Source organism: Miscanthus floridulus, chromosome 15 (assembly GCF_019320115.1).
Source record: "Miscanthus floridulus cultivar M001 chromosome 15, ASM1932011v1, whole genome shotgun sequence".
NCBI classification, from domain to species: Eukaryota; Viridiplantae; Streptophyta; class Magnoliopsida; order Poales; family Poaceae; genus Miscanthus; species Miscanthus floridulus.
This window is the reverse complement of record NC_089594.1, coordinates 33,689,409-33,761,497: the sequence shown is the minus strand read 5'-3', so window position 1 is coordinate 33,761,497 and position 72,089 is coordinate 33,689,409. Positions and strand designations below refer to the sequence as shown.

The 72,089-nt window shown below is 42.7% G+C and overlaps 2 protein-coding genes across 2 annotated transcripts; one reads left to right on the top strand and one right to left on the bottom strand.

Annotated features, from left to right (window-relative positions):
* The first annotated feature begins 12,396 nt into the window (after positions 1-12,396).
* On the top strand, positions 12,397-15,932 carry LOC136507334 (protein FAR1-RELATED SEQUENCE 1-like). Its single transcript, XM_066502096.1, has 7 exons — positions 12,397-12,540; positions 13,424-13,761; positions 14,019-14,292; positions 14,664-14,825; positions 15,018-15,288; positions 15,382-15,515; positions 15,753-15,932. Exons 1-7 carry the CDS (start codon positions 12,397-12,399, stop codon positions 15,930-15,932), a joined length of 1,503 nt encoding a protein of 500 aa, XP_066358193.1.
* Positions 15,933-22,887: 6,955 nt separating this feature from the next.
* LOC136508077 (amino acid permease 3-like) lies at positions 22,888-24,845 on the bottom strand. The gene is made up of 3 exons (XM_066502689.1): positions 24,022-24,845; positions 23,778-23,920; positions 22,888-23,688 (listed from the first exon to the last, which is right to left on the bottom strand). The coding sequence occupies exons 1-3, from the start codon at positions 24,686-24,688 to the stop codon at positions 23,578-23,580; spliced, it is 921 nt and encodes a 306-aa protein (XP_066358786.1). The 5' UTR covers positions 24,689-24,845; the 3' UTR covers positions 22,888-23,577.
* Positions 24,846-72,089: the final 47,244 nt, after the last annotated feature.

The following is a 72,089-nucleotide window of genomic DNA, read 5'->3' as shown; positions in this document are numbered from 1 at the left end:
CGCTTGTTTACTTTCTATATTTGGATAAAAATACCAGATGGGTAACAGAAGACAACGGGTATGAGGAGTTTCCTGAGGATTATTAGGCTTGTGGTCAACCAGTTGACCTTCCCTATGATGGAGTTCCACGAGAGAGTTATCATTTTATCTTCCGCTGTGTTGTGTAAGACTATGTGTTATTATTAATCGTGATGTAAGATACATTGTGATGATACTTTTTATAATTTGTCAACTTGTGTGTGTGACTGATCCCTGGGCACACATGAGTTTAGTGCATTCAATTTTATCCTTAAAATTGGGTGTGACAAATTGGTATTAGAGTCGTGTTGACTGTAGGATGCAAGCCTAGTTAGAAACGGTCGTTTTAGCATCTTTGCTCCTCTAGTTTCTTGCTAACTGTCTTATTCTTGTTATTTTATTAAAATATTTATGCTTTTCATACCTTAATCTATTATATAAAATTGTTGATTCTAATTCTATCTCACTTTAAATCTATAGATGTCTCATAACCCGAAGACCGCCCACCTCAGCACTGCTGCCTACCGTGCTTTGTTCACCCCACGTGCTCCACAGGCGGAGAAAGAGATTGTGATCATCTCCGATGATGAGGAGATGGCTACCCCGACACCTGCACCTGCTCCTACTCCAGCTGTTGCACCGGTCTATCCTACTGTAGCTACACCCGAGGAGTCATCAGCTACTTCACCTACACCTGTGCCATCCCCAGCTGTCCCTATGGTGGATGAGGAGATAGGTGTTGTAGCATGGCTCCTGGCGGGCGGCGAAGGCCCTTGACCGCGGGGTGTCGCCAAGGCGTCTTCCAGCGGGCGGAAACCGGGCGCTGACTAGGAGATTTCTCGACCATGCTCGAGGGGTCATCACGAACTCCGCCGAGGCCAGGCACGCACCCCGCCGACCGCTCAGGCGGGTGTCTCCGGTATTACGGGCGGAGGCGGCCTTATCTCTAAACTAATCAAACGAACTATTTTGCCCAAGTGTGCACAGGTACTCAAGCGCGGGCACTCACGGTGGGCGCAAGCACGCTAGCATGGCCCCTGCTCGGCCGGGCGGAGACCTGCGGATGATGTCTCCGCCTGGACCGACGGGGACCCTCCGAGGCAACGGCGCGCCACTAAGGGCGAAGGCCCCGAGGCCGGGGGCCGAGCGGAGACCAGCTGGCGATGTCTCCGCCTGGACCGGTGGGGGCCCTCCGAGGCAACGGCGCGCCACTAAGGACGAAGGCCCCGAGGCCGGGGGCCGGGCGGAGACCAGCTGGCGATGTCTCCACCTGGACCGGCGGGGACTCTCCGAGGCAACAGCGCGCCCCCGAACGCGAAGGCCAGCGGCACGCGGAGAGCGTCTCCGACCACCCGGTGGAGGCCCGCCAAGGGAGCGGCGCGCCGTGGGGATGAAGGCCAGCGCCAGGGAGCCAGGCCCTTGGGCCGAAGACTAGCTACAGTGGGCCGACCGTTTGAGGAGGCCCATTGCTTGGAAACAGTGTGGCGGGACTGCCCCACGATTAAAAGGCAAGCGACGGAATATTCCAAGAATGTACTGTAGCAGTTGAGGGGCATTGTAATAAATTCTGTTAGGTAGTAGTTGAGCCCTATAAATATGGGACACTTGTAACCGAAAGGGAGGTTGGTGGATGAATTAATGAAACCCTTGCTTTTCGAGCCCTTCACTTACCCAACACTCTCTCTCTGTCATTTCCTTCCCGAGCCTCCGCCCGAGGCCGACCGTCCATCCGGCGGAGGCCTTGGCCACTTCCACGTAGTTTGAAACCGCAAGTTTCAACAATAGGCTGGAAGTGCAAGTACTACTTCAAGCCAACCCCTGAGACGGCCTACTACCACACCCTCCTCACTCATGTGCTGGATGACTATTACCCCGATCTGCACGCCTCCATCAGCTATCATTGTGCAGAGTACCAGCATCCTTTGGAGGCAACCTTTTCGAAGGTAGAGCTGGTTGTCACCGCATGGAATGATATAAAGAATGGACATGAGGTGGAGACTGTCCACCGTGCCACTGTCAGAAGGGCCCATGGATTGGATGGCATGGAAGATGCAGCGTAGGACGCCTACATCTACTACCAAGGCCGTCGTTTTGAGGCCATGAGGGAGGATCGTTTCAGGTTCCTTCCTCGCAATGATCATGAGGGTGTTTGGCAGGTCCTGGCTCCACCAGAGAGTGACCCAACTCTGGAAGCAACAGTGCAACATGTCCATGCCATGCAGGGGGTGGATGAAGAAGTCAAGGGAGAGTTGTGTGCATCACAGAGGGCCGAGAGACGCCTCCAGAAGCAAGTTGATGAACTACGTGCTCAACTTGGGCAGCCACCGATCTACAAGAAGAAGCGCCAGTCGTTCACCATGATTGACACCGCCCCATAGGTGTTAGGTGCCTTGTTTAAGATTACAACGTTGTTAGTTCGTGAGTCATGTTTAGACTTGTTGGTCTTGTGAACTTTGATTTACATTTCTAGCGTTGCTACGCTCTTTAGTGTAATTAGTTTTGAGAGCTAGCTTATGTCTTGTCTAGTGATTAGTGAGGCTCTTTAGTTAGTCTTTGAGAGCTCACTAACTTAGTGGTAGTGACCTAGCTTTGTATGCATAGAGACTATAGATACTAGAATTATAGTAGGTGGCTTGCATTTTTAGTAGGCTAGTGTAACATTCGCTTCGCCTCATAATTGTCTAACCACATTACTTAGTGTTGTTGTAGAAATTTTTATAGGCTATTCACGCCCTCTCTAGCCATTAGGACCTTTCACCGGTGGTATCGGAACCACCATTAACAGATCAGCATACAGGAAGCCCACCCGTCTTAGGAAAATGGTCTGTGTTAATAGTCCATTTCAAGAGACGAGCTTCATAGAGGGATCACACCACTATTAATAGGATTAAAAGAGGTGTAGTCCTTTATGAAACCCATCATTATTAATAGAGTAACAGAGGCGACAACCCTAATATACCTGTCTCTATTAACAACAGAGATGCTGCCTCTGTTATCATTAGCAGAGAGGTGGGCATCCCAATCTGCTACCTCTATTAATGCTTTTCAGATTCATATCTTTCCTGCTATTTTGATTGAATTTTGTTTTTGTGATTGTAAACTTCTTGCGCATATACAAGATTATAAAATAGGTTATTATGCTTGCTCTTCCGTTGGGTTATTATGACAGTTGGCCATCTTGTTATTATGCTTGCTCTTCCGTTGGGTTGTCCATTCGTCCCAATGATCATCCTCCTCAAGGTACATCTTATATGTGCTGTACGAATATAATGCCAAGAGCCACGTGAGTATTGGTAATGAATATTATCATCTGTTTGTATAGGAATAATTTCACTTACAATTGAATATGTTCTCAAATTCTTTATAGCTAGCTTTATCATAATTCGCAGATTAAGAATAGATCCATACTAAGGATAGATTAAGAATGTAATTCAGTGTCTGCTGCACACGTGAACGCGTCATGTATTTAATGAAAGCCTTATACACATATCTTCGAAATATGAAAAAGGCGATCCTACGATGGCCGAACTAGAATTACTTGAAGCACACGTGAATGCATAAATTGTATTTCTTGGTATGCCACCATATGCAATAGTAGACGTAAGATGCAACCACCCATTTTAATTTGGTGTGAAGTTCTTTTTGGAAGTTTACTCTCTTCATCATTCAAGTCCATAAAGTCTACTCCCTCCGACCCTAAATATATGTTGTTTTCGCTTCTCGAGAAACAACTTTGATTAAATATATACTAAAAATATTAATATTTATGGTACATAATTAATATCATTAGATAGATATTTGAATCTAGTTTTTTAATAAATTTATTTAGAAATACATATGTTACACGTATTTTCTATAAATCAAGTTAAACTTTTGGCATAGAAACCAACGGCGACAATTAATTAGGAACATAGGGAGTAGATGGTTGTCTGGCAATTGTAAGGTGCTCCGTGTGCCGTACCTTGTTAATCTTCAAGTGATCGATGTAACTGACCAATCTACTTGTCTGGTTAGAGATGTGCTCCTTCATTCTGCAAAAGACACAACATGCCATTAGATACTTAGAGTATATATTGGGATGCGTGTATACAAATAGGTTGTGACTTTTAGGCAAAACAAGGTGACTTGAGAGATGTCAAGTTCCTTATTGTCTCGCATCAATCTATGCATGTCCTTGAAGTCTATTGCGATATTGTCATCGCAGTTATTGAACATCTGATTCGGGATGCGTATAAAGAAGGAGCAAAGTCTTGCTAATGCTGATGCCATATAGAACTTCCTAACTTCCCATGGATCCTGTATGAGCTTGTCCAATGGTAACACAAACTTGCCATGCTCGTACTCCAGCAGGCAATCATTGGTAGGGTTGAAATCAGGCGGTGGTGATGCTCAGAAATTCGGCTAAAACATCCTCATATGTAGTATCAGCCTTCTTGTAAGAACCGTACTTTGCATCGTTAAATATGTTCGTTTGTCATTCCGAGGTAGAGAAAAAAAAAGATCCAACCTAGGAGGAATTAGGTATTTTTTTTCATTAATCATTAAAAAGAGAAAATAGGCATCCAACTTCAAATCAATAGGGGACTTAAACCTCGACGGTTGGGTGCACAACCACACATCCCACCCAAACAGTTGAGCTGGGCTCACTTCCTTCCGAGAAAGAGCACCAACGCTAATCTACAAACTTATAGCTAGAATGCTAGATCAGAATTAATTTGAATAATGTTTTAATTTGTTGGAAGAAAAATAGAAAACAAAATACGGGCGATGGAGCTGGGTTGACCACAGAGCAATGGCAAAAGCAGAAAAGGAAAACTAAATATACTCTCGTCAAGTCGAAGTCAACTTGACTTTAGGGCTAGAGTCAAACTATTATACGAGTGGTCTCCGGCGGTGAGGTCAACCAAACTGTTATGTGAAGTGGCCAAGTGGGCATGAGGCTATGAGCAGCAACGAACGAACGAGGACGCGGTGGCTGACTGGCGATGGGCTCGATCGACAGCGAGGTGGCACCAGCGGCAGCAGTCACGCACTGATCGATGCACATGCACGGCATAACGCGGCCACAAACCCACACGTGAGACACGAGAGGCAGTACTGAACTGCTGCAGTGGTCAAGCACTTGTTAGTTATGGACTGGTCTTGGTCGAATTGTGAGCAGGAGCTAGCACTACTGAAGGAGAGCGAGGCTAAATAAAGCAACGAGCCGTGATATTACAGGCCAGACTGATGACTGACTGATGCAGTAGTGGCTAGCTAGTGGACGTGCATGTGCTACAGTTCTAGCTCCATGTAACTGGGGCGAGGTACAGTCATCTGTCACTAAGCAGTAATTAACTGTTCGCTTAAACTTATCAGCCATGGTACAATGTTTTTCTCTCGCAACAAAACAGCCAACAATATTTTTCAGCCTGGCTTTTCAGCGAAGCGAACAGGGAGTAGCAAGCTGACGAGCGCGCATAGATGGGATCCAAAGGTAGGCGAAAAGGAAAGGCGTGTTGATGGAACTTATTAGGGCAGCCTAACCACACAACTCACAGGACCAGCCAAAGGGTACTGATGAGAATGATCGGGGATATTTCCACTCTCGGTGGCTCTCTGCTGCTGCCATCACTAAATACTCGGCAACTAGTAGCTACTACCTTAACCATGCATAAAAACGAAAGATGAGCCTCCGCCTGCAGATTGCGATGAGGTCTATTTGCGGATGACTCAACTGTGACTGTACATGGAGGCACTATCCTCTCAGAATATAGTATAGATAAACTGTAGCTTTTAAGCGTGTATTTGGTTGTGAGACGATGGGAGATGGATGGTTCCATCCCCTATTTTAGAGATGGAATCGTCCCTGCCCAGTGTTTTGACAGTAAGGGATGGGGGACTGTTCGTGTCCCGTGTTTAATTCCAGGGCATCAAAATCTGAGACAAGCCGTCTGACATATAGGCCCTAATTGTCATATTCTCGTCCCTCTTTAGAGATGGAGGGTGTCCTCCGTATTAAGAAATATTCCGTGAATATTCCCCAATTGGGATGGATCTTGTTCAAGTTGTCTTAGAACCAAACACTATAAAAAAAGAAGATTGTTCCGTCCCTTCCCATCTCTTAGCCAAACACACAATAAGGCCATGTTTGGTTCCAAGCTCCTAAAATTTTTAGGAGCTAAAAGTTTTAGGAGCTTTTATGAGGCTACCAAAATCTCCTAAAAGAGTGTTTGGTTCCATCTTCTAAAACTGACTAAAAGAAATAAATGCACTAGCAAATAGACCATACAACCCTCCTCTTTAGGAGCTTTTAGTGGGCAGAGCAATAAAGGAGTGGTAGTGGGGGTCCAGGATAGACTTTAGGAGCTTTTAGGAGGGGTGGAGCTCCTAAAGTTTTTAGCCCCTCCTAAAATTTTTAGAAGCTTTTAGGAGGAGGTGTTTGGTTCTTTAGACAAATTCTATCCAGATTTTAGCTCCTAAAACTTTTAGGAGGGGTAACCAAACAGGGTCTAAGTTCCACATCAGAGATTTAGCCCTAACCCCTGCTCCACTGACGATTTTAGTGCAAATCCAAAGCCACGTGTTAACTAACGACTTTAGCTCTCTTTTATGTGTTATATCCAATTCAGTATAAAGTACTAGCAATTATTAGCAAACAAAATAAATATTGCGCAACCAAGATGTGGATGTACTATATACTACCAGGTCACGTGCTGTAAAAGCGTAAAGGGAGAATTGTTTACTACCATGTTTATCTTTTGGTACGCTAACTAAAGTGAGGAGAGGTGCGTTATAGGGATAAGGAATGCGACTACCTCAGTGTAATAAATTATGATAAATAGCGAATAAGATAAGACATCATATAGAGTATTAGTTAATCTACTAGGAATATGATTAAGAAGATTTGATTCCTATCAGAAATGGAGGTCAACAACGTGTGCGTAGAGCAGTGGTAAAAACGCTGTTACACGTGGCCTACAGTGGACTCCACGTTCTAAAAATGCTATTTATTACTCCATGCGTTCTAAATTATAAGAAGTTTTTACTTTCTTACGTATATTATTTTTACTATATATCTAGACATAGTGTATGTCGAAGTGCATGACAAAAGTTGTTATGCTTGTTGTATATAATTTTTAGTGTGCATGTGGTGGTGTATTGGCGGCCACGTGCTAGGTGCAAATTTTTGGTGTAGTTGTGATGGCGTGTTGACGGTTGTGTGCTAGGTTGGCCGCTTGATGGGGATGGTTTCCGTGGTGGATGTCGTTGCTATGGCGGCAAGGGCGTGGTGAGTATGCAGACGAAAGCTGAGCTCGGCATTGTGGCAGTTGACAACAACGGTGCTTGCAATTGTGAGCATCACATTTCTTCCTTGGGGCGGCATTGATGAGGCCCCACCATCCTCTAGGCTGTTCTCCACGTGAAAACCTTGGCTTGGTTTATTGGGCGGGAGGTGCCAACGTTTCTCATTTCAAACACCTTTTCACCTTGACAGCGGTGCATCCACAATGATCATGATGCTTTTGGTTGTCTCCGTGACCGCAGGTTCATGTTGGGGAAGAGTGGATCCTTCTCTCTCTTCCTCTCCCGGCCCACTGCAGTTTGCACACCTTACCTAAGCTAGCATCCGAAAATCCATGCATTTAGTGGTGTGTGACTTGATATTATTGGAAATGCGGAGGCCTCGTGTGTAATGTAGTGTTGCTTGCACATGGTGTGTTGTTAGTTGTTTGTTTCTTTTTTTCTTTTATGGTTGTGTCTTCTATATCAATAGAAACATACCTCGTGTGTTGTTTGTTCAGAAAAAAAATCCTAAGCTAATCATGTATACACTAAGATATTTGATCATTAATTGTTTTGTCAAAACCGGTGACAAAAATCGCACTTTTATCTTTTTACAAAAGAAGTGAGGCCTTTTGTTTTTTAACATGCACACTAGATTAATGACTCGTTGCAAGGTCAATGCAATATAAGCATACTACGTATGAGAGCTATAGCGGCCATTATAGCTTACTATAGCTGTTTCATATAGTGCGGGCACCACTATTTGTGCTTACATACAATTTGGTTATTTTAGCCAGCTATAGTTCGTTATTAGTTATGAAAGAACCCTACCACTAAATCTTCATATATATAGGTGACCACATGGGCAAAGGTAAGTTCTGGCTAGGGTGCAAATGCAACACACACACACACCCCTGCCACCCCCCATAAAAAAGAAAAAACATTGAATTTGATTAAAATTTCACAATATATACACATTCAAGAGATATGTCTATGCACCTATAAGGCATCTCTACCTCTCAAATTTACTCTAGCTTTGTCACTAGATGATGATTTGTTACACAAGTATGCATGTGAACACACTGGAGGAAAAATATGACATAGATAGATAGTGGTCAACTCCCTATTTATAGCTACAAAGACTATCAATTTTGTTTCCGTAATATTTTAAGAAAGCATTACTTGTTACTAGGATCAATATGTTACAAATTGGCTCGTGTGACTTTGACGATTAGAGGAGAAGAATGTTATGTTTGAATTGGGATATAGATCAAGTTCTCACGAATGGATTTTTATTGGCTTCCATTCACCTCCTCTGATCGTCTTTTTGGTCCTTCGGTTTTGCTTAGATCTTAATACCACCGTCTAATTATAAAGCCATGTCTATCAAACATGGAAAGTAGCTTATTATTATTATTTTTCAAGTCATTGCAAGGCGTTCGAAGAAGGACATTCTAGTATTATTAATAAATGCATTTATGTCGTAGTTACTATTAAACAAAAAAAGGCAACAAACACAGGATAAGAGGTTCGTGAAAAGCATCTCTCCCTGTGAAAACTCATGTGAAAAGTGTCAAAGTATATGAATTAAGTATCAGTTAAAGACATCACTGAAAGGTCCTAATGGCTAGAGGGGGGTGAATAGCCTATTAAAAATTTCTACAACAACACTTAGCAAACCAGTTAGACAAATATGAGGCGAAGCGAGTGTTGCGCTAGCCTACTAAAAATGCAAGCCACCTACCACAATTCTAGTTTCTAAAGTCTATATCCACACAATGGCTATGTCACTACACTAAGTTAGTGTGCTCTCAAAGGCTAACTAAATAGCCTCACTAACCAAACGAACAAGCTCTCACGACTAGCTACACTAAAGAGCTTGACAACAAGTTTGCGGTAATGTAAAGAGAGAGAGCAAAATGGTTATACCGTCGAGTCGAGGAATGAACCAATCAATCACAAGAACAGATATCAATGAAGACCAATCACCTCAGAATCAAATGATGACACAATTTTTTTTTACCGAGGTTCACTTGCTTGCCGACAAGCTAGTCCTCGTTGTGGCGATTCACTCACTTGGAGGTTCACACGCTAATTGGCATCACACGCCAAACCCTCAATTGAGTGCCGCACAACCAACACAAGATGAGGATCACACAAGCCACGAGCAATTTACTAGAGTATCTTTTGGCTCTCCACCAGGGAAAGGTCAAGAACCCCTCACAATCACCACGATCGGAGCCAGAGACAATCACCAACCTCCGCTCAACGATCCTCGCTGCTCCAAGCTATCTAGGTGGCGGCAACCACCAAGAGTAACAAGCCAAACCCACAGCGAAACACGAACACCAAGTGCCTCTAGATGCAAACACTCAAGCAATGCACTTGGATTCACTCCCAATCTCACAAAGATGATGAATCAATAATGGAGATGAGTGGGAGGGCTTTGGCTAAGCTCACAAGGTTGCTATGTCAATGCAAAATGGCCAAGAGAGTGAGCTTGAGCTGGCCATGGGGGTTAAATAGAGAGCCCCCATGAATAGAGCCATTGGCTCCTCTGTCCAGTGAAACACAGGCTGACCGGACGCGCCGGTTAGGTTGACCGAACGCAGGACCCCAGTGTCCGGTCGCCCGATGCTCACCACATGTCATTAGCCTCAAATGCTGAGCGCCCGATCTTAACGGCTAGTCTGCTTCGTGCCATGTGTTAAGTTGCGACCGGACGCACTGCTTAAAGTGATCGGACACTCCATCACAGGAGTCCGGTCATTTTCAGTAAGGCACCAGAGCCAGGGTTTTTTGACCGGACGCGTCCGGTCCACCATGACCGGATGCGCCGGTGCGTCTGCTCCTCCTCTTCTCTACATGCCACCACATCAGCAGGACCGGATGTTGAACAGTGTTCAGCCAGAGTCCGGTCACCTGCGTCCGGTCTCAGGCCGAGAGTAGCCTGAGCACACCACTGGTTTTATAAATGACCTAACGCTGCTCCCCCGAGTCCGAAAACCACGTGACCTACGTTCGGTCAATGTTTCACAGTGACAAACACCACCTTTGCTTCACTAACTTCTCCACCCTTGCTCAAATATGCCAAACACCAAGTGTATCACCTTGTGCACGTGTGTTAGCATATTTTCACAAACATTTTCAAGGGTGTTGGCTCTCCACTAGATCCTAAATGCAAATGCAATGAGTTAGAGCATCTAGTGGCACTTTGATAACCGCATTTCGATACGAGTTTCACCCCTCTTAATAGTATGGCTATCGATCCTAAATGTGATCACACTCACTAAGTGTCTCGATTACCAAAACGAAAAAGCTCCTATCAAGTTTCACCTTAGCCTTGAGCTTTTTGTTTTTCTCTTGCTTCTCTCCAAGTCCAAGCATTTGATCATCACCATGGCATCACCATCATCATGATCTTCACCGTTGCTTCACCACTTGGAATAATGCTACCTATCTCATGATCACTTAAATGAACTAGGTTAGCACTTAGGGTTTCATTAATTCACCGAAACCAAACTAGAGCTTTCAATCTCCCCCTTTTTGGTAATTGATGACAACCCTTACACAAAGATATGATTTAAAATTTAATTGAATCCATGTTGCTTGCCCAAGCATATTTACCATGTGTAAAAGGATATGGACAAGTTTCATGAACCCCGAATGGTAGCAATTGCTCATGAGGTGGTTGTTTCGCGAAACAACCACCTCTTTCTCTCTCACCTCTCTTTCCTCCACATAAGCAAAAATCTTACATGGCATTGCATGAGATGGAGTATAAGACCATTGACGTGTAGCAATGTACTTGCCCTTAGCACCATGGCACATCCACCACATGAGATCTCCTACCACTGGCACTAGATTCGTTGTCGCCACAACGGGATCCATGGTCGCCTACACTAGATCCACGATAGCTACCCGCATGGGTGGGATCCACAACCTCCCGCACCAGAGCCATCACTGCCCACAGAGGAGAGTAGTGTGTCATAGCTGGTAGGAAGGTTGGTTGCACGCCGCTGCTAGCCATTGAGAAGGAGATAGAGGGAAATGGAAGTTCTCAAGTGAGAACCGCATCTACGGAGGCGCAGAGAGGCAGAGGGCTCGGGTTACATGAGAGAGATGTGGAGGGTCTCAGGTCAAGATCAATCAAGAGAGAGAGAGAGAGGCTTGCATTGGGTTAAAGGCTCTGGTGGCCGCTGAGAATGATATGAAGGAAATTGTGGGACATGATTACTATCCAAGTTTGATGGGCCGGTAGTGGGCTTTTGACATATTTTTGGAGGCGGGAGGCTTAAGAGGCTTGCTTCTGAAAATGGCTTGATTTTTATTTAGATGTGGACCTCTTAAGCCATTCGTCTCTGAAATTTGATTTATAGATGAGTGGTTTTGTCTTGGGGTCTAGGAATTATGAGAGAGAGCACTTTTTATGTACGCCTCTGAAATGGATGGCGGTGTCATGTAAAATCCTTTTTATAGTAGTGAATGTCAGTAAATATATGTATAAATGAAGCATGATATTATACTAGGCTTATAGTACTGTATATAGCTTGAGGATGTGACGTTGTCAACTAAGCAAAAGAGCAAGACATAGCTCACACATGTTGCTAACAGTGGAACAACTTACTTGTAATGATGAGAAATGGTTATGAAGCCATCGATTTAAGAGCAAACCAGATGCATATACTAAAATGAATAAAAATTGAATAGCATGGTCCACTCCACTTTGTTAACTTTGCACGTAGCAAAGAGAAAAACCATTGAGGATGATTGGGCTCAAGCGGCCAACCTCAAGTATATATATATAGGACAAGGCTAAAATGCACATGGGTGCATTCTATGAAGCGAGTGCACCCGAGACACGAGCAAGAGCTGCGAGACGCGCGGAGCGCAGCAAGCGGCGAGCGCGAGACGTACGAGACTCTAGCTATCTCGAGAGCCCCCTAAAATGAAACCATCCTTTTCCTCTCTGGACTCCACATTCAAATTGAGCCTCCAAATTTTCGCCACTTCCCTTTATTCGCCCCAGATAATAGAAGCACCATCGCCGCCAAATCTCACCCACTTACTTCCCTCACCGCCGTCGTAGCTACCCCAAGTTGCGCTGCACCCATGGCCCCGCCGTCACTACCCCGACTTGAATCGCCACTTCCAGCAGAGCAGATGGATCAGCAGCTGGCAATTGTTGTCGCGAGCGGTGGAGATCTGATCGCATTGTCTCCTGCGCCAGCTACATTTGCGGGCGCAACTCCTCCGGTTCCACCGACGAGCAGGCCCGTCGCTAGAGCGGACATCCCCCACGGATCGGGTGATGCCTTGCATCACACGACTAATCTGACGCCACCCACATCGATTCCTCCTAGAGCACTAATCACTCTTGATCCTGGTCAGAGATTCCACCCGGTGAGCATCTCTTCTGATTGCAACTATGATTTCCACCCCCGATTCCCCCCTAGATCGCATGATTTTTTATTTGGCGGCACTGTTATCTGTGATTAGAATAAACTGGTGTGCCTGATGTATGTTGCAACTTTAGATGTGTTAATTGCAACTTCATATGAGAATTGCAACATTAGTTGTAGTATGATTGCAACTAATGGTTAGGGACTAATTGCAACTCTATCTGTGACGTACATGCATGCAACTAGTGGATGCACTGTGATTGCAATTCTATGTGTCATTACAATAAACTAATGTGCATATTGTATGTTGCAACTTCAGATGTGTTGATTCCAACTTCACATGAGAATTGCAACATTAGTTGTACTTTGATTGCAACTACTGGCTAAAATCAATTGCAACTCTATCTGTGACGTACATGCATGTAACTACTGGTAACTGCAACTTCAGATGAGAATTGAAACATTATTTATAGTTTGATTGCAACTAGTGGATGTACTATGATTGCAACTCTATCTGAGAGGGCAACTAGGGGTTGTACTGTGATTGCAACTAATGATGAGAATTGCAACATTATTTATCTATGACTGCAACATTTGGATTTTTCACATGAAGGATTGCAACATGAGTTCTAGTTTGATTGCAACTAGATGTGATATTGTAATTGCAACTCTATCTGTTTTTGGTTATGCACCAGAATTCATTTGTATTTAGCACCGCGTATTTTCTTTTTTTGCAGGATCCAAACATACTAGATGTATTTATCCCAAGGGTGAGGCAGACATTCGAGACAAAGAAAGAAGCCTACCAATTTTACTATGATTATGCAAGACTGGCCGGGTTCAGTGTGAGGGTGAAGAGAACTAGCAAGGAGACTGCAGGCTGGGTTTGCAACCAAGAGGGGTTTCTGAAAATAGATAAAGAGAATAACGAACCACAGATTGAAAAGACATCAGAGAGAGTCGGCTACCCTGCATATGCTAAGGTAAAGCAAGATAAGAAAGCCAACCAATGGTACTTCGACCATGTTGAGGAAGCACACAATCACAAGTTGCACCCGTCACCCAGGATGGTCAGGTACATGCATATTCACAAACAAAGGGACGCAGCGCTAGATGACCTATTTGCTATCATGGCAAGGAATGGGGTAGCGCACCAGGCTGCGATGAATGTCATGTCCGAGCTATATGGTGGCCATCAAAACTAGTTGTTCACAGAGAAAGATGTCAAAACATGTATATCCCTGTGTGCTAAGTCTAGAAAAAAATTCCAAAAGAAAAAAGTATGCTCATTGCTGCAAAAACATAATTTACTAATTTCTTTTTATGTTCCAGGAATGCTGAGCAAGCAAGCGAGGAAAGGGATGCTGATCTGGAGAAACTTTTTCAGTTTTTTAGAGAATGCAAGACAAGCAATGAGTACTTTTACTTTGATGTGGATTTTGATCCAAAAACAAAGGTTCTTAGGAGCATATTCTGGAGCCACGCTAGTCAAAGAGTTGAATGCAAGGACTTTGGTGATGTGATCACCTTTCACACGACCCACAAAACAAACAGAAAAAACATGCCGCTAGGCATGTTTGTGGGGGCCAATAACAACCTGAAGAATGTGAGTTTTACGCATATAATGTATTCTTGGTTTGCAAACTTGATAATTGAACAAATGCAATAAATTGGATTCTCCTGTTGCAAACTAGATGTTGTATGGGTTGCAACCCTATTGTATTGTTGGTTCATTTTGGAAACTGTTGTTTGATAGATAAGTTTGTATATATCTTTTTTGTGCATGCCATAGATGAGGATGCAGCAATGAGAGAAGCGATAAGGATAGTGTTCAACAAATCACAACATAGAAATTACAGATGGCATATCACAAGGGCATGGTAATACGAGCTCGACAAACTATACATACAACACAAAGCTAAAAACCTGAAGGAGAGGCTGGAATCTCTGATAAATTATCCACTAGGGCCTACACAGTTTGAGGAGGAGTGGAACAAGCTGGTACAAGAGTGTGAGATAGATGATAACCCAGCAATAAATGCACTCTGGGAAAAGAGGAAGAGCTGGATTGCAACATACTTCAAGGGGATGTACTATGGCAAAATGACATCCACGCAGAGATCAGAAAGCCAGAACAGGGTACTGAAGGATGGTTATGTTAACAACACTACAACCCTGCACACGTTTGCGAAGAGGGCGCTTGACTCGCTTCAGCACATAGACCACATGGATGCTGGTGAGACGCACTACTCATAGGTATGTTATTTTTAAAAAATAACAAATCATTCCTGCTGCTGGTTGCAACTTGATCACAAAAAGAATTTTGTGCAGGCTAAGGTCATCCGAACTTGCAAATCAAGGTTTGATGAGCAGCTCAGCAGGGTGTACATGAGAGCTGTGTACCAGGAAAACACAAAGGAATATGCTAACAGCACAGCATTTCTCATAGAACCTAATCCTCATCCAGATGTCAGGAACGGTTATTTGGTGAGGCATGAGAAGGGCGCGGGGAGCTTCTGTTGGGCGCAACATGCATTTAAAGTGGTGGCTGACAAGGAAACAGGAGTGTATGAATGCGAATGCAAGCAGTGGGAGCACACATGTAAGCTGGTTGCAACCTTGATACCTATCTAGTTGCACATCAAATGTACCTGGGTGTTTCTGTGTATTAAACAAAACATACTGGAAAATGCAGGGTTGTTCTGCATGCACATCATAAGGGCATTCACCCACCTGCAGGTGCAGAGCATACCAAAAAAGTATATTTTCAAACGATACATGTGTGATGCAAGATCTCTAGTTCCATGGGACAGACATGATGTTGTGCAGGTTGGGCCACGAGGAGACACAGAGTAGTCATGGATGTCAAAATGGCTACCCATGTTAATGAGGCTGGGCAGAGCAGGGAGCAAAATAGATCGAGCTTACGCTAAAACTATGAGACATCTAGATAGGATCACTCCTGGAATTGAGCTTCTCCAAGCCACAGAAGTTGATTCTTCTATGCATCCAACCAATTCGATAGGGGCAGAAAGTTGGGAGTTGCAAGCTGTTGGTACAATCCAGAATGTTGATGCTGCTACATCGACGCTGGATTGTAGTGCAGCTATTGTGGAGACAAATGAAAATCAGGCTGAGATCAACCTTGATCCAACCTCTACAAACTTCCTTGCTGGTATATCACTGGTTGAGCCACCAGTGTCACGCACAAGGCAGAAAATCTGGCAAGGAAAGTCAATGTGCTGAAAAGATAAAGGGAACTAATAATCCTTATAGCACATACATGAGGAGTTATGGGACACTACAGCACAACATGCCCGCTAAACCCAAACAGGAGCAGAGCAGTAGAGAACAGAAAAAAAGAGGGCTGCCAAAACACAAGGTGGGACTTCGAGAAAGAGAGGTCGGCCAAAAACATAGGGAGAAAAGAATGAAGAACAAGAAGGGGACCATAGTGAGGATAGTGATGGCAACGACTATGAATCTGAATGAATCTCCATGTGCACTTAAAATTGTGTAGCTACATGTTCCCCCATAAATAATGTTATTATTTATTTTGTTTTCTTTCCGGTAACAAAAAAGTTGCAACTGAATCTGAATGAATTCGCGTGTACTACAACCTACAAATTGCAACTCTGGTTGTCATACCAATTGCAAAACTCCAAGCCATGACTATTATAATGTGTGCAAAAATGATGAGTTCAGATGTCCTCAGATTGCAACTCAAACCGTCAGCCGATTACAACTTACGTCATAAAACAGTTGCATTCGGTTGGGTAGGCCATTTGCAACTACCCTGGACCGCTGCTTGCAGCTCCGTTTATATACCAGTTGCAACTCAAACCTTGAACCGTTTGTATACCACTTGTGAATCGAGTGATATGACAGTTGCATTCCGGTTAGGTACGCCAGTTGCAAAACTACTAGTTGTAGACCCGTCAGCCGATTGCAACTTCCGTCATGCGCAAACCGCGACCATGGTGGTGGCCAGTTGCGCCTACAGTGATAGCCGAATTAAAACTGCGATGGACGTCTGGTTGCACATGCGTTTGCATACCAGTTGCAACTCAGACAATCAGCCGATTGCAACTCTACTGGTACCAGATGCGACTCGTTTGATAGCTGAGATGGAATACGATTAGTTACGCCAGTTGAAAATGCCCTGGTACCAGACGTGATTACATAGTTCCCTACCCCCAAAAGTGCACAACACCAAAGTGTGTATACACAACGACCTACATTAGAGCACTAATATACACAACTAACATTCTGCACAGATTTCTAACAGTTTTTCAGCAACAATTATGATTCTGCACAACTTGACTTCCACCAGCCACATATGCACCATGTTAAAAACAAACGAACATAAAATGTTCTACTGACTACTACCATTGTCCCATTCAATCCGTCGTCCCCCAACTCTAAATATATCAAGCGAGGCAGAAAGATCAACTTGATTGAGGGGATGGAACATTAGGTAGTGCATCAGCTCGCACCTGTAAATCGTCCCCTTGAACTACAAGACCAAACAAAAAAAAGAACACGGGAATTTGAAAAAGTTAATACACATGCCAGGTAACAAAACAAGCTAAAAAAAGATGCAAAAATAAAAACAGATAAAAAAAGTGGTAGAAATGAAGCTCACCGGGTTGATTTCCTTAGTTAGCTTCTCCCCATCATAGTACTCCATGTACTTCCATATAAAGAACATACAATCGTTGAGGAGTGCCTTCTTAGTTACATTAATAAAAGGCCTCTTCCATCTGTGAACTCGAGGAAGTTTTCGGTTCGAGACCTTCTGGAATGCAACATGATGATGGGGATCTTGGCAAAAACAGCCTCGTGGCGATCAAGTTTGTCGGTGCAGTTCAAGAAGTAGTCGTTTGAATCAAGCACATCTATGCGCTGGTGCGACATGTTGAAGCAGTAGACAAAATAGTGAATTTCATCCCTGATTGGAACAAATATCTGCAAAAAAATAACCAGAGTAATTATCCAATGAAACACGCACACAGCAACAAACAAAAAGTTAAAAAATGCTAGTTGCATATCTTGGCATACAATAATTGCTACTGGCAGCGATGCTGGATTGCTAGTGTATTGAACAAAAAAAGTAGAGTGTGTAGGAGACTGCTAACCAGTTTTCTTTTGGACAGATCATAGTGTTGCAGCTGAGATTCAAGAGTTCTCCACACTTTAATAAACTCAGCCGTCTCAGATGAATCATCATTCAAAATTCTTGGACACTCTGAAATAGCAAACTAAAAAAGAATGAAAAAATAATTTAAGCGATCAGAGGGCATCGTTTTGCCAGAAAAAAATATAAAATATTATACGGATGGACGAAAACCAATGTATCAAAATAACTCACAAAGAAAGTAGTGGTGAGGAACACCCTGTAGCCTACAGAATTCACTTTGTGAACAATATCATCGTGTCTTAAGCAGTGGACCAAAAAGTCGACCACCATAATCTCTCCTTGTGCTTCATCAGCAAAGTTGGAAAGCAGGTCCTCACCAGTAAGGGTACAGAAAAGAGCAAACTTGATCAAGACAGTACTGCAAAAAAACAAAGAAAGAAAAAAATCATATAGTGCAAATCAATTAAGGGACAACACATTTGAAAAAAAATCATACAAAACACAAGGGCATACGGTGCCATACAGACACTAATTGCAACATACAGGGTATTACATTTGCAACATACAAGCTATTACATTTGCAACTGATGATGATGCAATTGCAAACACACAGACAATTGCAGCACAGATTGCAAAACATACAGAGTATTACAACTGCAACTAAAGCAAACAGTCCAGTACTACAAGAATAAAACTAGAAATCAAATTAGGAACAACAAATTAGAAAAAAAAAACATACAAAAATTGCAATCATACAGTGCCATCATAGAAATTGCAACATATAGGGCATTAAGTTTGCAACTACTCAGGGGCTCCAGTACAATAACAAAATGCAACATAAAAGGGCATTACATTTAAAACATATATGTTACTAAATCTGCAAACTAATGATGGTAGAGTACAAAAAAAATTACTAAAGAGAAACAGAGTGCACGAGCATACTGTTTTAATTCATCATCAGCGGCGATCTTCCTCCTAAATGCAATCGCCTTGGCAAGAGGTACGTCAGGCTGGCTTTTTCAGATAATGAAAGGGGATAGATATTTCCTCGGCTTCAACAAAAGCCTATCACCAAGGCGCTGGAAAATTAACCTTTGAACCTCGCCGAAGTCTACCAACCCTTTGGATACTTCTTCCTGCGAGAGTCTTACTGGTGGTGTCAAGTTGCTAATCTTGTCTTCAGACTCTGTAGGGAACTGAATCTATGAAGCAGATGAGCTAGAGCATACCTCCTCAGGAATAGTAGCGTGCAATATAGCAAGCTCATCATCGGCCTCGTTGCGGAGCCTGTCCAGATCTTCCTCATACTTCTTGCGCTTGGCAGCATATTGTTTTCCAGCTTGAGTAGCCAACATCTTACTGATCCTCTTCGCTGCAGCTTCCTGAGCCTCCACAGTGTCTTTATTCAAAGCATCTTGATTGCGCTTTAACTATTTATCCATTTCAACTTGAAGCTTCATCAACTTTTTGTCTCCCTTCTTGCCCTGACCAACCTACTTCTTCTGGTCATCAATCTCTACCTTCTTCCCAACAGCAGCCTGCTTCTTCTCCATCTTTTCAGCTTCAACATCCTTAGACATCCATGAAGACCTTCGTGTGTATGTAATTGAAGGCTCAGCAGTTGAAGGTGGAACCTCATGCACCGTCGGGACATCTAGATTTTCCAGTACACCACCTTCCTGTGGACCAACATGGGAAGGAGCATCGCTTGTGAGGCCAGCTACATAATCTACATTGCTTCCTTTTCCGCATGTGTCTGTATCAGACGCAACTAGTTGCTCATCAGCTGAGGCATGCGAAGCATCAACTTCCTGTTTCAATTGAGAAAAAAAAGTCTGTAAGAATATGAATTGCAATCCAAATAACAACTGAATTGTGAAAAATTCTAAAGGAAGAGTATGCATGCTCACAACATGTTCAATTGCAACAGGAAGTGTAGAGGGGCAAACAACCTCTTCTGCTAGAGTTTCCTAAAAACATATCGAGAGAAAAAAACATGTATGAAAAACAATATGGATTGCAACACGACTATAATCTGGATTGCAACTAAAGACTCATATGGATTGCAGATTTTGAAAAAACACCTACATCAATCAAGTTCGAACTGACCGGTCCTTCCTGCTCATGTACAGGTGCGTCTGAAACCAAATGCGGAATCTACTCTTCTTGGTCAATCTGGTTTCCATCAGACGCATAGTGCTCCGCTACCTTCTGATGAGCGTCTCCCTAAAAAGTGTAGAAATGAAAGCTGTGATAAGTAATGGATGGTGACAGTTGCAACAATGCGAATGCACTGGTTGCTAATCTTGATGGGTCACAGTTGCATCTTAGTATGCAAATGAAAAATAAAAAGTCTGTGCATGCAAAAAAAGGATTCAACAAAAAAAAAGAAATGGACTTGCCCACTAGTAATTACGATTTAATTGCTAATATGAATGGAAACCAGTTGCATCTCAATGTACAATTGGGGGGGGGGGGGATTGCAACATAAATGAGTGTGTGATTACACAGTGATAAAATAGCTTGGTTGCAACTCAAAACACAGACAGACACCAGGGCCTTACCTCAGATTGGCTTTGTTGCTCATCACCAGAGATTGCAGAGGCATTCCTATTGGCAACTGCATGTCGTGGAGCATGTTCACGGGACAATGATGGAGATTCCAATAAATCCATTATGTCATCCACAGCATGCGACTCACCACATAATGCACGCGGTGCTGCAAAGAAAAGAACAATAAAAATAAAAGGAGACAAAAAATGTGTAAGAAAAAAAAGATTTGAGATTAAGAAACTACCAAAGAAATTTATTCAACAAATTGGTCAAATCAACCTTACTTTGCGGCTGGGAGTGCTCTTCTTCTTGTTGTGCAGTACTGCCATCATGCACTGGAGTACTAGGCAAATCATCATGCGGGACAAAATCATCATGCACTGGAGTACTAGGCAAATCATCATGCACTTCTTGACGGTCTTGCATTGAAACATCTACTTTAGGGTTTGTGCTCGGGGGGCGTTGTTCACCTTCAGCGTGTCCTGAAGCAGATGTTTCTCCACACTCCGACCGAAGTCTCTTCGGTCCTGAAAAACAACCCTTCTTGCCCTTCTTCATCCTCTTCAAGTTCGCTGCAAACTTCTGAGCATGGGCATCATCCAAGAGTTTCTTGATGCCGACATAACACTCATGATGGGCTTTACCCATAAGCTCGTCAGCGCTCCTTGTGAGATCATGAGCCTTCCTCATCATTGATTGAGCCTCGGCAGCACTAACATCAAAACTCTTCAAATTTTGCTCAGCCTGGCTCTTCTTGCTTCTTCCAACTAAATTGAATAGCTCCTAGCCAAAACTTGAGAAGAAACTCGGATAGTTGAACAAAACATTTTTCGCCCATCGTGCTACTAGAAGGAGCAGAAGGTCCAGCAGCGGCTGCAGCAGCAGATGGGGCAAAGAAGGGTGTAGGCTCAGCGGCGGGTGCAGCGGTAGGTGCCATGATGGGTAAGGGTACGGTAGCAGCTGGAGGAGTGTAGCACATGCTTGATAGACTCCTCAACTGACGACAATAAAAAACACACAGAGGCACAACAGAGCGTGAGTGGAAAAAATAGATTGCAACTGTAAAAAGGCAAAGCAAGTTGCAACATGCAAAGCCAAGTAGTTGCAAAACAAATATTTACATGTGAAAAATAGAAATCACCTGGAGGTTGCCAAACTCGACGACTCCACCAGCTACATCTCCCCTGCGATCCAACGCTGCTAATTTCTCAATCAACATATTATCGAACAAAGAACAATGAGGTAGCATTGTCTGATCTATGTTCAGATTGTGCTAGAGGCGATCAAGATATAGCATCTGCAATTATAATTAAAAACAAACAAAAAAAAGTAAGCATCCCAATTACAACTCTAAAAAAAGAAGATGCACCAGAAAAGTGCTAAGTTTGGGATAGGGATTGTTGCAAAGCTATAAAAGAAAAACTAGTTGCAATGATTCCATATAACCAGCAAACCTCAAAACAAAACAAAAAATTGAAACAATAAAAAGAAAAGGCCAGTTACAACTATAACTCTGCACCAGTTGCAATGATAAATGTAACCCAATTTCATGAATGGGGATAGAAGGAGGAAAAAAAGAGAATGATTAGATAACTCACGACAAGGAAGATTCCACAACCATTGATGGGTGCGATTTTCCCCTTCAGAAAAGATTCATGCCTATACAACCGAGCAGCATGCCGAAGGTCGTCAACAACTGCTTTGCACCAGTTAATTACACTGATGCAGCGAACATCCGCAGTCCAGATGATATCATCAAGCCTAATATAGTTGTCGGTGTTTGCAAAAAGTAACATGCAGAATGCATCCATCAACCAACACATGACTGCCAAATCTCCCTAGAGAGTACGAAACTAGATCTTCTCCTTAATCACCTTGGGAAGTATTTTATTGCCCGTTACACCATGTACCTGAAGACTCAAACTGTTGCGCATCTCCCGTGCTTCTACCATATCCATGTTTGGGGGGTCATTTCCTATTCTATTCAGCATGAACATACACCACATGGTATGCTCATTGATTTCAATAACTTTGCCCATGCCGAGCTCTAGAGACATAGACTCTGGATTGAATTTATCCATGAGCCATATAAGCAGCATCCTGGGCAATGAAGTAGGCTTAAACTCCAACAACCTGCCAAAACCCATTGCACGTAATCTGTCCTTAATTTCATCAGGTGTTGCTTTAACAAGATCAACAAATTTTCCAGGAGAGCAATGAAGCGCCACTGCCCTATCCACGATAATGTCAATACATATTTACGATAATTGGGTTACTATAACACATGAGAATATTTACCATAATGTTATAGTAAACCACTTAGTAAGGAGTTACTATAATCTCGTAAATTAACATAGTAATTATCGTAACTCAAAGTGGCTACAGAATAAGTTATTTTGTAGCCAGCTACAGGGAAGTAGTTCTCTCTCTCTCTCTCTCTCTCTATATATATATATATATATATATATATATATATATATATATATATATATATATATATATATATATATATATATATATCTTGTCAAAAAAAACTCAAAGTAAAAAAAATAGGAGTACTCCACTATTATGGACCACTCGCAACGCCAAAAAAAAATGCTGGTAACACTCTACCTCTGCGTTCCTATTCCAAGAACTAGTGTGTACTTCAGATAGAAATAGGGTCATGACAAGTTAGCCGCTGAACGGCCGGTACACCTTGAGGGCGTCCATAACGTCGGCGTTGGACCCTGCGGCGGCGGCGATGGAGACGAGGAGACAGCTGATGCTGAGCGTCTGCAGACAGATCCACTTGGTGCTGCCACGAGGCACGCGGCGCTGCTTGATGTACATCTCGACGGGGAAGTAGACGGTGAGCGGCCAGAAGGAGACGGCGCCGAGGAACCCCACCACGTTGCCGAAGAATGGAAGCAGCATGGCTACGACGGTGGTCAGGCACACGAACGACGACCGCCACGTGAGGCGGAACAGGTTCAGGGCGAATGGACCGACGCGGAGTTCCCGGGAGATGAAGGCGCTGTCCGGCCAGGCGGTAGCCGCGCGGCGCTCGACGAAGGCGAAGATGGGCTGGCAGAACACCTGGTAGGCGCCAATGAGGTGCACGACGATGGCGACGTTGGCGACGTCGAGCAGCCAGAAGGGCTCGTAGAAGCCGAAACCGGTGAGAAGGTTGTCAGGCGCGGCGTCACCGAATGCTGCTTACCCCATGCACCCGCACAGCATGTAGAAGATGGTCGTGGTCGCCACGCTGAGGCGCGTCGCCTTCTGCATCACCTTCGACTCCGACGGTGGCGGGGCCTTGATCGTGTCCTGAAGAAACAGAGCAACATTGATTAGGAACAGAGCAATCTCTGGGTGATGGAAACAGAGGAGAGCTCTATAGATGTCTTGATGCTTACTTGGATCTCGATGAGGATGTTTGAGAAGGAGTAGGCGAAGGCGATGTCGCCGAATGCCTGCAGGCTGTGCCAGACTTTCTGCGTGGAGGTGACGTCGGCGCCGATGCTGATGCCGGTGAGGCTGCCGTTGAACCCGCCGTTTGCTGCAATTCAATGGACTGAGCACAAGTCAGTAACCAAGAACTGATCAATCATGAACATATATTGAAGAGGAACAAACTAGAATCACAGGGAAAGGACATACCAACAGTTTGTGCGATGCCGAGAGACAATCCGATGCTGGAGTAGGTGAAGGACATGACGGCGGCGACAATGGACAGCCACCAAATCTGATCAAAGTCCGGTATCTGTGAGAACAGGATCTGTGCAGCGCCGAAGAGGATCATGTACGGCGTGCTCGAGCTGTTGCACGGATGAGCGTGCCCATTGTCATGGAAGCATCCCGCCCTCCTGATGGCCTTCATGCTGATGGACGACGCGATGGTGTACCCGATGGCGACGCCGACAAGGTTGGCGTACTGGATGACGCCGCAGAAAGTGACTTTGGCACCGCCGAGGTTGGAGCGCACGGCGTCCATGTACGTGTAGTTGCGCTTGCCCGTCTCTGGGTCGCCCGTGCGGTAGCACTCGACGAGCAGCGTGGCGGTGTAGTAGGTGACGAAGGCGAAGAGGAGCATGGCGGCGGGGCCGGCCACCCAGCCGAGCTGCGCGATGGCCCAGGCGAGGGAGAGGACGCCCGAACCGATGACGGCGGTGATGATGTGCGAGCTGGCCGTCCAGAACGTGCCGGTGCGGCGGGGCCGGCCGTCGTCGTCCAGCCACGTGGCCTCCCCGACGTTGCCGGCCTCCACGGAGACCTCCATTGGCGTTCGCGCCACCGCGTGCTTGTTCACTCCGTTGTGCACGGCCATTGTTCACTCCTAGCTAGTGACTGAATTCCTGAGTTGTGACTGCTGAGGGATGGAGCGCGGCAGGGAAGCGCTGATGAGATAACAGATTTCTTGGATGCTCTGAGGACTGGATTGGAGTGAGGCTGAAATTAAAGGTGGGAGCTGAGAAGAGGAGAGGAGAGGTTGTGTTTGTATCTGAAGAGGGAGGAGGCAGGTTTATATAGAGGCATAGAGCAGAGGAGGAAGAGGCGTGGATGCCGCGTGCGGGAGTGACGCTGCTCAGCGCGGGTGTCTACGTCTCCGTTATTTATTTTTTTTGACGTAGGTAGGGTCATGGCGTTCTAAATAAAATGGATACACGTGGTGACTGGTAAACAGAATAAAACGGGAAGGCGCCCATCTATTCTGTACTACTTTTTTTCTTTTCTTTTTTTTTGTGACTAGGTTTGTGTCCGTGCATTGCTATGGATCAGCTAAATTTTTGTACTAAAAACATACAGACCGCACAATAAAATAACTCAAATATACAAATTCATATCGTGCAATTAAACCTCATAGTCCCTCGTTGAGATCTGGTCCAAATCCAAGATTATGATTTTCTTCGTCCCGGCGACTTCCATACCACAAATGACACTCCAATTGATCCATCATAAATATAGTTTTGTAACTATTAATTTTCTTATATTGTGATACTTGTTAATTAGAAATCAATCAATGGCGGTTGTAAGCAACAGAAGAGCATGTTCAATTTTGAAAATATAAGGTATCTTGATTGTATACACCGAATACATTATTGGTTGTTTCTAATAGTTCATATCTAAAAGAGACATATCAAAATCAAAAGGGACTGCTCCAGGAAAAACAAAGATTTCCACCCTCCATGTCACAAACCTCTTTTCCTGCCGCTGCAGGTGAGCTCAACACCTGCGACCCAATGCTCCTAGCCCTAACTTGCGGTGACTCTGAGCCGCACGCTCGGTGGCGAGTGCAACCGGCACGTGGTAATGTTTCTGAATAAATAACTTAAATTGAGGGGTCATATTATTCAAAAAAATCTATTTGAATAGCATCGTGATGCAGTTTAATGTATACAAATCTATTTAAATTACATTGAGGATGTTTAAGTTTATTCAGTAGCGCCCTTTGTTCAGGAGACATTGCAGCTTTTCGTGATCGATCACGCTTACGCTCAATTGGACACGTGACAAGTCGGTTGATGAGACTGGGTGCATATCCAGAACCTATATATCATGGAATGACATCTTAATCAACGCACGCTAGGATATCATGCAATTGTAATAAAACAACACAGGCACGATTTACCATAATATCAGGCAATAGATACAAAAGTGTACCCGTTTCATCATGAACAATGCTGATATCTTCCTCACCGTCGATGTCATCAACGTCACCAGTGCCACCAATGCTGCTTAAAAGTATCGGGCCGTGTACAAATATAACCATATAATAAAAATTGAACCATACAATAAGCAAACTATGTCACCACGATAATTTCAGTCACGCACCAATAAATACTTTTATTAGCAGAATAAGGAACCTGATAATTGTTGGAAGCAATTACTGTGGGTTGATTGTCTATGGAGCCCGTCTCTATTTTCGTCTGTTTCATTAGTTGTATTCCCATCTGCAAGTTTAAACATAGTATAAATTGTTATTAATTATAACACGTATGGCAATTAAAGTGACACTCAGCAACATCACCATACCTGTTGAATGGGCAGCCATATTGTTATCAAGATCAATATTCTCTTGGTTATTCATCTTATACCTTTTGACGGCATTTCTTGTTTCTTTCACTCCTCTTTTCATCAGAAATTGTTGCATACCGTTCTCTCTCCCTCTGCCTCTTCTGCTCATTAGGATCTCCATCTAGTGGCTCCAACCCTGGTCAGGTATGATTCCCTTTTTGATAAATATATATATATAAATAAGTAGTCAAAATTATGCTTTGAAGACCGTGTCACTGTCCAAAATGACTTTATTTTTTAGTATGGGGGGAGTACAACTTTGATGTAAGTATTGTCATGGCGTTCTTAAATAAAGTGGATGCACGTGGTGACTGGAATAAAACGGGAAGGCGCCCATCTCTATTTTGTACTATTTTTTCTGTTTTGTCATTGCTCAACCCTTTGGAATTTTGTTGTTTTTCCGTAGTTCTGCTAAGGCATGTACATGGTTCGGTTTAACCGGTCTTTCGACAAAACCTAGTCCAACCCGTAAAAGAGGATGTACATTCATGTACAATTCAGTAAAATCTTTGGTTAACAACCCTATACAAAATTTTCCCACCATTCAATATACAAATACTAAATGACATAGTAAGTTTCAAATTTAACAAATTGTCCATATATCAATCCCACTTTTTAATTCAACAATTCTACACACAAAAGTGCATAATGCATCAATAATCAACCCATCTGAAACCATCCAACATCTCTTCTTTGATTGCTCACATGCCATGTTTCTATAGAGAGCAGTCCATATGGTGTTAGGATTTAAGCCACCTCGGAATGCCCATAACTTATTTAATGGATGGTACTCTTGGAAAGACAAGAATTTTCGATCACTATTACTGATCGGTGCGGTGGCCATTTTATGGTCAATCTGGATAACAAGGAACAAAGTTATTTTTGACAATTATCGACCTAGTTCTCTTTTGTAGGTGTTATTGCGGGAGACCCATTGGCTTCATTTCCAGGCCCAATTGCAACGGTGTGAGGTTCAACAAGCGCTCATGCTGGAGGCTTGTTGTTTTTTGGAGACCACGATAATAAGCCTCTTTGCGTCCTATGGATGGCCTTCTTTGTCTAGAATTGGGTTTTTGAGTTGTTTTTCTTACAAGAACTTTGTTTATCCAGAGTTGCTTAGTAAGTGGTAATAAGTTGGTATATTCCTCTTCCATGAGGATGAAGCCGGATACTCTTTTCATATCTAATATGGGGTCATCTTGTCTACTGTCACCCAGATGCTACAGTTGTATACGTTGGGAAGTTGCCAGGTCGGGGCAGACGGACTGGGTCTGCTGTGGTGGTGCTGGCGCCTGTATTTGGTGGGTAGAAATATGTCGGTCTCTAGCCAATCCATCCACGCTTCAAATAGATTGGTGGATTAGAGTTTGGAGAATATACACCCTTTTAAAAACTAGCCGGTGGAAAGTTGTTTGGGCAATCTGTGTACCCACTGGAAAAATGCGGTGGGCACCGGAGGAGCTGCACCTGAACAAAGGTTATGAGGATCCAACTGTTGGAATTAAATCTGGGATCTTTCTCTCTGGTGCATTCTCTGTTGCACTCTCTAGTGCCAACACTGGAGATTTCCGGTGGCTACCCAGTCGCGCGCCCAACAGCAACTAGCCCTTGGAATTCAAACTTGATTCTACATTTATCCGGTGCCTCTCCGTCTCCGATGCGAAGCTCGGGCATTTCTGGTAACGACAAAACCTTTCTACATACGCCACCCGATAGGTTCTATTGCTTTATCTGGTGCACGGGTAGGGGTACCACTAGAGGTTTTCGAAGAGTACCCCAACTCTCTGTTAACTCAGAACATAGCACCCTATCTTCCAGTGCAAGCAGTGGGGATACCAACGAACATTCTACTGAGTATCACATTGCACAGTTTAATATTTAACGTTGCACCTCTTTCTCTGGTGACTACCTCTAAGGGGCACTAGACATTTCTGATGGTGCAGAAAAATCTGCACAAAGTCACAAACTTCACAGGCAACTTAAATCCGCTAACTCCAATATGTTCAAACATGAACATCTTCACCTTAGGCACAGAGTTAGCTTTACAAAAACATTTTTCACTTGCATCTCACCGCGCCACTAGGTCAAATGCATACATATGCAAAGTTAGTTCACACCTAGTGGCACTTAGATAATCGTTTTGCGTCAGAGTTCTGCTCACAATAGTATGTTATCTATCATAAACCAGACCACACTCTCTATTGTGTCTCGGGCAACTTAATGAAAATCCCTGCTTATACTGCCTTCGGGCTTGTTTGCATCTCTCCTTCATCTCCCCATGTGTGAGCATTTGATCAACTTGTGGCCTTCTCCATCTGCACCATAGATGCCATCTAGCTCAACCCATGGTGTGGGCCCTAGCTCAATCACAACTCAATTGAAAACATTAGTCCACTTATTGTCATTCAATTACCAAAACCAAACTTAGAGATTTTAGTAGACTTCAACGACGATAATAATACTTCATAGATCTAATTCGATTTCAATTACTCACTTCCACTGTTATGAAAAACAACAAAGAGTTATGTAGCCTAGTGTTACAAGAGCCTCAGTAGCACCTTAGGTCCTGGGTTCGACTACCCGTAGGAGTGAATATTTTAGGATTGAATGGTGTTATGCTTTCAGAGGTAGACGACGTTCACGTCGACAGTGGGACGTCTATGGTGACTTTGTCAATCTCGAGGATTTACCTACCAGTCTTCGAAGACGCTCATAGGAGTAGGGTTTGCGTGTGTGCTTTCATAGGGGTGAGTGTGCGTGCATTGTAAGTGTCTAAGTTGTATTGTGTAATTTGCAAAAAAAAAAACAGCACTAAAAATTTGTATGTAAATTATCCACCTATGTCATATTAATTAAATAAACTAAAATAGCCACTCAAATCTATATCTAGATTGCAAGCATCTGCTATCATAAAAAGGAAAATAAAACATATTGTACACTTCTAAATTACGCATCACTTCTACAAATAAACTTACTCAAATTAAATTGGCATGGTACGTGGTAGTATTATGCATGCATGAGTGATAAATTTATATCTTCCTATAGTTTACCAACAATAAAAAAATGTCATTTTGATAAATCACATACCAATAATACTAATTATGCATTTTATGTTACATAAGTGTTCCTTTAGCATAATTTACCAATAAATTCAAAATGCCACAAACAAAGGATAAGGTTAGTAAATAACATCTCCCCCATCACGGTGAAAACTCATGTGAAAAGCGTCAAAGTATATGAATTATTAGGTGTCAGTTAAAGGCATCTCTTTGCGATAAGAACCAAATCTGGTAATCGATCGCAACCATATAGTGATGGATGTCTTATTCACGGATTTTGTTTTATATAGAGGGGGTCGCCTTTTCCTTTTGGCCACTTATTACCACACCTTACTACATCTGTTAACCAGTCGAGCAGTGTATACTTTTTGCTCCCCCACATTTCCATTATGACGAAAGGAAGAATAACTTTGGAGCAAATAGAATGATATTTTTAAAAAATTGTACTTTACACTTTTACAGCACGTTACTAGTATATAATTGCTGCTGGACTTTTACAGCACGGGTATATTATTATATACTCTAGGCAGCATGGTAACATAAGATGGTGGAAGTTGTTAAACACGTGGGTTTGGATTCGGGGCATAACATCGTGAGTGAAGTAGTGCAGACTAGGATAAAAGCTACCTTTTCCCTGGATTTAATTTCCGCATGATTACGATAAGAGCAAGTATAATAGGCTGAATGCTCACGTGGAGGAGAGAGAGAATGAGAGAGAAGTAGGTTGTAAGCTTACAGTTGGTTTAGACACAGGAACTAAGAAACTATGTAAAAGAAACAAGTGAGCCATATATTAATAATGAAGATGTAACTATTATACAGGTGGCCTGAGAAATAAGATGTAAGAATTCATGCAGCCAGCAATCTATTATTAACCTTGCTCTAATCCCAACTCTACCTCGCACTGGGAGCTAGCTAGTCGCATGATGCTGAAACTGAAACGTACTGAAAAGCACCTATCTTGGCCTTGGTTAGACTGTCTCCAATAAAAAATCTATATGGGCACCTAAACCTAAAATGGATAGCAAGAGACCCAAAATTAGTCTTCAACAGAGTACCTATACAGGAGACCTATTTTGGGTTGCTTGAAAGGCACAACCCAAATATGGGCATCCTCTTTTCTAAAAACACATTTGCAGAAAAGATTCTCTTTTGGGTCTCGTTGTTGGAGAAGATACCGAATATGTATTGAACATTTTGTCTGTAGTGCTACCCAAATAACGAATTGATCTTGTATTTTAGGTGTTGTTGTTGGAGATAGTCTTAGGTTTGATTAGTTCCAGCAGACCGTGTAGATTTATCTTTTTTATTCATTACCGTACTAGCTACCTGGTATCGGCCAGCTAGCCAGCTAGCCAGCACTCAGCACTGTGTGCTCCTTAGCTTCCCTCGTCGAGTTGAGACTTGAGAGTTGCATGTTCATCGGTTCTAGTTGGGCTTAATTTGCAGCTTTTGTGTAGATCCAAGATCAAGTACGTGTTGCGTGCTTATTAATTTTAATCCTTTTTTGCAACTGCTAGCTATCTTATACTGGTACTAATTAGAGGTCTTCAATAGAGCCTCCACACATTAATACTTAGGAGACGTGGTTGAAAATATAATAAATACTATAAAGTTATTACAAAAATAAAAAAATTGACCAATAATTTGACACTAATTCCTAGAGTTTTGTGAAGTCAAACTTTTTCAAATTTAACTAAATCTACTAAGATTTATGACAACAAATTAGTGTCATTAGATACATCATAAACTATATTTTCATAATATGTTTATTTGTTATCGTAAATATTTATACTTTTTTCTATAAATTTAATCAAACATAAAATAGTTTGACTTAGAACCACTATAGATATTGATTTATTTAGAGGTGGAGGGAGTATATTGTGATCTCCAAAAATCATTACATCTATTTCGAGATTGGTATGGTGTCACTGTTCTATGGTGCAGTTAATGCCCTGAAACTTTGATGACCGTACATGCTGCAGCTGATTGTTGAGCTTTCAAAGACAAGAACTCCTTTTCAAAAAAGAAGGGCAAAGAATTATATATACTTCTACCTGTCGCTCTTATGTGGTCTGATATGCATTTAGGATCTAGTGGAATCCTAATACCCTTGAAAATGTTTGTAAAAATATGCTAACACGTGTGCACAAGGTGATACACTTGGTGGTTGGCACATTTGAGCAAGTGTGGTGAAGTAGGAGATCAAAAGGAGATGTTTTTGATCGACCGGACGCTGAACTCGAAGTAACCGGACTCGGCTGGTGAGTGTTCGGTCAATTATAAAGTAGTTGGCGTGCTCGGACTGTGTCTGGAAATCGACCGGACAAAGCACAGTGTTTGTGATCGGACGTGCAGGGCCTGCGTCCGGTCACAGGTGACATACGCTGATGTTGGTCACGAAACTTGGCGCGCAGAGGAGAAGAAAGGATCGAACGCTGCCGTGCGTCCGGTCAGTGTTGATCTGACGCGCCCGATCGTGAAATTTCGTCTCTAGATGCTTACTAGAAATGACCTGACGCTGTGTTGTCGCGGGGAGCAGCGTGTCCGGTCGCAGGGTGCTAGTGCAGGCACGTACCTAGTCAGACGCTGCATCGGCGCGTCCAGTCGTCTCGGTCGCGCGTCCGATCGTCACTTAACGCGCGGAGAAGGGCTGCTGACCGTTGAGATCGCACGGCTGTGGTTGAACACGGGGGATGCGTCGCAGTAGATGTGCAACCGCACGCTGGGGCGTCTACGTCCGGTCATACCGACTGGCGCGTCCGGTCGCATCGTGTAAGCAAGCAGCAGGGGCCAACGGCTCTATTTCGAGGGGCTCGCTATTTAAGCTTGTTGGCCGGCTCTAGCTCACCCTCTTGGCCATTTGCATTGACATAGCAACCTGGTGAGCTTAGCCAACGCCTTCCCACTCGTCTCTATCATAGATTCATCATCTTTGTGAGATTGAGAGTGAATCTAAGTGCATTGCTTGAGTGATTTCATCTAGAGGCACTTGGTGTTCGTGTTTCGCTGCGGAATTCGCTTGTTTCTCTTGGTGGTTGCCGTCACCTAGATGGCTTGGTGCAGCGAGGATCGTTGAGCGGAGGAATGTGCATGTCTCCGGCTCCGATCGTGGTGATTGTGAGGGGTTCTTGACCTTTCCCTCGGTGGAGAGCCAAAAGGTACTCTAGTGGATTGCTCGTGGCTTGTGTGATCCCCATCTTGTATTGGTTAGGCAGCACCCGATTGCGGGGTAGGTGTATAATGCCTATAAGCGCATGAGCTTCTAAGTGAGTGTATCGCCACAACAGGAACTAGCTTGCCGGCAAGCAAGTGAACCTCGACGAAAAATTATTATCATCTTGTCTCCAAGGATTTATTGGTATTCATTGTCATTGGATTGATCATCTCTTGCCAAGGCGGTATAACTATCACATCCCCTCTCTTGTATTTATATTTCTAGCGTTGCTACTCTCTTTAGTATAATTAATTTTGAGAACTAGCTTGTGTCTTGTCTAGTGGTTAGTGAGGCTCTTTAGTTAGTCTTTGAGAGCTCACTAACTTAGTGGTAGTGACCTAGTTTTGTGTGCATAGAGACTATAGATACTAGAATTCTGGTAGGTGGCTTGCATTTTTAGTAGGCTAGTGCAACATTCGTTTCGTCTCATAATTGTCTAACAACATTGCTTAGTGTTGTTGTAGAAAATTTTTATAGGCTACTCACGCCCCCTCTAGCCATTAGGACCTTTCACCAGTGGTATCGGAACCACCATTAACAGATCAGCATATAGGAAGCCCACCCGTTTTAGAGAAATGGTCTGTGTTAATAGTCCATTTCAAGAGACGAGCTTCATAGAGGGATCACACCACTATTAATAGGATTAATATAGATGTAGTCATTTATGAAACCCATCATTATTAATAGAGTAACAGAGGCGACAACCCTAATATACCCGTCTCTATTAACAATAGAGATGCCGCCTCTGTTATCATTAGCTGAGAGGTGGGCATCCCAATCTGCTACCTCTGTTAATGCTTTTCATATTCATATCTTTCCTGCTATTTTGATTGAATTTTGTTTTTGTGATTGTAAACTTCTTACGCATATACAAGATTATAAAATAGGTTGATTGACCTTCTCATGACCACGCAATTCTCAGATACATAAGAGATACTCACAACCACCAATGTCGGCCCAAATAGTATGTATGCAATATATAGATTACGAGTCTCAACATGGAAGGACTATTATTTTACAAACTAAACTAAACAAAGTCATATACAAGCTAGATTTCCTGTGTCTTGCTAATGTTACAAAGCCATATAGAGTTCATGTGTCTAAAACAGATCTGGCGGTGTGTAATCTCTAACCCTTAGTTTCTCCCTTGCTCTAAGGTCGCTGAGCTTGTCCTCTCAACATGGCTAGCTCACTAATCTCACAGAAGTACCTGCCATTTCGATGAACAATTTTGTGCATGACGAAGTAGGAGAAGTACGCTGCCGCAATACGTGTTACCTCTTCTTCATGAAAAGTACATCCATGAACATATTCATTAACTCTTGGATGCTCTTTCTGAATATCATGGATGGTCTAATGAACTCGCAAGTGTAGAATCCACTTAGAGACGGCACTGCACGATAAAATATATTAACAATTGATATCATCTACCAAATTTAGAGCATGCATTATTTTTTATTACCATAAGTTGGTATATATTGGGAAGTTATTATGACAGTTGGCCATCTTGTTATTATGCTTGCTCTTCCATTGGGTTGTCCGTTCGTCCCAATGATCATCATCCTCAAGGTACATCTTATAATGCCAAGAGCCACGTGAGTATTAGTAATTAATATTATCATCTGTTTGTATAGAAATAATTTCACTTACAATTGAATATGTTCTCAAATTCTTTATATATAGCTAGCTTTATCATAATTCGCAGAGTCCAGGATAACCATAGATCCATACTAAGGATAGATTAAGAATGTAATTCAGTGTCTGCTGCACATGTGAACGCGTCATGTATTTAATGAAAGCCTTATACACATATCTTTGAAATATGAAAAAGGTGATCCTAGGATGGTCGAACTAGAATTACTTGAAGCACACGTGAATGCATAAATTGTATTTCTTGGTATGCCACCATATGCAATAGTAGATGTACGATGCAACCTCCCATTTTAATTTGTTGTGAAGTTCTTTTTGGAAGTTTACTCTCTTCATCATTCAAGTCCATAAAGTCTACTCCCTCCGACCCTAAATATATGTTGTTTTCGCTTCTCGAGAAATAACTTTGATTAAATATATACTAAAAATATTAATATTTATGGTACATAATTAATATCATTAGATAGATATTTGAATCTAGTTTTTTAATAAATTTATTTAGAGATACAAATGTTACATGTATTTTCTATAAATCAAGTTAAACTTTTGGCATAGAAACCAACGGCGACAATTAATTAGGAACATAGGGAGTAGATGGTTGTCTGGCAATTGTAAGGTGCTCTGTGTGCCGTACCTTGTTAATCTTCATGTGATCGATGTAACTGACCAATCTACTTGTCTGGTTAGAGATGTGCTCCTTCATTCTGCAAAAGACACAACATGCCATTAGATACTTAAGAGTATATGTTGGAATGCATGTATACAAATAGGTTGTGACTTTTAGGCAAAACAAGGTGACTTGAGAGATGTCAAGTTCCTTATTGTCTCACATCAATCTATGCATGTCCTTGAAGTCTATTGCGATATTGTCATCGCAGTTATTGAACATCTGATTCGGGATGCGTATAAAGAAGGAGCAAAGTCTTGCTAATGCTGCTGCCATATAGAACTTCCTAACTTCCCATGGATCCTGTATGAGCTTGTCCAATGGTAACACAAACTTTGTTGGAGTTGTTCCAAATTCACTCCAAGATATAGGCCAGGCTTCTGACGGAGCGAAGCGGAGGCCCGTCGGCGGAGGCAACGGTATCTAAGGCCCGTTGCATGCTGTCTAATGCCAGGATGAGCAAGCATTTTTGGGCTGAAGCTGCTAATACTGCCTGTTACTTGATAAACAGGTCGCCTTCTATTCCACTAAATAAAAGAACTCCCATTGAGGTATGGTCTGGTACGCCTGCTGATTATTCACAGTTGAAAGTTTTTGGATGCACTGCTTATGCTCATATTGATAATGGAAAATTAGAGCCTAGAGCTGTTAAGTGTCTTTTCCTTGGTTATAGTTCGGGAGTCAAAGGCTATAAATTATGGAATCCTGAAACAGGAAAGACTTTTATGAGCAGGAGTGTTGTTTTCAATGAATCTGTGATGTTTACTGACAGTTTTCCCTCAGATCATGTTCCAGAAAAAGAGCTGCAGCGTATGCGCATGCAGGTGGAGCATGTTGATGATGATACAGGTGTGCAGGTGGAGCCTGTTGATGAGCATGGTGACCATGATAATGATGTTGCTGAGGATGATGCTCATGATGATGTTCAGCAAACTCCTCCTATTTTGCAGTTAGAGGAGGATTTACCTATTGCTCAACGCAAGTCAAAAAGGACAATTGCACCTCCTAAACGTCTTATTGAAGAGTGTAATTTGTCTTACTATGCTTTGAGTTGTGCTGAACAGGTGGAGAATGTTCATGAGCCAGCAACCTATAAAGAAGCTATTCGTTGTGGTGATACTGAGAATTGGATTTCTGCTATGCATGAGGAGATGCAGTCTCTTGAGAAGAACAGTACATGGGAGATTGTACCTTTGCCTAAGAATAAGAAGACCATCAGTTGCAAATGGATCTTCAAGAGAAAGGAGGGTTTATCTCCAAGCGAGCCTCCAAAGTATAAGGCAAGGTTAGTTGCTAAAGGCTACAGTCAAATTCCGGGTGTTGACTACAATGATGTGTTCTCTCCAGTGGTAAAACACAGTTCAATTCGTACTTTCCTTAGTATTGTTGCTTCACATGATCTTGAGCTTGAGCAGTTAGATGTGAAGACTGCGTTTTTGCATGGAGAGCTTGAGGAGGACATATACATGGACCAACCAGAAGGGTTCATAGTGCCTGGCAAGGAAAAATATGTGTGCAAGTTGAAGAGATCCTTGTATGGTTTGAAACAGTCCCCTCGTCAGTGGAACAAGAGGTTTGATTCATTTATGTTAGCACACAGTTTTAAAAGATCTAAGTATGATAGCTGTGTTTACATCAAGCATGTTAATGGATCACCTATATATTTGCTGTTATATGTTGATGATATGCTGATTGCTGCCAAGAGTAAGATTGAAATCACTAAGTTAAAGAAGCTATTGAGTAGTGGTTTTGATATGAAAGATCTTGGTAGTGCTAAGAAAATTCTTGGTATGGAAATTAGTAGAGACAGAAAATCTGGTTTGCTATTTCTTAGTCAACAAAATTATATCAAGAAAGTTCTTCAGCGTTTCAACATGTAAAATGCTAAGGCTGTTAGTGCCCCTATTGCACCTCACTTTAAGTTGTCAGCTACTCAGTGTCCTAGTACAGATGCAGAGATTGAATACATGTCAAGGGTTCCTTATTCTAGTGCTGTGGGGTCTTTGATGTATGCCATGGTTTGCTCTCGTCCAGATTTGTCATATGCTATGAGTCTTGTTAGTAGATATATGTCTAATCCTGGCAAAGAACATTGGAGGGCAGTTTAGTGGATTTTCAGGTACCTCAGAGGCACAGCAGATTCCTGTTTAAAGTTTGGAAGAACTGATAAGGGTCTTATTGGCTATGTGGATTCTGATTATGCTGCTGATCTGGACAGGCGAAGATCACTTACAGGTTATGTGTTTATTGTTGACAGTTGTGCTGTGAGTTGGAGGGCTACTTTACAGTCAGTTGTTGCGTTGTCTACTACTGAAGCAGAATATATGGCTATTTGTGAAGCGTGCAAAGAATTAATTTGGCTGAAAAGTTTGTACGCTGAGCTTTGTGGAGTTGAATCTTGCATAAGATTGCACTGTGACAGTCAAAGTGCAATTTACCTCACTAAAGATCAGATGTTCCATGAGAGAACTAAGCACATAGATATCAAGTATCATTTTGTGCGTGATGTGATTGAAGAAGGTAAGCTGAAGGTATGCAAGATTAGTACTCATGATAATCCTGCTGATATGATGACAAAGCCTATTTCTGTTGCTAAGTTTGAGCTGTGCTCAAGCTTAGTTGGTTTAATTGGATAGTCCAAGAGACTATTGTTGGCACCAGTGGTTTTCTATCTTTGTTATGTTCAGGATGAAGGGTTGATTTATGATACAAGATGAATTTGTCTCAAGGTGGAGTTTGTTGGAGTTGTTCCAAATTCACTCCAAGATATAGGCCAGGCTTCTGACGGAGCGAAACGGAGGCCCATCGCCGGAGGCTTGGGCCGGAGCGTAGCGGAGTCTGAAGCTGGCCCATCAGGTCTCGCCCCTGTGCTCGGGGGGTGCGGGGGGCGGAGCCCCCCGCGGTACGGTACGGTATATACACCCTTGCTAGGGTTTTGTGGAGACTTGATTCTCTTGTAAGCCGCCATAGGCGTGTAACCCAAAACTCTTGAGATAGTGAGATTGTTGCTGGCTGGTGCCCGTGGTTTTTCCCCTTCACATCGGAGGGGTTTTCCACGTTAAATCGTGTGTCTCCTCTGTGGCTTGATTCTTTACTTCTTATTCCTATACGTCGTTCATAACAAACTTGCCATGCTCGTACTCCAGCAGGCAATCATTGGTAGGGTTGAAATCAGGCTGTGGTGATGCTTCAAAAATTCGGCTAAAACATCCTCATATGTAGTATCAGCCTTCTTGTAAGAACCGTACTATGCATCATTAAATATGTTCGCTTGTCATTCCGAGGTAGAGCAAAAAAAAAAGATCCAACCTAGAAGGAATTAGATATTTTTTCATTAATCATTAAGAAGAGAAAATAGGCATCCAAATTCAAACTAATAGGGGACTTGAACCTCGGTGGTTGGGTGCACAACCACACCTCCCACCCAACCAGTTGAGTTGGGCTCACTTCCTTCCGAGAAAGAGCACCAACGCTAATCTACAAACTTATAGCTAGAATGCTAGATCAGAATTAATTTGAATAATGTTTTAATTTGTTGGAAGAAAAATAGAAAACAAAATACGGGCGATGGAGCTGGGTTGACCACAGAGCCATGGCAAAAGAAAAGGAAAACTAAAGATACTCTCGTCAAGTCGAAGTCAACTTGACTTTAGGGCTAGAGTCAAACTATTATACGAGTGGTCTCCGGCGGTGAGTCAACCAAACTGTTATGTGAAGTGGCCAAGTGGGCATGAGGCTATGAGCAGCAACGAACGAACGAGGACGCGGTGGCTGACTGGCGATGGGCTCGATCGACAGCGAGGTGGCACCAGCGGCAGCAGTCACGCACTGATCGATGCACATGCACAGCATAACGCGGCCACAAACCCACACGTGAGACACGAGAGGCAGTACTGAACGGCTGCAGTGGTCAAGCACTTGTTAGTTATGGACTGGTCTTGGTCGAATTGTGAGCAGGAGCTAGCACTACTGAAGGAGAGCGAGGCTAAATAAAGCAACGAGCCGTGATATTACAGGCCAGACTGATGACTGACTGATGCAGTAGTGGCTAGCTAGTGGTACAGTCATCAGTCACTAAGCACTAATTAACTGTTCGCTTGAACTTATCAGTCATGGCAGTGGCGGAGCCAGGATGAGCACCTCAGGGGGCTAATCAATAGAGATTTAGAACAAATGTCGAAGATTAACGATGAAATCACGTTTTTTCTACAGTATTTCTACAGTAATATCAAGGCAAAAATCACTGTAGCCCCTGGATCCGCCAATGAGTCATGGTACAGTGTTTTCTCCCACAACAAATCAGCCAACAATATTTTTCAGCCTGTCTTTTTAGCGAAGCGAACAGGGAGTAGCTAGCTAACGAGCACGCATAGTGGGATCCAAAGGTAGGCGAAAAGGAAAGGCGTGTTGATGGAACTTATTAGGGCAGCCTAACCACACAACTCACAGGACCAGCCAAAGGGTAATGATGAGAAAATGAGAGGGTGACTGGAACAAATTTTGCATGCTGCCTCGCCTGCCGCCGGGTGCTGCTGATGAACAGTAGCATCGCACTTTGTTGCTGGCCTGCTAGCAGTAGCAGAGCAGGCATGCAATAGCGGCAGCACGATGCAAACGGACGCTAGCTGATGAATGAACGAGAATGATCGGGGATATTTCCACTCTCGGTGGCTCTCTGCTGCTGCCATCACTAAATACTCGGCTACTAGTAGCTACTACCTTAACCATGCATAAAAACGAAAGATGAGCCTCCGCCTGCAGATTGCGATGAGGTCTATTTGCGGATGACTCAACTGTGGACTGTACACGGAGGCACTCTCCTCTCAGAATATAGTATAGATAAACTGTAGCTTTTAAGCGTGTATTTGGATGTGAGACGATGGGAGATGGATGGTTCCATCCCCTATTTTAGAGATGGAATCGTCCCTGTGCAGTGTTTGACCGTAAGGGACGGGGCCTATCCGTGTCCCGTGTTTAATTCCAGGACATCAAAATATGAGACAAGCCATCTGACATATAGGCCGTAATTGCCATTCTCTCATCCCTCTAGAGATGGAGGGTGTCCTCCATATTAAGAAAGGGTGTCCTCCATATTAAGAAATATTCCGTGAATATTCCCCAAATGAGATGGATCTTGTTCAAGTTGTCTTAGAACCAAACACTATAAAAAAAAAAGAAGATTGTTCCGTCCCGTCCCATCTCTTAGCCAAACACACAATAAGTTCCACATCAGTGATTTAGCCCTAACCCCTGCTCCACTGACGATTTTAGTGCAAATCCAAAGCCACGTGTTTAACTAACGACTTTAGCTCTCTTTTATGTGTTATATCCGATTCAGTATAAAGTACTAGCAATTATTAGCAAACAAAATAAATATTGCGCAACCAAGATGTGGATATACTATATACTATCAGGTCACGTGCTGTAAAAGCGTAAAGAGAGAATTGTTTACTACCATGTTTATCTTTTGGTACGCTAACTAAAGTGACGAGATGTGCGTTATAGGGATAAGGAATGCGACTGCCTCAGTGTAATAAATTATGATAAATAGCGAATAAGATAAGACATCATATAGAGTAGTAGTTAATCTACTAGGAATATGATTAAGAAGATTTGATTCCTATCAGAAATGGAGGTCAACAACGTGTGAGTAGGTCAACAACAGTTGACTCCACTTTCTAAAAAAAAGAGCCACTCGCTATGCTATTTATTACTCCATGCGTTCTAAATTATAAGATGTTTTTGCTTTCTTACGTGCATTATTTTTACTATGTATCTAGATATAGTGTATCTAAAAGTGCATGACAAAAGTCATGTATTTAGAAAATCTATTTATAGTTTGGAATGGAGGTAGTAATAGCCAGGGTCATGACCTTTTCTTAACCCTATATATATGGTTGAGACTTCTTTTTAACAAAATATCTAGGGAGCCTATAACCAGGGGTCAAGTTTCTTTTTTTGTCAGAAATGGGGGTCATTTATGTTTATAATTTACTTATAAGTATATTCAAGTGCATTGATGCTTTTCAAAAATGTTGGCATTAACAAACAAGCCGTCGCTGCTAGTACCATGGCGTGTGGCCATGGAGGCGACTATGAGGTGACCGTGGATGATGGGCACATCTGGGGTGGCTAGGGCTATGTGGGGAGTGCACGGTGGCGACAAAGGAACCGGTGCATGGTGGTGTGGTGGTGGTTGTCATGCTTGTTGTATACAATTTTTAGTGTGCGTGTGGTGGCGTATTGGCGGCCACGTGCTAGGTGCAAATTTTTGGTGTAGTTGTGATGGCGTGTTGACGGTTGTGTGCTAGGTTGGCCGCTTGATGGGGATGGTTTCCGTGGTGGATGTCGTTGCTATGGCGGCAAGGGCGTGGTGAGTATTCAAACGAAAGCTGAGCTCAGCATTGTGTCAGTTGACAACAACGGTGCTTGCAATTGTGAGCTTCACATTTCTTCCTTGGGGCGGCATTGATGAGGCCCCACCATCCTCTAGGCGGTTCTCCACGTGAAAACCTTGGCTTGGTTTATTGGGCAGGAGGTGCCAACGTTTCTCATTTCGAACACCTTTTCACCTTGACAGCAGTGCATCCACAATGATCATGATGCTTTTGGTTGTCTCCGTGACCGCAGGTTCATGTTGGGGAAGAGTGGATCCTTCTCTCTCTTCCTCTCCCGGCCCTCTGCAGTTTGCACACCTTACCTAAGCTAGCATCCGAAAATCCATGCATTTAGTGGTGTGTGACTTGATATTATTGGAAATGCGGAGGCCTTGTGTGTAATGTAGTGTTGCGTGCACACAGTGTGTTGTTAATTAATGCGCAGTTTGCAGGTTCACGTTGTTTGTTTCTTTTTTTCTTTTTTGGTTGTCTTCTATATCAATAGAAACATACCTCGTGCGTTGTTTGTTCAGAAAAAAATCCTAAGCTAATCATGTATACACTAATATATTTGATCATTAATTGTTTTGTCAAAAACGGTGACAAAAATCACACTTTTATCTTTTTACAAAAGAAGTGAGGCCTTTTGTTTTTTAACATGCACACTAGATTAATGACTCGTTGCAAGGTCAATGCAATATAAGCATACTACGTATGAGAGCTATAGCTGCCATTATAGCTGTTTTATATAGTGCGGGCACCACTATTTGTGTTTACATACAATTTGGTTATTTTAGTCAGCTATAGTTCGTTATTAGTTATGAAAGAACCCTACCACTAAATCTTCATATATATAGGTGACCACATGGGCAAAGGTAAGTTCTGGCTAGGGTGCAAATGCAACACACACACCCCTCCCACCCCCCATAAAAAAACATTGAATTTGATTAAAATTTCACAATATATACACATTCAAGAGATATGTCTATGCACCTATAAGGCATCTCTACCTCTCAAATTTACTCTAGCTTTGTCACTAGATGATGATTTGTTATACAAGTATGCATGTGAACACACTGGAGGAAAAATATGACAGAGATAGATAGTGGTCAACTCCCTATGTATAGCTACAAAGACTATCAATTTTGTTTCCGTAATATTTTAAGAAAGCATTACTTGTTACTAGGATCAATATGTTACAAATTGGCTCGTGTGACTTCGATGTGTACCTGAGACCAATTATTGACGAACTTCTCATTTTGTGGAATAAAGAAGGTGTACGTGTGTGGGATGAGTACAAATAGGAACACTTTGATCTGCGAGCATTGTTGTTCGTAACAATCAATGATTGGCATGCTCTAAGTAATCTTTCAGGACAGTCAAACAAGGGATATAATGCATGCACACACTGCTTCGGTGATATTAGAGGTGTATTCTTGAAAAATGTCGAAAGGTCGTGTACCTTGGCCATCGTCGATTTCTTCCTGCAAATCACCCCATAAGAAAGAAAGGCAAGCATTTTAAAGGGAAGGCAGACCACCTGACCAAGCCTCGCAACTGAACCGGTGAGGATGTACTCGATATGGTCAATGATGTGAAAGTCGTCTTTGGAAAAGGACATGGCAGCCAACCTGTTCCGAACGACGCTAACGGTCACGCACCCATGTGGAAGAAGAAGTCCATATTTTGGGACCTACCCTATTGGCAAGTCCTAGAGGTCCGCAGCTCGATCGATGTGATGCACTTGACGAAGAATCTTTGTGTGAACCTGCTAGGCTTCATGGGTGTGTATGGAAAGCCTAAGGACACATTTGAAGCACGACAGGACCTATGTTGTTTGAGAGAAAGAGACAACCTGCATCCAGAAAAGATAGATGATGGACGCCATTACTTACATCCTGCCAGCTACACTCTAAGCAAAGAGGAGAAGGAAATCATGTTTGAATGCTTAAACAACATTAAGGTACCATCTGGATTCTCCTTGAATATAAAGGGTATTATAAATGTGCCAGAGAAGAAATTCTGTAACTTAAAGTCCCATGACTGTCACGTTCTCATGACGCAATTACTTCCAGTTGCATTAAGAGGAATTCTACCTCCAAATGTACGTCTAGCCACCGTGAAGCTATGTGCATTCCTCAATGCAATTTCTCATAAGGCAATTGATCCAACTGATCTAGCTAAACTATAGAATGATGTGGTTCAATGTCTCGTCAGCTTTGAGTTGGTGTTCCCTCCTTCCTTCTTTGATATCATGACACACCTCCTAGTTCACCTATTCAAGGATATTTTCATTCTCGGTCCTGTGTTCCTACACAACATGTTCCCCTTAGAGAGATTCATGGGAGTCCTGAAGAAATATGTTCACAACCGTGCTCGCCCAGAAGGAAGCATCGCCAAGGGCTATGGAACAGAAGAGGTCATTGAGTTCTGTGTTGACTTTATTCCCGACCTTGACTCGATTGGTGTTCCTAAATCAAGACATGAGGGGAGACTAAGCGGAAAGGGGACACTAGGGAGGAAAACATATATTGGTATGGAGGATGATTATTTCAATAAAGCGCACTACACAGTTCTACAGAACTCCTCTTTGGTAGATCCGTATATTGAGACACACAAGGATCTCTTATGATCCAAGTTTCCAAGGAAGACTGAAGCTTGGATTACGCGTAAGCACATGGAAACTTTCGGCGGTTGGTTGCGAAAAAAATGTCAAGGTGATGAGAGCATCCATGAGCAACTGTATTTATTGGCTATGCAACCATCATGGCATATCATAACATACAAAGGGTACGAGATAAATGGGAACATATTCTACACAGTAGCCCAAGATAAAAGGAGTACCAACCAAAACAGTGGTGTCCGCATAGATGCCACAGACCCGAATGGGAATAAGCAGACATATTATGGCCGCATAGATGAAATATGGGAACTAGAATATGCACCTACTTTGAAGATCCCATTGTTCAAGTGCCAATGGGTTAAGGTGACCGGAGGCGGGGTAACAGTAGACAACGAGTATGGAATGACAACAGTAGACCTTAGTAATATTGGGTACAAAGACGAACCATTCGTCCTTGCCAAGGATGTGAATCAGGTGTTCTATGTCAATGATATGTCTACCAAACCAAAAAGAGAGAAAAACGATAATGACTCAACCAAAGAGCCAAAGCGCCACATAGTTCTTTCAGGGAAAAGAGTCATCATGGGAATTGAGGACAAGTCGGACATGTCAGAAGATTATGAAAAGTATGACCGAATTCTGCCCTTCAAAGTGAACAAAGACCCTAGCATCTTGGTAAATGATGAGGACACTCCATGGTTACGACGCGATCATAACCAAGGGACATACATAAAGAAGAAGTTCACTGTTGTGCCCACTTGATGATATAGTGATTTAATGTAGTGTGTGTTTGAGATATTATGTAATAATTGTGAATTCAGATGTTTATTATGTCGTGTTTCAAATTAAATCAATGTTTGATTTGGTGGGATTTCTCTCTCGAAAAGTTAAATTAGGATATTGAGTGATGAAAAATTAAAATATTAACGTTAAAATGATGTGAAAACAAATTTCCTGTCCAAAACCAATAGTTTTAATAATTTTAATTAAACACTACATTTTTGCATTAACGAAATAATAAATATTAGTTACATTATGTTTTATAATCATAACAAAAAATAAAAAAAGTTAGGTTATAGATTTTTCCTATGTGCAATAAAGAAAAAGAAAATCCATATTTTTAACAAAATAATTTTATGCCTTTTATTTAATTTACTATGTATTTAACAAGAAAATCCATATTTCTATTAAAAAAATTTGCTCAAAACAGACGGGAAACGAAACTGCAACCACCCGGGAGTAAAGGTGGGCTGTAGTTTCGTGGCCCGCCAAAAAAAACCCTTTACTCCTAGTGCGTGTTACCAACCGGGATTGGTAACACGCACCGGGAGTAAAGGGACCTTTACTCCCGGTTGGTAATACGCACTGGGAGTAAATGACCTTTACTCCCGGTTGGTGGCTGGCACCGGGAGTAAATCTCCATGGTATATAACCGCCAGTGCCTGGCGCAGATCGATCCCCTCCTCTTCTTCCTCGTCGAACACCGCCGCCCTTTCTCTCTTCTTCCTCGCGCCACCGCCGATTTGTCTTCCCCTGCGCATCAGCCCGCCCCCGTGACACCGGAGCCCGCGCCTCGCCTCGTGCGGCCCTCCACCGCCGACGACCTCGCACCGACGACCTCGTGCCGCCCTCCACCGCGCGCGCCCGTGCGGCCCTCCACCGCGCCCACTCGAGGTGAGTTCTCTCGGCTTTCGTCGTGCATGGTGAAACGGCGTCAGTGAGGGCCCGTGCATGGTTGGGGTCTTTTGCTACTTGTCGTCCATAGCGGAGGAGCCATCAGCTGCTGCCGTCGTCTTGGCTCCTTCTCCACATGGGGCAACGACATCAGGGAGGAGACAGCGGATCGGAGCACCGGCTGGCCAGAATGGGAGCTAGACGCTATCTGAAACTTAGTTATCTAAAACTTGCTATCTGAAACTTAGTTATCTAAAACTTAGCTAGCTGAAACTTGCAACATCACGACATCACGCATTGACACCGCCCTGGCCCGCCTCACGTCGTCGTCGTCAGCACACCGGCCACCGTGCCGACACGTATATATACGTCATTTGTATTCATATGCATGTATATATACGTCACGGAGCACCACCGCCCTCGTTCGCCTATGCGTTTCTATGTATACGGCGGAGCACCGCCACCCTCGTTCACCCATGTGTACAAACATATATATGGCGGAGTGGAGCACCTCCACTCTCGTCACACCGCCCTCTCTCGTGGCCTAGTCGATCAACATTCGCATTACATGTCGGCATAAGATATATTGTAGTTAATAAAGTGACTATGTTTAGTTTAAGATATATGATGAATGACTACATGGTTCACATGGTACATAGGATCACAACATCACGCACCGACACCGCCTCGGCCCGCCTCACGTCGTCGTCGTCAGCACACCGGCTACCGCGTCGACATGTATATATACGTCATTTGTATTCATATGCATGTATATATACATCGCGGAGCACCGCCGCCCTCATTCGCCCATGCGTTTCTATGTATACGGCGGAGCACCGCCGCCCTCGTTCACCCATGTGTACAAACATATATACGGCGGAGTGGAGCACCGCCACTCTTGTCACACCGCCCTCTCTCACGGCCTAGTCGATCAACATTCGTATTATCATTATCATTAACGCTAAACAATCACACTAGGGCGAATTGCGTCGGTGACTAGGGCGAACCGCGTTGTTGATGTCACCGACGTGGTTCGCCCTAGTCACCGACGCAATTCGCCCTCGGCCGTTTATGTATAGCCATAATTTGCCCTAGTACCGACGCAGTTCGCCCTAGTGTGGCGAATTGCGTCCGTGACCGAGGGGTAAGATTTAATAATGCATATTGTTCGTAGATTTTACGTATGTAAGCAAAGATTTGACGTACTATATATTGGTTTTATTTTTTGAAGCTAGATGGCCGGCCCGAGAAACATGGATGAGGAGGAGTTGATGATGAATTTGATCAGCACTGGCACTCAAGTTGCCGGCGATGATGGTGCTAAAAATAACGTGCAAGAGGATGCAGATGACGGGAGTCGGTACTTAGCTCTTGAACAAAATGAGCAACAACATATTGGCCAAGTATATATTTTTTATTATTAGCTATATATATTATCATATGTCTTATGTGTGCTCATGACATTAAAAATAATGTTTATGTTTTGTAGCCCTCTGGATCGACATCAACAACTACAACGAAGAGTAAAAATGTTTGAGGTCCCAAAAAGCCATTGGAGGGCCGCTTCATCATCTCGGAGTTCAATGTGGATACAGGCGAACCGGGGGGGCCAAATAAAATGAAATTCATGCACCACTGTGGTTACCTTGTACGGGACCGGCTCCCGATCAGTACCCGCAAATGGAAGAAGAAGACCAATGCTCCTCATATTAGTTTTGTCTCCGATCGTGACAAGACGTTAATTTGGAATGATGTCTTGGAACATTTCATGCTCTAAACAGATGGTTATGATGATATAATAGATGGTGATGAATTGAAGGAGCGAGTTAGGGATTGGGCAATGAAGAAGATGGCCACCCAGTTTCAGACTTGGAAGAAACACCTATACACGACGTATGTCAAGAAGAACATAGCACCAGATTTTACTGTCTCAGGCCCGATCTCAAAGCAGAGGCCCTATTGGGATGAGTTTGTACAGTACAAGACGTCGAAAGAGGGTGTGAGTCAGGTGATAAAGAACCAACGTAATGCCCAACAGAAGACATACCACCATAACTTGGGATCAGGTGGCTACCCGACTGCCATTAAGAAGTGGAATAAAATGGAAGCAGACCTTCTTGCCAAGGGTATCACACCAGAATCACTCGAGTGGGGAGAGCGTGCAAAGAATTGGTTTTCGCTCATGGGGGAACACTGGACCAGGAGACAGGGAAGTGCGTTTATGGCGCAAGACTGCAAGAAGCAGCAGAAAGATTGTTTTATGCTCAGAGAGCTACTGCTAGTGGTGCGTTCAGGCCCAACAGAGAGAAGGATGAACTGACATACGCCATCGAGACTATTGAACACGGTGGCCGAACTAGAGGCAAAGGAAGTGTCTCGTGGGAGCATGGATTCCCTCAGGACAGACCTTCCTACAGAAGCCGTCAGAGAAAGAAGGAAGAAGAGGCACAGCGGCTCCAGAGGTTGGAGGAAGCGGTGCGTGAAGCACAGGAGCGGGAAAAAAACCTTGAAGCGAGAATGCAGGAGGAAATCAGAAGGCAAGTGCAAATAGCAGTGAGTGCAAGCAAGCAGACATCAGAACCAGGAATCAACATTAGCCAATCTGTTCAGTTGAAAAGCAGCTGCGCTTCCACAGAGATACCAAATCAAGGGGACAAGGACTGTGCTTCCCTGTGGATGACGTCATTGAACCTTGTACATCGTGTGAGCTACACATTCCGAAGGGGAATTCCACAATCAAGGTGGCTATCGGTCTTGTTAATCCTATCGACCGAACCAAGACACCAAGGATTCATGGGAATATAATCCAAGAAGGATATGCTACCATCTCGGTAGATAAAGCTGAAAAAGGTTTTAGTGATTTGCCTCTTGACATTCCTGGAGGTGATGGCGAGAAGACTCTAGGAGAAGCAGAGAAGACATTCATTCTATGGCGCAAGCGCTACATCATCATTCCCGGGATGTCGCCTCCACCTCCTCCTGAACTACCTCACCATAGGTGTGGATGAAAACACTACATCATTAATTTATATTGGCTTAAATAATTAACAATCTGCTCATAATAATATGTCATTCCTTTTTTTGTAGCAGGTCCTCCCCCAACCTAAATCCAATTGTTCAATCGCCAGATCATCATAGTGCTCTTTACGATGACAATGTGTTGGAAGGCAAGGCTGCATCCACACCATCTCCAAGGAGGTCTCCAACGCCGCAGCCACCACCTCCAAGGAGGTCTCCAACGCCGCTGCCGCCACCTCCAAGGAGGTCTCCAACGCCTCCCCCACCCCCGCCTACCAAGAAGCCAAGTACTAGCAAGAGGCCAGCCCTGCAAACGAAGAACCAGTCCTCGCCGGCAAAGAAAGTCACCGTGAAACCAAGGGCTATTCCCAAAATAATATCTGAAGAGAAGGAAGAAGTAACTGATGCATATAAAAAAGATATGTCCAGATTCTATGACAAACTTAAAAAGAATCAAGAAGCAAGGAGAAACCCGAAGAAACCGTACTTCTTCGTAGCTCCAGATATTCTAAGAAAAAAGGAGGCTTCTTACCAGCAACAACAGTGGGAATCTCGTAAGCCGTCTAAATCAACGTTAACGGACTATGACCGCACTCTCACCAAGTCAATTGAGGCGGCACAGAAAAAGAAGCGGGCAGGGAAAGGAGTTGCACAACTCGGACAACAATCGCACCAATCAGTCCCCCCGCTAGTTGTTGGTAATGAATATGGTTCGAATTTAGGATTAATGCATCAGGCAAACATACCTCCGGATGTCGATTTGGATCACCTTGGTGAATTTATTGATGAGACTGGTCTCGACCTTTACCAGATGTTTGGTGATGGAAACATTGAGAGTGCGACGGAGGTTGATATTTGGAAGAAAAAATTTGTACTAGGCCAGAGTCTATACAACCCTCAAGCCTTATGTGATCTGGGGACACAAATGTACCTACTAAATAAGTGGTACATGCAGGCATCTACCGGTGGAGACTTCTGCGTTGGTGTCAGAATTAGAGACGAACATTGGTTCCGTGGCGATGATGTTATGTATGTTGACTTTGCAGAATTTCATCAACTATGCCACCTGACCTCTCTGGACAAAGTTATCATTAGCTGCTATTGCCTGTAAGTAATAATTCTTTCGATCTATTATTAAACTCATCATATGTGTGTATATGCATATAAATTATCCTAACAAGTACTATATATATGCAGATTTACAATGACAGAGCTCAGAAAGGAAGGCTGCAGTGAAATTGGTTTTGTTGATCCCCATATAGTATTCAAAGACCCAGCTACTCCAAAGACTAATTGGAAGTCTGAGTCAGAGAGTAACCTCATAAACTTCTTAGTGAACCAACGCCACAAGAAGGATATACTCTTTCCCTACAACTTCAAATGAGTGTTAATAATGTCGATCATCCTTAATGGCTCATATGTTGATTCTAGTTAATTAATGAGTGTTATGCGTTATATCCTATAAACACATGCAGCAATCACTGGATATTGATGGACATTGATCTGGTGAAAAGTCACTTGATAATCTATGACTCGATGAGAAAACCACAACAAGACAACCAAGATATGATAGATATTATCCAGAGGTAATTTTGGTATCTCTAGCAACTATATATACACACAAACATGATGATTAACTATATCTGATGACGTGGCAAATTTTTTTATTGGGCAGTGTTTGGAAAACCTTTATTGAGAAGCAACACATGGGAAAATGCAAAGCGCAACTGAATGTAATCCCTTTAAAAGTAAGTCCCCTAAATCGCATCATCTTTATTAATTAAACATATAGCTTTCACCGGATCACCAGTTTGGATGACAAATCTTTTTCTCATAAAGTGGTGTCTGAGGCAGGAATAGGGGAACAACTACTGTGGTTACTATGTTTGCAAGTTTATCAAGGTGGTCTCCCAAAGAACTTCTACAGAGAGACTCAAAGTACGTTAAAAATACACTATATATTCATTTAATTATTATTATTGATTGTGTTACTATGTCTTTATATATATATATATATATATATATATATATATATATATATATATATATACATATATTAATTTATTTTCCTTTAATTCAAACATGTAGGCTCGATGGTTGGAGGAAAAGGTCATACGACAAGACCAAATCAAAGCAATTCAAGAGTCTATAGCCGGATTTTTTAATGAGCAGGTCATCGATTCCAAGGGCGAGTTCTAATTCGACCCAACACTGTCATGGAAGCCAAGCTAGAGGATGAGATGAAACTTATTATATCACAACAACTGTAATGCAATCTTTTGTAATATATGCACATGAAATAATATAATGTAAAATACACATATGCATGTATGCATGTAAATATATATATATATATATATTTCTATGCTTGAATTGTGTGATTTAATACGTTCATTGTGCTTGAACCGAAACATACTATACACGCGTATAAATGTATAATTAGCAGCGTACAATACGACTTCGAAAACCTATTTTGAAAAGAAAACAAAAAAATGAAAAGAAAAGAAAAAAGAAAAAAAATCTTTAGTCCCGGTTCGTATTACCAACCGGGACTAAAGGGTGCCGGCCATCATGGTGTCAGGAGGCACCTTTAGTCCCGGTTGGTGTTACCCACTGGGACTAAAGGTCTCCTTTAGTCCCGGTTCCTGACCCAGGACTAAAGAACCCCTCTTTAGTCCCGGATGCCTGCTCCCGGGTGGGGAACCGGGACTAGAGGGGGTTCCCCACCGGGAGTAAAGCTCTGTTCTCTACCAGTGCGTGTTACCTCTTCTTCATGAAAAGTACATCCATGAACATATTCATTAACTCTTGGATGCTCTTTCTGAATATCATGGATGGTCTAATGAACTCGCAAGTGTAGAATCCACTTAGAGACGGCACTGCACGATAAAACATATTAACAATTGATATCATCTACCAAATTTAGAGCATGCATTATTTTTTATTACCATAAGTTGGTATATATTGGGAAGTTATTATGACAGTTGGCCATCTTGTTATTATGCTTGCTCTTCCGTTGGGTTGTCCGTTCGTCCCGATGATCATCATCCTCAAGGTACATCTTATAATGCCAAGAGCCACGTGAGTATTGGTAATGAATATTATCATCTGTTTGTATAGGAATAATTTCACTTACAATTGAATATGTTCTCAAATTCTTTATATATAGCTAGCTTTATCATAATTCGCAGAGTCCAGGATAACCATAGATCCATACTAAGGATAGATTACCTTAAATCCGGCTTGTTCGGCTTCTTTTTTCAACCGAAACAGTGTTTTTCTCTCACAACATTTCATCTAGAGCAGTGTTATCAGTCAATTTCAGCCAAGTTTCAGCAAGCCGAACGGGGCCTAAGAATGTAATTCAGTGTCTGCTGCACACGTGAACACATCATGTATTTAATGAAAGCCTTATACACATATCTTCGAAATATGAAAAAGGCGATCCTACGATGGTCGAACTAGAATTACTTGAAGCACACGTGAATGCATAAATTGTATTTCTTGGTATGCCACCATATGCAATAGTAGATGTACGATGCAACCTCCCGTTTTAATTTGTTGTGAAGTTCTTTTTGGAACTTTACTCTCTTCATCATTCAAGTCCATAAAGTCTACTCCCTCCGACCCTAAATATATATTGTTTTTTGCTTTTCGAAAAACAACTTTGATTAAATATATACTAAAAATATTAATATTTATGGTACATAATTAATATCATTAGATAGATATTTGAATCTAGTTTTTTAATAAATTTATTTAGAGATATAAATGTTACACGTATTTTCTATAAATCAAGTTAAACTTTTGGCATAGAAACTAACGGCGACAATTAATTAAGAACATAGGGAGTAGTGGGTTTTCTGGCAATTGTAAGGTGCTCCGTGTGCCGTACCTTGTTAATCTTCAAGTGATCGATGTAACGACTGACCAATCTACTTGTCTGGTTAGAGATGTGCTCCTTCATTCTGCAAAAGACACAACATGCCATTAGATACTTAGAGTATATATTGGGATGCGTGTATACAAATAGGTTGTGACTTTTAGGCAAAACAAGGTGACTTGAGAGACGTCAAGTTCCTTATCGTCTCGCATCAATCTATGCATGTCCTTGAAGTCTATTGCGATATTGCCATCGCAGTTATTGAACATCTGATTCGGGATGCGTATAAAGAAGGAGCAAAGTCTTGCTAATGCTGCTGCCATATAGAACTTCCTAACTTCCCATGGATCCTGTATGAGCTTGTCCAATGGTAACACAAACTTTGTTGGAGTTGTTCCAAATTCACTCCAAGATATAGGCCAGGCTTCTGACGGAGCGAAGCGGAGGCCCGTCGGCGGAGGCAACGGTATCTAAGGCCCGTTGCATGCTGTCTAATGCCAGGATGAGCAAGCATTTTTGGGCTGAAGCTGCTAATACTGCCTGTTACTTGATAAACAGGTCGCCTTCTATTCCACTAAATAAAAGAACTCCCATTGAGGTATGGTCTGGTACGCCTGCTGATTATTCACAGTTGAAAGTTTTTGGATGCACTGCTTATGCTCATATTGATAATGGAAAATTAGAGCCTAGAGCTGTTAAGTGTCTTTTCCTTGGTTATAGTTCGGGAGTCAAAGGCTATAAATTATGGAATCCTGAAACAGGAAAGACTTTTATGAGCAGGAGTGTTGTTTTCAATGAATCTGTGATGTTTACTGACAGTTTTCCCTCAGATCATGTTCCAGAAAAAGAGCTGCAGCGTATGCGCATGCAGGTGGAGCATGTTGATGATGATACAGGTGTGCAGGTGGAGCCTGTTGATGAGCATGGTGACCATGATAATGATGTTGCTGAGGATGATGCTCATGATGATGTTCAGCAAACTCCTCCTATTTTGCAGTTAGAGGAGGATTTACCTATTGCTCAACGCAAGTCAAAAAGGACAATTGCACCTCCTAAACGTCTTATTGAAGAGTGTAATTTGTCTTACTATGCTTTGAGTTGTGCTGAACAGGTGGAGAATGTTCATGAGCCAGCAACCTATAAAGAAGCTATTCGTTGTGGTGATACTGAGAATTGGATTTCTGCTATGCATGAGGAGATGCAGTCTCTTGAGAAGAACAGTACATGGGAGATTGTACCTTTGCCTAAGAATAAGAAGACCATCAGTTGCAAATGGATCTTCAAGAGAAAGGAGGGTTTATCTCCAAGCGAGCCTCCAAAGTATAAGGCAAGGTTAGTTGCTAAAGGCTACAGTCAAATTCCGGGTGTTGACTACAATGATGTGTTCTCTCCAGTGGTAAAACACAGTTCAATTCGTACTTTCCTTAGTATTGTTGCTTCACATGATCTTGAGCTTGAGCAGTTAGATGTGAAGACTGCGTTTTTGCATGGAGAGCTTGAGGAGGACATATACATGGACCAACCAGAAGGGTTCATAGTGCCTGGCAAGGAAAAATATGTGTGCAAGTTGAAGAGATCCTTGTATGGTTTGAAACAGTCCCCTCGTCAGTGGAACAAGAGGTTTGATTCATTTATGTTAGCACACAGTTTTAAAAGATCTAAGTATGATAGCTGTGTTTACATCAAGCATGTTAATGGATCACCTATATATTTGCTGTTATATGTTGATGATATGCTGATTGCTGCCAAGAGTAAGATTGAAATCACTAAGTTAAAGAAGCTATTGAGTAGTGGTTTTGATATGAAAGATCTTGGTAGTGCTAAGAAAATTCTTGGTATGGAAATTAGTAGAGACAGAAAATCTGGTTTGCTATTTCTTAGTCAACAAAATTATATCAAGAAAGTTCTTCAGCGTTTCAACATGTAAAATGCTAAGGCTGTTAGTGCCCCTATTGCACCTCACTTTAAGTTGTCAGCTACTCAGTGTCCTAGTACAGATGCAGAGATTGAATACATGTCAAGGGTTCCTTATTCTAGTGCTGTGGGGTCTTTGATGTATGCCATGGTTTGCTCTCGTCCAGATTTGTCATATGCTATGAGTCTTGTTAGTAGATATATGTCTAATCCTGGCAAAGAACATTGGAGGGCAGTTTAGTGGATTTTCAGGTACCTCAGAGGCACAGCAGATTCCTGTTTAAAGTTTGGAAGAACTGATAAGGGTCTTATTGGCTATGTGGATTCTGATTATGCTGCTGATCTGGACAGGCGAAGATCACTTACAGGTTATGTGTTTATTGTTGACAGTTGTGCTGTGAGTTGGAGGGCTACTTTACAGTCAGTTGTTGCGTTGTCTACTACTGAAGCAGAATATATGGCTATTTGTGAAGCGTGCAAAGAATTAATTTGGCTGAAAAGTTTGTACGCTGAGCTTTGTGGAGTTGAATCTTGCATAAGATTGCACTGTGACAGTCAAAGTGCAATTTACCTCACTAAAGATCAGATGTTCCATGAGAGAACTAAGCACATAGATATCAAGTATCATTTTGTGCGTGATGTGATTGAAGAAGGTAAGCTGAAGGTATGCAAGATTAGTACTCATGATAATCCTGCTGATATGATGACAAAGCCTATTTCTGTTGCTAAGTTTGAGCTGTGCTCAAGCTTAGTTGGTTTAATTGGATAGTCCAAGAGACTATTGTTGGCACCAGTGGTTTTCTATCTTTGTTATGTTCAGGATGAAGGGTTGATTTATGATACAAGATGAATTTGTCTCAAGGTGGAGTTTGTTGGAGTTGTTCCAAATTCACTCCAAGATATAGGCCAGGCTTCTGACGGAGCGAAACGGAGGCCCATCGCCGGAGGCTTGGGCCGGAGCGTAGCGGAGTCTGAAGCTGGCCCATCAGGTCTCGCCCCTGTGCTCGGGGGGTGCGGGGGGCGGAGCCCCCCGCGGTACGGTACGGTATATACACCCTTGCTAGGGTTTTGTGGAGACTTGATTCTCTTGTAAGCCGCCATAGGCGTGTAACCCAAAACTCTTGAGATAGTGAGATTGTTGCTGGCTGGTGCCCGTGGTTTTTCCCCTTCACATCGGAGGGGTTTTCCACGTTAAATCGTGTGTCTCCTCTGTGGCTTGATTCTTTACTTCTTATTCCTATACGTCGTTCATAACAAACTTGCCATGCTCGTACTCCAGCAGGCAATCATTGGTAGGGTTGAAATCAGGCTGTGGTGATGCTTCAAAAATTCGGCTAAAACATCCTCATATGTAGTATCAGCCTTCTTGTAAGAACCGTACTATGCATCATTAAATATGTTCGCTTGTCATTCCGAGGTAGAGCAAAAAAAAAAGATCCAACCTAGAAGGAATTAGATATTTTTTCATTAATCATTAAGAAGAGAAAATAGGCATCCAAATTCAAACTAATAGGGGACTTGAACCTCGGTGGTTGGGTGCACAACCACACCTCCCACCCAACCAGTTGAGTTGGGCTCACTTCCTTCCGAGAAAGAGCACCAACGCTAATCTACAAACTTATAGCTAGAATGCTAGATCAGAATTAATTTGAATAATGTTTTAATTTGTTGGAAGAAAAATAGAAAACAAAATACGGGCGATGGAGCTGGGTTGACCACAGAGCCATGGCAAAAGAAAAGGAAAACTAAAGATACTCTCGTCAAGTCGAAGTCAACTTGACTTTAGGGCTAGAGTCAAACTATTATACGAGTGGTCTCCGGCGGTGAGTCAACCAAACTGTTATGTGAAGTGGCCAAGTGGGCATGAGGCTATGAGCAGCAACGAACGAACGAGGACGCGGTGGCTGACTGGCGATGGGCTCGATCGACAGCGAGGTGGCACCAGCGGCAGCAGTCACGCACTGATCGATGCACATGCACAGCATAACGCGGCCACAAACCCACACGTGAGACACGAGAGGCAGTACTGAACGGCTGCAGTGGTCAAGCACTTGTTAGTTATGGACTGGTCTTGGTCGAATTGTGAGCAGGAGCTAGCACTACTGAAGGAGAGCGAGGCTAAATAAAGCAACGAGCCGTGATATTACAGGCCAGACTGATGACTGACTGATGCAGTAGTGGCTAGCTAGTGGTACAGTCATCAGTCACTAAGCACTAATTAACTGTTCGCTTGAACTTATCAGTCATGGCAGTGGCGGAGCCAGGATGAGCACCTCAGGGGGCTAATCAATAGAGATTTAGAACAAATGTCGAAGATTAACGATGAAATCACGTTTTTTCTACAGTATTTCTACAGTAATATCAAGGCAAAATCACTGTAGCCCCTGGATCCGCCAATGAGTCATGGTACAGTGTTTTCTCCCACAACAAATCAGCCAACAATATTTTTCAGCCTGTCTTTTTAGCGAAGCGAACAGGGAGTAGCTAGCTAACGAGCACGCATAGTGGGATCCAAAGGTAGGCGAAAAGGAAAGGCGTGTTGATGGAACTTATTAGGGCAGCCTAACCACACAACTCACAGGACCAGCCAAAGGGTAATGATGAGAAAATGAGAGGGTGACTGGAACAAATTTTGCATGCTGCCTCGCCTGCCGCCGGGTGCTGCTGATGAACAGTAGCATCGCACTTTGTTGCTGGCCTGCTAGCAGTAGCAGAGCAGGCATGCAATAGCGGCAGCACGATGCAAACGGACGCTAGCTGATGAATGAACGAGAATGATCGGGGATATTTCCACTCTCGGTGGCTCTCTGCTGCTGCCATCACTAAATACTCGGCTACTAGTAGCTACTACCTTAACCATGCATAAAAACGAAAGATGAGCCTCCGCCTGCAGATTGCGATGAGGTCTATTTGCGGATGACTCAACTGTGGACTGTACACGGAGGCACTCTCCTCTCAGAATATAGTATAGATAAACTGTAGCTTTTAAGCGTGTATTTGGATGTGAGACGATGGGAGATGGATGGTTCCATCCCCTATTTTAGAGATGGAATCGTCCCTGTGCAGTGTTTGACCGTAAGGGACGGGGCCTATCCGTGTCCCGTGTTTAATTCCAGGACATCAAAATATGAGACAAGCCATCTGACATATAGGCCGTAATTGCCATTCTCTCATCCCTCTAGAGATGGAGGGTGTCCTCCATATTAAGAAAGGGTGTCCTCCATATTAAGAAATATTCCGTGAATATTCCCCAAATGAGATGGATCTTGTTCAAGTTGTCTTAGAACCAAACACTATAAAAAAAAAAGAAGATTGTTCCGTCCCGTCCCATCTCTTAGCCAAACACACAATAAGTTCCACATCAGTGATTTAGCCCTAACCCCTGCTCCACTGACGATTTTAGTGCAAATCCAAAGCCACGTGTTTAACTAACGACTTTAGCTCTCTTTTATGTGTTATATCCGATTCAGTATAAAGTACTAGCAATTATTAGCAAACAAAATAAATATTGCGCAACCAAGATGTGGATATACTATATACTATCAGGTCACGTGCTGTAAAAGCGTAAAGAGAGAATTGTTTACTACCATGTTTATCTTTTGGTACGCTAACTAAAGTGACGAGATGTGCGTTATAGGGATAAGGAATGCGACTGCCTCAGTGTAATAAATTATGATAAATAGCGAATAAGATAAGACATCATATAGAGTAGTAGTTAATCTACTAGGAATATGATTAAGAAGGTTTGATTCCTATCAGAAATGGAGGTCAACAACGTGTGAGTAGGTCAACAACAGTTGACTCCACTTTCTAAAAAAAAGAGCCACTCGCTATGCTATTTATTACTCCATGCGTTCTAAATTATAAGATGTTTTTGCTTTCTTACGTGCATTATTTTTACTATGTATCTAGATATAGTGTATCTAAAAGTGCATGACAAAAGTCATGTATTTAGAAAATCTATTTATAGTTTGGAATGGAGGTAGTAATAGCCAGGGTCATGACCTTTTCTTAACCCTATATATATGGTTGAGACTTCTTTTTAACAAAATATCTAGGGAGCCTATAACCAGGGGTCAAGTTTCTTTTTTTGTCAGAAATGGGGGTCATTTATGTTTATAATTTACTTATAAGTATATTCAAGTGCATTGATGCTTTTCAAAAATGTTGGCATTAACAAACAAGCCGTCGCTGCTAGTACCATGGCGTGTGGCCATGGAGGCGACTATGAGGTGACCGTGGATGATGGGCACATCTGGGGTGGCTAGGGCTATGTGGGGAGTGCACGGTGGCGACAAAGGAACCGGTGCATGGTGGTGTGGTGGTGGTTGTCATGCTTGTTGTATACAATTTTTAGTGTGCGTGTGGTGGCGTATTGGCGGCCACGTGCTAGGTGCAAATTTTTGGTGTAGTTGTGATGGCGTGTTGACGGTTGTGTGCTAGGTTGGCCGCTTGATGGGGATGGTTTCCGTGGTGGATGTCGTTGCTATGGCGGCAAGGGCGTGGTGAGTATTCAAACGAAAGCTGAGCTCAGCATTGTGTCAGTTGACAACAACGGTGCTTGCAATTGTGAGCTTCACATTTCTTCCTTGGGGCGGCATTGATGAGGCCCCACCATCCTCTAGGCGGTTCTCCACGTGAAAACCTTGGCTTGGTTTATTGGGCAGGAGGTGCCAACGTTTCTCATTTCGAACACCTTTTCACCTTGACAGCAGTGCATCCACAATGATCATGATGCTTTTGGTTGTCTCCGTGACCGCAGGTTCATGTTGGGGAAGAGTGGATCCTTCTCTCTCTTCCTCTCCCGGCCCTCTGCAGTTTGCACACCTTACCTAAGCTAGCATCCGAAAATCCATGCATTTAGTGGTGTGTGACTTGATATTATTGGAAATGCGGAGGCCTTGTGTGTAATGTAGTGTTGCGTGCACACAGTGTGTTGTTAATTAATGCGCAGTTTGCAGGTTCACGTTGTTTGTTTCTTTTTTTCTTTTTTGGTTGTCTTCTATATCAATAGAAACATACCTCGTGCGTTGTTTGTTCAGAAAAAAATCCTAAGCTAATCATGTATACACTAATATATTTGATCATTAATTGTTTTGTCAAAAACGGTGACAAAAATCACACTTTTATCTTTTTACAAAAGAAGTGAGGCCTTTTGTTTTTTAACATGCACACTAGATTAATGACTCGTTGCAAGGTCAATGCAATATAAGCATACTACGTATGAGAGCTATAGCTGCCATTATAGCTGTTTTATATAGTGCGGGCACCACTATTTGTGTTTACATACAATTTGGTTATTTTAGTCAGCTATAGTTCGTTATTAGTTATGAAAGAACCCTACCACTAAATCTTCATATATATAGGTGACCACATGGGCAAAGGTAAGTTCTGGCTAGGGTGCAAATGCAACACACACACCCCTCCCACCCCCCATAAAAAAACATTGAATTTGATTAAAATTTCACAATATATACACATTCAAGAGATATGTCTATGCACCTATAAGGCATCTCTACCTCTCAAATTTACTCTAGCTTTGTCACTAGATGATGATTTGTTATACAAGTATGCATGTGAACACACTGGAGGAAAAATATGACAGAGATAGATAGTGGTCAACTCCCTATGTATAGCTACAAAGACTATCAATTTTGTTTCCGTAATATTTTAAGAAAGCATTACTTGTTACTAGGATCAATATGTTACAAATTGGCTCGTGTGACTTTGATGATTAGAGGAGAAGAATGTTATGTTTGAATTGGGATATAGATCAAGTTCTCACGAATGGATTTTTATTGGCTTCCATTCACCTCCTCTGATCGTCTTTTTGGTCCTTCGGTTTTGCTTAGATCTTAATACCACCGTCTAATTATAAAGCCATGTCTATCAAACATGGAAAGTAGCTTTTTATTATTATTTTTCAAGTCATTGCAAGGCGTTCGAAGAAGGACATTCTAGTATTATTAATAAATGCATTTATGGCGTAGTTACTATTAAACAAAAAAAGGCAACAAACACAGGATAAGAGGTTCGTGAAAAGCATCTCTCCCTGTGAAAACTCATGCGAAAAGTGTCAAAGTATATGAATTAAGTATCAGTTAAAGACATCACTGAAAGGTCCTAATGGCTAGAGGGGGTGAATAGCCTATTAAAAATTTCTACAACAACACTTAGCAAACCAGTTAGACAAATATGAGGCAAAGCGAGTGTTGCGCTAGCCTACTAAAAATGCAAGCCACCTACCACAATTCTAGTTTCTAAAGTCTATATCCACACAATGGCTATGTCACTACACTAAGTTAGTGTGCTCTCAAAGGCTAACTAAAGAGCCTCACTAACCAAACGAACATGCTCTCACGACTAGCTACACTAAAGAGCTTGACAACAAGTTTGCGGTAATGTAAAGAGAGAGAGAGCAAAATGGTGATACCGCCGAGTCGAGGAATGAACCAATCAATCACAAGAACAAATATCAATGAAGACCAATCACCTCAGAATCAAATGATGACACAATTTTTTTACCGAGGTTCACTTGCTTGCGGGCAAGCTAGTCCTCGTTGTGGCGATTCACTCACTTGGAGGTTCACACGCTAATTGGCATCACACGCCAAACCCTCAATAGAGTGCCGCACAACTAACACAAGATGAGGATCACACAAGCCATGAGCAATTTACTAGAGTACCTTTTGGCTCTCCACCGGGGAAAGGTCAAGAACCCCTCACAATCACCACGATCGGAGCCAGAGACAATCACCAACCTCCGCTCAATGATCCTCGCTGCTCCAAGCTGTCTAGGTGGTGGCAACCACTAAGAGTAACAAGCCAAACCCACAGCGAAACACGAACACCAAGTGCCTCTAGATGCAAACACTCAAGCAATGCACTTGGATTCACTCCCAATCTCACAAAGATGATGAATCAATGATGGAGATGAGTGGGAGGGCTTTGGCTAAGCTCACAAGGTTGCTATGTCAATGCAAAATGGCCAAGAGAGTGAGCTTGAGCCGGCTATGGGGCTTAAATAGAGAGCCCCCATGAATAGAGCCATTGGCTCCTCTGTCCAGTGAAACACGGGCTCACCGGATGCGCCGGTCAGGTTGACCGGACGCAGGACCCCAGCGTCCGGTCGCCCGATGCTCGCCACGTGTCATTAGCCTCAAATCCTGAGCGCCCGATCTTAACGGCTAGTTTGCTTCGCGCCATGTGTTAAGTTGCGACCGGACGCACTGCTTAAAGTGACCGGACGCTCCATCACTGGAGTCTGGTCATTTTCAGTAAGGCACCAGAGCCAGGGTTTTTTGACCGGACGCGTCCGGTCCACCATGATCGGATGCGCTGGTGCGTCTGCTCCTCCTCCTCTTCTCTACATGCCACCACGTCAGCAGGACCGGACATTGAACAGTGTTCAGTTAGAGTCCGGTCACCTACGTCCGGTCTTAGGCCGAGAGTAGCCTGAGCACACCACTGGTTTTTTAAATGATTGGATGTTGCTCCCCCGAGTCCGGAAACCATGTGACCTACGTTCGGTCACTGTTTCATAGTGAAAAACACCACCTTTGCTTCACTAACTTCTCCACCCATGCTCAAATGTGCCAAACACCAAGTGTATCACCTTGTGCACGTGTGTTAGCATATTTTCACAAACATTTTCAAGGGTGTTAGCTCTCCACTAGATCCTAAATGCAAATGCAATGAGTTAGAGCATCTAGTGGCACTTTGATAACTGCAATTCGATATGAGTTTCACCCCTCTTAATAGTATGGCTATCGATCCTAAATGTGATCACACTCACTAAGTGTCTCGATTACCAAAACGAAAAAGCTCCTATCAAGTTTCACCTTAGCCTTGAGCTTTTTGTTTTTCTCTTTCATCTTCTCCAAGTCCAAGCATTTGATCATCACCATGGCATCACCATCATCATGATCTTCACTGTTGCTTCACCACTTGGAATAACGCTACCTATCTCATGATCACTTAAATGAACTAGGTTAGCACTTAGGGTTGCATTAATTCACCAAAACCAAACTAGAGCTTTCAATCTCCCCCTTTTTGGTAATTGATGACAACCCTTACACAAAGATATGAATTAAAATTTAATTGAATCCATGTTTCTTGCCCAAGCATATTTACCATGTGTAAAAGGATATGGACAAGTTTCATGAACCCCGAATGGTAGCAATTGCTCATGAGGTTCTCTCTCACCTCTCTTTCCTCCACATAAGCAAAAATCTTACGTGGCATTGCATGAGATGGAGTATAAGACCGCTGACGTGTAGCAATGTACTTGCCCTTAGCACCATGGCACATCCACCACATGAGATCTCCTGCCACTGGCACTAGATTCGTCGTCGCCACAACGGGATCCATGGTCACCTACACTAGATCCATGACAGCTGCCCGCATGGATGGGATCCACAACCTCCCGCACCAGAGCCATCACTGCCCACAGACAAGAGTAGTGTGTCGTAGCCGATAGGAAGGTCGGTTGCACGTCGCTGCTAGCCATTGAGAAGGGGATAGAGGGAAATGGAAGTTCTCAAGTGAGAACCGCATCTATGGAGGCGCAGAGAGGCAGAGGGCTCGGGTCACATGAGAGAGATGTGGAGGGTCTCAGGTCAAGATCAATCAAGAGAGAGAGAGAGGCTTGCATTGGGTTAAAGGCTCTGGTGGCCGCTGAGAATGATATGAAGGAAATTGTGGGACATGATTACTATCCAAGTTTGATGGGCCAATAGTGGGCTTTTGACATATTTTTGGAGGTGGGAGGCTTAAGAGGCTTGCTTCTGAAAATGGCTTGATTTTTATTTAGATGTGGACCTCTTAAGCCATTCATCTCTGAAATTTGATTTATAGATGAGTGGTTTTGTCTTGGGGTCTAGGAATTATGAGAGAGAGCACTTTTTATGTATGCCTCTGAAATGGATGGCGGTGTCATGTAAAATCCTTTTTATAGTAGTGAATGTCAGTAGATATATGTATAAATGAAGATGATATTATACTAGGCTTATAGTACTTTATATAGCTTGAGGATGTGACGTTGTCAACTATGCAAAAGAGCAAGACATAGCTCACACATGTTGCTAACAGTGGAACAACTTACTTGTAATGATGAGAAATGGTTATGAAGCCATCGATTTAAGAGCGAACCAGATGCATATACTAAAATGAATAAAAATTGAATAGCATGGTCCACTCCACTTTGTTAACTTTGCACGTAGCAAAGAGGAAAACCATTGAGGATGATGCGGCCAACCTCAAGTATATATATATAGGACGAGGCTAAAATGCACCTGGGTGCATTCTGTGAATCGAGTGCACCCGAGACGCGAGCACGAGCTGCGAGACGCGCGGAGCGCGGCAAGCGGCGAGCGCGAGACGTACGAGACTCCAGCTATCTTGAGAGCCCCCTAAAATGAAACCATCCTTTTCCTCTCTGGACTCCAAATTCAAATTGAGCCTCCAAATTTTCTCCACTTCCCTTTATTTGCCCCAGATAACAGAGCCACCGCCGCCTCCAAATCTCACCCACTTACTTCCCTCGCCGCCGTCGTAGGTACCCCAAGTTGCGCTGCGCCCATGGCCCCGCCGTCGCTACCCCGACTTGAATCGCCACTTCTAGCAGAGCAGATGGATCAGCAGCTGGCGATTGTTGTCACGAGCGGTGGAGATCCGATCGCATCGTCTTTGGCGCCAGCTACATCTGCGGGCGCAACTCCTCCGGTTCCACCGACGAGCAGGCCCGTCGCAAGAGCGGACATCCCCCGCGGATCAGGTGATGCCTTGCATCACACGACTAATCTGACGCCACCCACATCGATTCCTCCTAGAGCACTAATCACTCTTGATCCTGGTCAGAGATTCCACCCGGTGACCATCTCTTCTGATTGCAACTATGACTTCCACCCCCGATTCCCCCCTGGATCGCATGATTTTTGATTTGGCGGCGCTGTTATCTGTGATTAGAATAAACAGGTGTGCCTGATGTATGTTGCAACTTCAGATGTGTTGATTGCAACTTCATATGAGAATTGCAACATTAGTTGTAGTATGATTGCAACTAATGGTTAGGGACTAATTGCAACTCTATCTATGACGTACAAGCATGCAACTAGTGGATGCACTGTGATTGCAATTCTATGTGTCATTACAATAAACTAATGTGCATATTGTATGTTGCAACTTCAGATGTGTTGATTCCAACTTCACATGAGAATTGCAACATTAGTTGTACTTTGATTGCAACTACTTGCTAAAATCAATTGCAACTCTATTTGTGACGTACATGCATGTAACTACTGGTAATTGCAACTTCAGATGAGAATTGAAACATTATTTATAGTTTGATTGCAACTAGTGGATGTACTGTGATTGCAACTCTATCTGAGAGGGCAACTAGGGGTTGTACTGTGATTGCAACTAATGATGAGAATTGCAACATTATTTATCTGTGACTGCAACATTTGGATTTTTCACATGAAGGATTGCAACATGAGTTCTGGTTTGATTGCAACTAGATGTGATACTGTAATTGCAACTCTATCTATTTTTGGTTATGCACCAGAATTCATTTGTATTTAGCACTGCGTATTTTCTTTTTTTGCAGGATCCAAACATACTAGATGTATTTATCCCAAGGGTGAGGCAGACATTCGAGACAAAAAAGAAGCGTACCAATTTTACTATGATTATGCAAGACTGGCCGGGTTCAGTGTGAGGGTGAAGAGAACTAGCAAGGAGACTGCAGGCTGGGTTTGCAACCGAGAGGGGTTTCTGAAAACAGATAAAGAGAATAATGAACCACAGATTGAAAAGACATCAGAGAGAGTCGGCTACCCTGCATATGCTAAGGTAAAGCAAGATAAGAAAGCCAACCAATGGTACTTCGACCATGTTGAGGAAGCACACAACCACAAGTTGCACCCATCGCCTAGGATGGTTAGGTACATGCATATTCACAAACAAAGGGACGCAGCGCTAGATGACCTATTTGCTATCATGGCAAGGAATGGGGTAGCGCACCAGACTACGATGAATGTCATGTCCGAGGTATATGGTGGCCGTCAAAACTAGTCATTCATAGAGAAAGATGTCAAAAACATGTATGTCCCTGTGTGCTAAGTCTAGAAAAAAAATCCAAAAGAAAAAAGTATGCTCATAGCTGCAAAAACATAATTTACTAATTTCTTTTTATGTTCCAGGAATGCTGAGAAAGCAAGGGAGGAAAGGGATGCTGATCTGGAGAAACTTTTTTAGTTTTTTAGAGAATGCAAGACAAGCAATGAGTACCTTTACTTTGACATGGATTTTGATCCAAAAACAAAGGTTCTTAGGAGCATATTCTGGAGCCACGCTAGTCAAAGAGTTGAATGCAAGGACTTTGGTGATGTGATCACCTTTGACACAACCCACAAAACAAACAGAAAAAACATGCCGCTAGGCATGTTTGTGGGGGCCAATAACAACCTGAAGAATGTGAGTTTTGGGCAAGCTCTACTTCGGGACGAAACAACTGAATCATTCAAATGGCTATTTGAAACTTTCAAGAACTGCATGGGGGGGCACTAGCCCTATGTGATCCTGACAGGTATAACTTTTACTCCAATTGCGCATATAATGTATTCTTGGTTTGCAAACTTGATAATTGAACAAATGCAATAAATTGGATTCTCCTGTTGCAAACTAGATGTTGTATGGGTTGCAACTCTATTGTATTGCTGGTTCATTTTGGAAACTGTTGTTTGATAGATAAGTTTGTATATATCTTTTTTTTGTGCACGCCATAGATGAGGATGCAGCAATGAGAGAAGCGATAAGGATAGTGTTCGACAAATCACAACATAGAAATTACAGATGGCATATCACAAGGGCGTGGTAATATGAGCTTGACAAACTGTACATACAACACAAAGATAAAAACCTGAAGGAGAGGCTGGAATCTCTGATAAATTATCCACTAGGGCCTACACAGTTTGAGGAGGAGTGGAACAAGCTGGTACAAGAGTGTGAGATAGCTGATAACCTAGCAATAAATGCACTCTGGGAAAAGAGGAAGAGCTGGATTGCAACATACTTCAAGGGGATGTACTGCAGCAGAATGACATCCACGCAGAGATCAGAAAGCCAGAACAGGGTACTGAAGGATGGTTATGTTAACAACACTACAACCCTACACACGTTTGCGAAGAGGGTGCTTGACTCGCTTCAGCACACAGACCACATGGATGCTGGTGAGACGCACTACTCACAGGTATGTTATTTTCTAAAAATAACAAATCATTCCTACTGTTGGTTGCAACTTGATCACAAAAAGAATTTTGTGCAGGCTGAGGTCATCCAAACTTGCAAATCAAGGTTTGATGAGCAGCTCAGCAGGGTGTACACGAGAGCTATGTACCAGGAATACAAAAAGGAATATGCTAACAGCATAGCATTTCTCATAGAACCTAATCGTGATCTAGAAGTCAGGAATGGTTATTTGGTGAGGCATGAGAAGGGCGCGAGGAGCTTCTGTTGGGCGCAACATGCATTTAAAGTGGTGGATGACAAGGAAACAGGAGTGTATGAATGCGAATGCAAGCAGTGGGAGCACACAGGTAAGCTGGTTGCAACCTTGATACCTATCCAGTTGCACATCAAATGTACCTGGGTGTTTCTGTGTATTAAACAAAATATACTGGAAAATGCAGGGCTGTTCTGCATGCACATCATAAGGGCATTCACCCACCTACAGGTGCAGAGCATACCAAAAAAGTACATTTTCAAACGATACACGTGTGATGCAAGATCTCTAGTTCCATGGGACAGACATGATGTTGTGCAGGTTGGGCCGTGAGGAGACACAGAGTAGTCGTGGATGTCAAAATAGCTACCCAAGTTAATGAGGCTAGGCAGAGCAGGGAGCAAAATCGATCGAGCTTACGCTGAAACTATGAGACTCTAGATAGGATCACTCCTGGAATTGAGCTTCTCCAAGCCACAGAAGTTGATTCTTCTATGCATCCAACCAATTCGATAGGGGCAGAAAGTTGGGAGTTGCAAGCTGTTGGTACAATCTAGAATGTTGATGCTGCTGCATCGACGCTGGATTGTAGTGCAGCTATTGTGGAGACAAATGAAAATCAGGCTGAGATCAACCTTGATCCAACCTCTACAAACTTCCTTGCTGGTATATCACTGGTTGAGCCACCAGTGTCATGCACAAAAGGTAGAAAATCTGGCAAGGAAAGTCAATGTGCTGAAAAGATAAAGGGAACTAATAATCCTTATAGCACATACATGAGGAGTTATGGTACACTACAGCACAACATGCCCACTAAACCTAAACAGGAGCAGAGCAGTAGAGAACAAAAAAAAAAGAGGGCTGCCAAAACACAAGGTGGGACTTCGAGAAAGAGAGGTCGGCCAAAAACATAGAGGGAAAAGAATGAAGGACAAGAAGGGGACCATAGTGAGGACAGTGATGGCAACGACTATGAATCTGAATGAATCTCCACGTGCACTTAAAGTCGTGTAGCTACATGTTCCCCCATAAATAATGTTATTATTTATTTTGTTTTCTTTCTAGTAACAAAAAAAGTTGCAACTGAATCTGAATGAATCCGCGTGTACTACAACCTACAAATTGCAACTCTGCTTGTCATACCAATTGCAAAACTCCAAGCCATGACTATTGTAATGTGTGCAAAAATGATGAGTTTAGATGTCCTTGGATTGCAACTCAAACCGTCAGTCGATTACAACTTACGTCATAAAACAGTTGCATTTCAGTTGGGTAGGCCATTTGCAACTACCCTGGACCGTTGCTTGCAGCTCTGTTTATATACCAGTTGCAACTCAACCCTTGAACCGTTTGTATACCACTTGCGAATCGAGTGATATGACAGTTGCATTCCGGTTAGGTACGCCAGTTGCAAAACTACTAGTTGTAGACCCGTCAGCCGATTGCAACTTCCGTCGTGCGCAAACCGCGACCATGGTGGTGGCCAGTTGCGCCTACAGTGATAGCCGAATTAAAACTGTGATGGATGTCTAGATGCACATGCGTTTGCATACCAGTTGCAACTCAGACAATCAGCCGATTGCAACTTTAGTCATACACAAATTGCAACTCTACTGGTACTAGATGGGACTCGTTTGATAGCCGAGATAGAATATGATTCGTTACGCCAGTTGAAAATGCCCTGGTACCAGACGTGATTACATAGTTCCCTGCCCCCCAAAAGTGCACAACACCAAAGTGTGTATACACAACAACCTACATTAGCGCGCTAATATACACAACTAACATTCTGCATAGATTTCTAACAGTTTTTCAGCAACAATTATGATTCTGCACAACTTGACTTCCACCAGCCACATATGCACCATGTTAAAAACAAACGAACAAAAAATGTTCTACTGACTACTACCATTGTCCCATTCAATCCGTCGTCCCCCAACTCTAAATATATCAAGCGAGGCAGAAAGATCAACTTGATTGAGGGGATGGAACATTAGGTAGTGCATCACCCCGCTCCTGTAAATCATCCCCTTGAACTACAAGACCAAACAAAAAAAAGAACAGAGGAATTTGAAAAGGTTAATACACATGTCAGGTAACAAAACAAGCTAAAAAAAAAGATGCAAAAATAAAAATAGATAAGAAAAAGTGGTAGAAATGAAGCTCACCGGGTTGATTTCCTTAGTTAGCTTCTCCCCATCATAGTACTCCATGTACTTCTAGATAAAGAACATACAATCGTTGAGGAGTGCCTGCTTAGTTACATTACTAAAAGGCCTCTTCCATCTATGAACTCGAGGAAGTTTTCGGTTCGAGACCTTCTTGAATGCAGCATCGATGATGGGGATCTTGGCAAAAACAGCCTCGTGGCGATCAAGTTGTCGGTGCAGTTCAAGAAGTAGTCGTTTGAATCAAGCACATCTATGCGCAAATAGTGAATTCCATCCCTGATTGGAACAAATATCTGCAAAAAATAACCAGAGTAATTATCCAATGAAACGCGCACACAGCAACAAACAAAAAGTTAAAAAATGCTAGTTGCATATCTTGGCATACAGTAACTGCTACTGGCAGTGATGCTGGATTGCTAGTGTATTGAACAAAAAAAGTAGAGTGTGTAGGAGACAGCTAACTAGTTTTCCCTTGGACAGATCATAGTGTTGCAGCTGAGATTCAAGAGTTCTCCACACTTTAGTAAACTTAGCCGTCTCAGATGAATCATCATTCAAAATTCTTGGACACTCTGAAATAGCAAACTAAAAAAAGAATGAAAAAATAATTTAAGTGATCAGAGGGCATCGTTTTGCTAGAAAAAAAATATAAAATATTATACGGATGGACAAAAACCAATGTATCAAAATAACTCACAAAGAAAGTAGTGGTGAGGAACACCCTGTAGCCGACAGAATTCACTTTGTGAACAATATCATCGTGTCTTAAGCAGTGGACCAAAAAGTCGACCACCATTATCTCTCCTTGTGCTTCATCAGCAAAGTTGGAAAGCAGGTCCTCACCAGTAAGGGTACAGAAAAGAGCAAACTTGATCAAGACAGTACTGCAAAAAAAACAAAGAAAGCAAAAAATCATATAGTGCAAATCAATTAAGGGACAACACATTTGAAAAAAAAAACATACAAAACACTAGGGCATACGGTGCCATACAGACACTAATTGCAACATACAGGGTATTACATTTGCAACATACAAGCTATTACATTTGCAACTGATGATGATGCAATTGCAAACACACAGACAATTGCAGCACAGATTGCAAAACATACAGAGTATTACAACTGCAACTAAAGCAAGCAATCTAGTACTACAAGAATAAAACTAGAAATCAAATTAGGAACAACAAATTAGAAATAAAAACATACAAAAATTGCAATCATACAGTGCCATCATAGAAATTGCAACATATAGGGCATTAAGTTTGCAACTACTCAGGGGCTCCAGTACAATAACAAAATGCAACATAAAAGGGCATTACATTTAAAACATATATGTTACTAAATCAGCAAACTAATGATGGTAGAGTATAAAAAATAAATTACTAAAGAGAAACAGAGTGCACAAGCATACCGTTTCAATTCATCATCAGCGGCGATCTTCCTCCTGAATGCAATCGCCTTGGCAAGAGGTACGTCAGGCTGGCTTTTTCAGATAACGAAAGGGGATATTTCCTCGGCTTCAACAAAAGCCTATCACCAAGGCGCTGGAAAATTAACCTTTGAACCTCGCCGAAGTCTACCAACCCTTCGGATAATTCTTCCTGCGAGAGTCTTATTGGTGGTGTCAAGTTGCTAATCTCATCTTCAGACTCTATAGGGAACTGAATCTGTGAAGCAGATGAGCTAGAGCATGCCCCTCAAGAATAGTAGCGTGCAATATAGCAAGCTCCACATCGGCCTCGTTGCGGAGCTTGTCTAGATCTTCCTCATACTTCTTGCGCTTGGCAGCATATTGTTTTCTAGCTTGAGTAGCCAACATCTTACTGATCCTCTTCACTGCAGCTTCCTGAGCCTCCACAGTGTCTTTATTCAAAGCATCTTGATTGCGCTTTAACTGTTTATCCATTTCAACTTGAAGCTTCATCAACTCTTTGTCTCCCTTCTTGCCCTGACCAACCTACTTCTTCTGGTCATCAATCTCTGCCTTCTTCCCAACAGCAGCCTGCCTCTTCTCCATCTTTTCAGCTTCAACATCCTTAGACATCCATGAAGACCTTCGTGTGTATGTAATTGAAGGCTCAGCAGCTGAAGGTGGAACCTCATGCACCATCGGGACATCTAGATTTTTTGGTACACCACCTTCCCGTGGACCAACATGGGAAGGAGCATCGCTTGTGAGGCCAGCTACATAATCTACATTGCTTCCTTTTCCGCATGTGTCTGTATCAGGCGCAACTAGTTGCTCATCAGCTGAGGCATGCAAAGCATCAACTTCCTGTTTCAATTGAGAAAAAAAAAAGTCTGTAAGAATATGAATTGCAATCCAAATAACAACTGAATTGCGAAAAAATTCTGAAGGAAGAGTATGCATGCTCGCAACATGTTCAATTGCAACATGAAGTGTAGAGGAGCAAACTACCTCTTCTACTAGAGTTTCCTAAAAACATATTGAGAGAAAAAAACATGTATGAAAAATAATATGGATTGCAACACGACTGTAATCTGGATTGCAACTAAAGACTCATATGGATTGCAGCTTTTGAAAAAACACCTACATCAATCAAGTTCGAACTGACCGGTCCTTCCTGCTCATGTACAGGTGCGTCTGAAACCAAATGCGGAATCTGCTCTTCTTGGTCAATCTGGTTTCCATCAGACCCATAGTGCTCCGCTACCTCCTGATGAGCGTCTCCCTAAAAAGTGTAGAAAAGAAAGATGTGATAAGTAATGGATGGTGACAGTTGCAACAATGCGAATCCAGTGGTTGCTAATCTTGATGGGTCACAGTTGCATCTCAGTATGCAAATGAAAAATAAAAAGTCTGTGCATGCAAAAAAAGGATTCAACAAAAAAAAGAAATGAACTTGCCCACTAGTAATTACGATTTAGTTGCTAATA

Coding starts and splice junctions, on each gene's coding strand:
- LOC136508077 (XM_066502689.1), bottom strand. CDS start 24,688: ATGGCCGTGCACAACGGAGTGAACAAGCACGCGGTGGCGCGAACGCCA. Junction 23,921..24,021: donor CGGCATCGCACAAACTGTTG/GTATGTCCTTTC, acceptor ATTGAATTGCAG/CAAACGGCGGGTTCAACGGC. Junction 23,689..23,777: donor ACATCCTCATCGAGATCCAA/GTAAGCATCAAG, acceptor CTGTTTCTTCAG/GACACGATCAAGGCCCCGCC.
- LOC136507334 (XM_066502096.1), top strand. CDS start 12,397: ATGGCCCCGCCGTCACTACCCCGACTTGAATCGCCACTTCCAGCAGAG. Junction 15,289..15,381: donor CAAGCAGTGGGAGCACACAT/GTAAGCTGGTTG, acceptor TGGAAAATGCAG/GGTTGTTCTGCATGCACATC. Junction 15,516..15,752: donor ACAGACATGATGTTGTGCAG/GTTGGGCCACGA, acceptor GGTACAATCCAG/AATGTTGATGCTGCTACATC.